Raw genomic sequence first — 72,089 nt, 5'->3', positions numbered from 1 at the left:
GGTGGCCCAAGCACTCTGCGAACCAGGGATACATGCTCGGCCCACGTAGCGGAATACACCAGGATGTCATCTATGTAGACCACCACACCGCGACCAAGCATGTCCTGAAACACCTCGTTCACAAAGGACTGGAAAATTTATGGAGCATTCATCAACCCGTACGGCATCACCAGGTATTCATAATGCCCCCTGGTGGTGCTAAATGCCGTCTTCCATTCGTCCCCTTCCCGGACACACACCAGGTTGTACGCACTCCTGAGATCTAATTTCATGAAGAAGCGCGCCCCATGCATTGATTCGATCACAGAGGAAATGAGGGATAGAGGATAACTATAGCGAATTGTAATTTTATTAAGCGCACGGTAGTCAATGCAAGGGCGCAGGCCCCCGTCTTTCTTCTTCACGAAAAATAAACTTGAGGAGGCTGGTAAAGTGGAGGGATGTATGAACCCCTGATGCAGGGACTCGGAGACATATGTTTCCATAGCCTCTGTTTCAGCCTGCGACAGGGGATATACATGACTCCTGGGCGGCACAGCGTCTAACCAGAGGTTTATCGCGCAATCCCCCGAGCGATGGGGTGGTAATTTGGTCGCCTGGGTTTTGGAAAAGGTGTGCGCCAAATCGAGGTATTCGGGGAGAATGGAGGCATTGTCTGGACTTTCCACCGTGGTCGCACCAACAGAAACAGCTAGACACCTACCCTGACACTCTCGCGACCACCCCGTGAGAGCACTCTGCGGCCATGAAAAGGTGGGGTCGTGTAGTGCCAGCCAGGGAAGGCCCAACACAACAGGGACTCAATCATATGAAACGTGATTTGCTCATTATGGGTCTCCTGCATAATCATAGTGGCTGGTGCTGTAACCTCCCTAAGTGCTTTGACAGGCAATAGAATAGACAGGGGAACCAATGTAATATACAGACTAATAGCTAAAGATCTGTCCATAAAGTTCCCAGCTGTGCCTGAATCTACCAGTGCCTTACACTGGGGAACTACCGTGAAATCAGGGAAGTTGACGTGGATGGTTAAATGCGCAGCAGAGGGCTCTGAACGAGTGTGGGTTTGTGCTACCTGGGATGACACGAGAGTGCCCTGCCTGCCGCCTCCAGAACCAGAAGAACTCTGACGACATTGTGCAGCAGAATGTCCTCTTCTGCTACAAGAGTGACACTGGATCTGTCGTTCTCCGTTCTCCCGGAACGCTGCACCACCCAGCTCCATCGGAACGTGAGCCGGGATGAGGTGGGGTGAAATGGGCAGGCCCCTTCCAGGACGTCCTCTCGAAGCCAGCAGGTTGTCCAGCCGGATGGCCATGTCCACCAGTTGGTCGAAGGTCATAGTGGTATCCCGGCAGGCTAGCTCCCTTTCAGACGTCCTCACACAGGCTGCATCGGAAATGGTTGATGAGGGACCGCTCGTTCCACCCGGACCCAGCCGCTAGGGTTCTAAACTCCAGGGCAAAGTCTTGCGCGGTCCTCGTCCCCTGCCTCAGATGGAACAGATGCTCGCCCGCCTCTCTTCCTTCGGGGCGATGATCAAAAAGTGCACAGAAGAGGCGAGCAAACTCTCCGTAGCTGTCCAATGCGTCTCCTCCTTCAATCCAGACTGCGTTGGCCCACTCCAGGGCTTTCCCTGAGAGGCAGGAGACGAGGGCGGACACCTTCTCCCAATCCGATGGAGCAGCTGCAGGAGGAGACCCTGGCAGCGGGCAGCTGTCCCGTCATATTTGTTATGTATGGTACGACGTGCTGTACGTCGTACTGTACGTTGTTATGGTTTACGACAGTGTGCTGCGTTACGGATGAATGGGTTGTCAGAATGTGTGGCACATGTCATTAAACGACAGAGTGATGTACAATGTGAAACTGTGCAGATGTCCGTTCTTCTACAACTAGGCTAGATATAACATTGGCGACGAGGATGGCTGAATTCAGTTTACCACCGCCAGCACCATTCCTCGCCGTGCCTGGCGAACCTCCAGTCCCGTGGAATAACTGGCTTGATAGTTTTAACACTTATCTAGAAGCTATGGACTTTTCTACAATCTCCGACAAGTGGAGGACAGCACTACTCCGTCACTGCCTTGGTACAGAGGGACAGAGGATTTTCAGAGCGCTTGGATCGGCTCCTACATTCACTGCTGCAGTCAGCCTTTTACGGAACCACTTCGCCGGGAAAGAGCGAGTGCTCCTCCGACGCTACCGGCTACGGAAGAGACACCAACGGCCGGGTGAGTCCATTCAAAGCTACGTGGCTAATCTGAGGGATTTGGCTAGCTCTTGTAACTACGGGACACTTCAGGACGAGATCATCAGGGATCAGTTGATAGAGGGGACGTTATGTGAAAAGACAAGGGAGAAACTGCTTTTGGAATCGGATAATTTACAACTAGATGGAGCTATTAAAATAGCACTCCAGGTTGAAGCGGCGTTGGAATGCTCTTCTATGCTAACAGACAGCTCTGCAGCATACACTCGGCCCCCAGCCATTCTCACACAGCAGCTTCAGCCCGAGCAGGCGCACTACAACGATCACGCGCTGCGCACGCCCTCCCGCGTCGATAGCTGCATGGACACAGACACCGACATGCCTGTGCAGCAGGCACACAGACAAACAAACTACTAGCTCCACCCAGAACAGGCCCTTAGTTTCATCTCACTCTCAACATGAACACACGGAAATCCGAACCGTCTCCACCAACCATGTGTCATTCAGGACATGCACTGTGCAGCTGGGTGAGGTGGGTTTGCCTTTGCTGCTGGATACTGGCGCTGCGGTGTCGTTGCTCAACCTTGCCACTTACTACAAGTTTTTCAGTCACCTACCACTCCAACAGCCCTCCACTGCCCTGTGTGGGTACGGTAGATCCAAGATAGACATTGTAGGCACCCTCCAGGTCCCAGTACACTACGGCACCAAACATCTGCCATCATTCACATTTCATGTTGCAAAGCGGGGTGCCAACCTCCTGGGCCTCGACCTCTTCACAGGCTTGGGATTCACACTGAGAGATGACAGTGGGTCAGCTATCTACCAGGTTACCTGCACATGGCAACAGAACTGGCCGACTCTGTTTGATGGACTAGGCTGCCTCACAGCCTTTACTCACAGGCCCCTAGTGAATCCGGAAGTGACCCCAGTCATGCAGCCCCTGCGACGCATTCCCTTTGCACTGCGTGATGACGTCACAAAATATCTCCAGTCACAGTTGAATGCAGGCATCATTGAGCCAGTCAACGCTGCCCCCTGGATTTCAAACTTGGTCATTGCAACCAAAAAGTCAGGTGGAATCCGGACCTGTGTGGATCTCCGTGCTGTGAACAAGGCCGTTGTCCCGGATAAGTACCCCTTGCCTACAGCTGAGGAGCTGACCGCACAATTCCATGGCTCCACGATCTTCACGAAGCTTGACCTTCGTCAGGGTTATCTTCAGGTACCCCTCCATGCAGCTAGCAGAGACCTCACGGCCTTTGTCACACATGCTGGCGTGTTCAGATATACACGCATGCCTTTTGGACTTAGCTCCGCCCCCAGCTGCTTCCAGAAGGTGATGAGCACCATCCTCGCTGGAATACCTGGGGTGGCGGTCTATCTGGATGACATCGTGGTCCACGGCCCTGACCTCCACATCCATGATTATCGACTCCACAGAGTATTCAGTGCTCTACTGCGGAACAACCTGACCCTTAACGGTGGAAAGTGCACCTTTGCAGCTCCAGCCGTCGAGTTTGTGGGCTTCCGCCTGTCGGCCAAAGGCATTGCCCCACTCATGTCGAACATTGAAGCCGTCCACCGGATCCCAGAACCGACCTCAGCCTCTCAGGTGGCCTCATTCTTGGGCATGACAGCTTACTACCTCCGGTTTCTGCCCCACTACTCTCAGACCACAGCGCCCCTTCGCCAGCTCCTCAAGAAGGATGAGCCATGGGCCTGGACGGCAGCCTGCTCAGACGCGGTCCGCTCACTGAAGAGCCAGCTCACCACAGCCCCAGTCTTGGCTCACTTTGACCCCGTCTGCCACACCATTGTCACATGTGACGCCTCAGCTGGAGCACTAGGAGCTGTCCTCTCACAGCTGCAGAATGGCATTGAGAGGCCCGTCGCCTTCGCCTCAAGGGCCCTGAGCCCCACAGAACAACGGTACTCTGTGGGCGAACGAGAAGCACTGGCCTGTGTCTGGGCGTGCGAAAGGTGGCACCTCTACCTATATGGCCGTCTGTTCACACTCCGAACCGACCACCAGTCCCTCACAACGCTACTGTCAGCATCAGGAACTGGCCACAAGCCACTTCGGCTGCACAGATGGGCCGACCGCCTCAGACAGTATGACTATCAGCTGAAGTTCACTCCGGGGAGGGATAACGTGGTGGCAGACCTCCTCTCACGCTCCTTTGACGCTCCTACTCCGACCGTCTTGCCAGACGACAACGAAACAGAGCTTGTACAAATGCTCTACGCTCCTCTTCAGTCAGTCGTCTCACTGGAGGAGCTGAAGCAAGCATCGGAACAGGATCCCACACTGTCTACCCTGCGCACCTACATACGCACTGGATGGCCAGCACGTGTGCCGGAAGAGCTGGCGACTTTCGCCAGAGTGAAGCACAAACTTTCTTGCTGGGAAGAAGTCTGTGTCTCTCGAGGGTTTTGCACTGTGGTCCCGAGTGGCCTGCGTGCGCGTGTTCTATCCATGGCGCACGAGGGTCACTTGGGCATAGTGAAGGTCAAACAGCGATGTCGAGACCTTGTGTGGTGGCCAGGCATCGACCACGACATTGAAGCCCTGGTCAGGGATTGTGCTGCATGCCTCCTCAGTGGGAAAACAGGACAGTCCGCCCCACCCCCCTGCAGCCTCTCGCATGGCCGTCCCACCCCTGGGAGCACATCCAACTGGACATCTGTGGCGAGATCCATGGACACGCAGTCCCTCACCATCAGCGCTTCCTGGTGGTGGTGTATGACCTCCACTCTAAGTGGCCAGAAGTGGTTCCTGTCGGAACTGTCACAGCACAGGCCATCGTGGACATCCTAGACAGCCTGTTCACAAGGTGGGGCCTACCCTCACCCTTACCACGGACAATTGGCCCCAGCTAACCTCTGCCGAGTTCTCCTCATATCTCAGCAACAAGGGAATCAAACACATCCGCACGGCCTACTACAACCCACAAGCTAACGGAGGGGTGGAACGCTTCAACCAAACGCTGAAGAACGGCATCAGAGCGCACCTGGTCCAGGGTTGCACGTTCCAAACTGCTTTGAATCAAACGCTAATGCACTACAGAGCAAGCAAACACACAACAACACAGGTCTCCCCGGCATCCCTCATGCTAGGTCGTGAGATGGAACTGCCACTGGACAGACTCAGAACACAGAGAGTAGCAGAACCGGCGACTAGGCGCACCCAAGAACAGCAGGCAGTGACCAGGCACCAAAGAGCAATGAAACAGCGTTTTGACAAGGCACACAGGGTGAAGAAGTCGATCATCCTAAGTGTCAGACTGGGTCCGAGCCCGACGGCCTCAGCGGTGCAACAAAATGGCCTCATTCTGGTCGGACCCCTTGCAGGTCAGTCGACAACTGGGGCCCGCCACATTCATGATGAGCAATGGATCACGCTGGCACGCCAGCCGCCTCAGAAAAGTCCCTGCCCCTCAAGGAACACGAAGGCACACAAAACAGACATGCAGGCCAGAGACGCCACCGGATGGACCTCCTCCACCACTACCACCTGAGCCCCAGCCTCTGTGGGTTCCCCAAGGGCCAGAGCCACAAGCGGTGGCGGTTGAAGAAAGGCCTATGCGGGCACGAACTCGCCCTGCTTATCTGGGGGACTACTTAACCTCTTTTCATTCTTAGGCTCCGTTAGGTGTCTTAGTCAACCTCCAGGTTAATGGACTGAACTGGCTAGTTTGGAGAGTCCATCCGTTTAAGGGTTAATGTTTATTTCTTACAGGTATCACTCTAGGTTCTTGCCCTATGGACATTTTATATATGGTACCAGTCCCTGGTTCTGGAAAGGGGGGGGGGAAATGTTATGTATGGTACGACGTGCTGTACGTCGTACTGTACGTTGTTATGGTTTACGACAGTGTGCTGCGTTACGGATGAATGGGTTGTCAGAATGTGTGGCACATGTCATTAAACGACAGAGTGATGTACAATGTGAAACTGTGCAGATGTCCGTTCTTCTACAACTAGGCTAGATATAACAATATTCCCTTGGTAGAGACAGGTGAATACCCCTGGTTGCTGGTGTGTGGGTGGCTGGATCCGGTTGCTCAGCTGGTTCCGCAGGTTCGGATCTTCTCCTCTCCAGGTGCTGGATGGCCTGGAAAACCCGATCCATCGCTTCGCCCAAGCTGACTAACATGGTGGAATGCTCATGGACCCGCTCAATGACTCCAGGCATATTCCCCGCTCCTGCTGACTCCATGCTGTTTGGGTGTGTTTTTCTGTAACAAGGTGAGTAGGACGGAGCCAGGCACAGGAGGTGTTTATTTGGCCAATACAGCAGTCCGCAGCAATGCGTAAACCAAATACAGTGCGACTTAAATGCGTACTGGGAAAACAAAACACACAGGTGAATATCCCAGCGATAAAAGTAACATAATGGTCAACACAAGCTAGCGACACCTCCACATGGAACAATAATAAACAAAGACATGGGGAGCAGAGGAAACAATTATACAGAGACTGATGAGGGGATATGTACCAGGTGTGTGTGAAAAACAAGACAAAACAAATGGAATGATGAAAAGAGGAGCGGCATTGGCTAGAAGGCTGCCTGTACAAGGAGATGAGGCAGCTTAGGAGGGAGTCGTGACAGTAAAGCTGAACTTCCGCGATGCGGATTGAATAGAGTTCTAGTACTGTATAGAGATCTGTAGGGAGGAGATAGAATATATGGAATATAAAGGTCCAGGAAGTGGAGTTAATGGGAGGAATATGCATCTAGGGAATTTCAGATCGCTGCAGACACACTTAAGTGCTTGACACTGAGGCTGGAGGGACACCACTATGGCCACAGCTCATTTCAAAGCGGAGTCACAGAGTACTTTGCTATGCAACTTCAAAAATCTAGCAGGAAGAGTTAATGATAAGCTTAATATGATACCCATGGGGGATCCCTAAACCTCTAGTATTATTTACAGGGCAATATAGCATACATTTTCTGCCATTGCCCTATAGAAATAAGCATTCTCCCTTTTGGTGATAGAGAATGCTGGCTAAAGCACGCACGCGTACACAAAAGTGATCATTTTCAAATTAGTGCTCAGTTTGTTGGTAGGAGTGGACACACAAGGGATGGATAGCTGTAGATGATAACCAACCACCAGAGAGAGAAAACTCCAGGACCAGACAGACCGAACAAACAACAGTAACACCTCTCTTGGCGTCCAGGGAAGTGGACCGGCATCTGGGAGATAACCCACAGATTAGGCAAATGTTAATTAAGGATTATGGAGTAAAATCCATAACATATGGTTGATTAGTGGGCCTTCAATTTAAATCAGTCGGTTCCACTGTTGCCTAGTAGTTATTACTTTTGCAACCTTCCCCCATGTTTCACAGTTTCAGCTACCCCTGGCAAATCCTGCCGAACCTACTGTACATGTTTCACATTCAGTTGTTTTTAAGCTAATAAATTCACTGAATGCCTTGAGCTAGCTATTTTGTGACTATACACAACTTACCTTTAGCGGTTTGAAATAGCAAACATTGATTTATATTGAATGATTCTAATGTCAATGATTCCTGACTGTCACGTATACTCCCGCTCCCTCTCTACGGCGCTCGATGTCACCGGTCTACTAACCACCGGTTGTATCGTGCTACGTTCATTATTATTAAACTAACTGAACCTGTTCCTGACTCCCTGAATCGACGTTACACTGACAGTAAAGTTGTAATGCAGGATTGTTTTGTACCAAACATTATCTGTCTTCATTAATCAATAGCCCTGCCTTCACTTCTTAATAAACTTTAAGACTGTTGTAAACAAAAACATCCTCCCTCTCTTCTTTAATTTCCTGTCTGTCTTCTCTATCCATCTGAAGTGGTCCTGACATATCCTGTCTTCTCTATCCATCTGAAGTGGTCCTGATATATCCTGTCTTCTCTATCCATCTAAAGTGGTCCTGATATATTCTGTCTTCTCTATCCATCTGAAGTGGTCCTGATATATCCTGTCTTCTCTATCCATCTGAAGTGGTTCTGATATATCCTGTCTTCTCTATCCATCTAAAGTGGTCCTGATATATCCTGTCTTCTCTATCCATCTGAAGTGGTCCTGATATATCCTGTCTTCTCTATCCATCTAAAGTGGTCCTGATATATCCTGTCTTCTCTATCCATCTGAAGTGGTCCTGATATATTCTGTCTTCTCTATCCATCTAAAGTGGTCCTGGTATATCCTGTCTTCTCTATCCATCTAAAGTGGTCCTGATATATCCTGTCTTCTCTATCCATCTAAAGTGGTCCTGATATATTCTGTCTTCTCTATCCATCTAAAGTGGTCCTGATATATTCTGTCTTCTCTATCCATCTAAAGTGGTCCTGATATATTCTGTCTTCTCTATCCATCTGAAGTGGTCCTGATATATCCTGTCTTCTCTATCCATCTGAAGTGGTCCTGATATATCCTGCTCTTGTTTTTTCAGGGGCCTCAATCAGCTTTGTGTGTTTTTTGTTTATTTTCTCCTCAGCCCAGAATGTGGATTTGTTTTGACTGGGTCTTTGGTGATCGGTGATGGGTTCCCCCCCAACACATGGTGTTGTGTTACAGTTAATTGGGAGGCAGTGTTGATGAGTCTGTCTGCTTGCTGAGGCCTTATCTCGCCACCAGGACCTTCCGGTGGCGGTTGGAGCTGGGCAGGAGCAGAAGCTGGCTGACTGAGTGGCTGGCTGGCTGAGTGGCAGGCTGGTTGGCTGTGGCAGGGTGATTGACTGAAGTGACTTAGGAGCTCAGTGTAACCATAATGCCTCCCCGTCCTGCTTAAGAGGCCCATCGGCTGCAGCAAAGCCAGATCCATACATACAGTAGATGGATGTAGAGATGGATGTAATTGGATCAACGGTGTGGGGCAAGTCTTTGTGACTTCTTTCTTTTGCATAAATGTTTATTTACTTTACTTTGAATGTACTATAACTTCGTACTACTATCATAAAGCACCATTTGGGAAAGCAAGAATCAGTAGATAAATCAGTAGCTCTGTAAATAAGCTGGGGACTTCCTTCTCATAGTTCAGCTTTGTCTAGATTTCAGCATCACACAGCAGTGGCCAGCTCCCAGAAGTTGGTGTATTTTTTTACTGAAATTGAAGTGATAAGAGCATACCATAACAACCTTGAACAAACCATCTCTGCCAAAAGCTTTATTACATACAGATCTAAGGACGCTAAGAAGGAATCAAAATAATTATTTGCCACGAAATCAGTGCCATTTTGCAATACGTTTCACCCAACATGACCCTGGAAGAGCTGCTAATCTGCTTTGAGTGATAACACTCTTTTTCTGACTGGTAAAAATGTATTTTTCTCCACTGAATCCTGGTAGGCTATCAGAAAAAATACCCAATCACTAATGAGGAATAGAATAATTGCTGTTGATGGTGGGATACCATGAACATGTTAGATATACTTTATACTGCCTTTCATGTCCATCATCATATGAAAACCCATCACTAACAACTCCATATGACTACAGTTTATACCAGTACTTCTGTGAAAGTAAGTAAGTCACATACTGTCAAGTCATTGCTCTTGATAATATCATCCTTTTATTGCTGAAAATACATTTAAAGTGTGTTTTACAGAACAGAGTGCAAGCTGCATAGTAATAAACATGATTCGTATTTGCGCAGTGTGGCCCTTAGCTACAAGAGGCCCATCATTTCAACACACACACACACACACGCACACAATCACACACACAATGACACTCAATGCGAATAATACCACACCCCAGCCCATATAGACAACCCCCCTGCTCTGCTCCCTCTCATTATGGAGAGAGAGAGAGAGAGGCAGAGAGAGAGACACAGAGAGAGAGAGAGAGAGAGAGAGAGAGAGAGAGAGAGAGCGACAGAGAGAGAGAGAGAGAGAGACAGAGAGAGAGACAGAGAAAGAGAGAGAGAGAGAGACAGAGAAAGAGAGAGAGACAGAGAGAGAGTACAACTTTTGTGAGTGTAATGTATATTGCTCATTTTTTATTGTTCATTTTCCTTTTGTTTCTTGTCTATTTCACTTGCTTTGGCAATGTAAACATATGTTTCCCATGCCAGTAAAGCCCTTTGAATTTAATTTAATTTAATTGAGAGAGAGAGAGAGAAAGAGCAAACACCAAATTGAGACTGCATGCAGAATTCTGCAAAAATATCCTCTGTGTACAACGTAAAACACCAAGTAATGCATGCAGAGCAGAATTAGGTCGATACCCGCTAATTATAAAAATCCAGAAAAGGGCCATTAAATTCTACAACCACCTAAAAGGAAGCGATTTCCAAACCTTCCATAACAAAGCCATCACCTACAGAGAGATGAACCTGGAGAAGAGTCCCCTAAGCAAGCTGGTCCTGGGTATCGCGACTCAGGATAAGACCCAGATGCAGACAGTTCGAAATAGCAAACGTTTATTTATAAAAACAGGGGGCAGGCAAACGACAGGTCAAGGGCAGGCAGAGGTCAGTAATCCAGAGCAGAGTCCAAAAGGTACAGAACGGCAGGCAGGTTCAGGGTCAGGACAGGCAGAATGGTCAACACCGGGAAAAACTGGAAAACAGGGGCTAGAGCAAAACAGGAGTACGAGAAAAATGCTGGTAGGCTTGACAAGAAAAGACGAACTGGCAACAGACAAACAGAGAACAGGAGACAAAGGGCTGTGAGACAGGTTTAATTCTAGACACATGAAAAGTGGGATGTACAGTGGGGAAAAAAGTATTTAGTCAGCCACCAATTGTGCAAGTTCTCCCACTTAAAAAGATGAGAGAGGCCTGTAATTTTCATCATAGGTACACGTCAACTATGACAGACAAAATGAGGGAAAAAAATCCAGAAAATCACATTGTAGGATTTTTAATGAATTTATTTGCAAATTATGGTGGAAAATAAGTATTTGGTCAATAACAAAAGTTTCTCAATACTTTGTTATATACCCTTTGTTGGCAATGACACAGGTCAAACGTTTTCTGTAAGTCTTCACAAGGTTTTCACACACTGTTGCTGGTATTTTGGCCCATTCCTCCATGCAGATCTCCTCTAGAGCAGTGATGTTTTGGGGCTGTCGCTGGGCAACACGGACTTTCAACTCCCTCCAAAGATTTTCTATGGGGTTGAGATCTGGAGACTGGCTAGGCCACTCCAGGACCTTGAAATGCTTCTTACGAAGCCACTCCTTCGTTGCCCGGGCGGTGTGTTTGGGATCATTGTCATGCTGAAAGACCCAACCACGTTTCATCTTCAATGCCCTTGCTGATGTGAGGTGACCAAATACTTATTTTCCACCATAATTTGCAAATAAATTCATTAAAAATCCTACAATGTGATTCTTTTTTCTCAATTTATCTGTCATAGTTGACGTGTACCTATGATGAAAATTACAGGCCTCTCTCATCTTTTTAAGTGGGAGAACTTGCACAATTGGTGGCTGACTAAATACTTTTCCCCCCCACTGTATACAGAGGGTACGGGGCAACAGAAGACGAACAGCAGATGGGCTAAGAATCTTGGGGATGGGGAAAGTTTGACTCTACCAGCAGGGGCAGATCCCGAGTGGACAGCCATACCCTCTGCCCGAGATGATAACGGTGTCCGCCTGTCGTCGATACCTGGAGGTGGTCTTGAGAAGAGCCGATCGGGCTCTCTTCCAGGTACGGCAACAGCGGTGGATGAACATCTGGGCCGAGGGAATGCTGACCTCTTCCTCTTGCTCCGGGAAGAGCGGGGGCTGATATCCTACGGAGCACTGGCTGATCAAGGGAGGGTGTTGCTGGGGGTACTCTACCCACACAAGCTGCTGGCTCCAGGTGGTGGGATTGGCGGAGACAAGGCAGCAAAGAGTCATCTCCAGATCCAAATTGGCTCGCTCCGACTGGCCGTTAGACTGGGGGTGGAACCCCGAGGACAGTCTGGCAAACGACCCAATGAGCGTGCCGAATGCCTTCCAGAACTGGGACGAGAACTGAGGACACCGGTCGGAGACAATGTACACCGGAAGTCCATGGATCCGGAAGACGTGCTGCACCATGAGCTGGGCCATCTCCTTGGCTGAGGGTAGCTTGGGGAAAGGAATGAAATGGGCGGCTTTGGAAAACCGATCCACCACTGTACAGATACAGTGGGGGAAAAAAGTATTTAGTCAGCCACCAATTGTGCAAGTTCTCCCACTTAAAAAGATGAGAGAGGCCTGTAATTTACATCATAGGTACACGTCAACTATGACAGACAAATTGAGAAAAAAAATCCAGAAAATCACATTGTAGGATTTTTTATGAATTTATTTGCCAATTATGGTGGAAAATAAGTATTTGGTCACCTACAAACAAGCAAGATTTCTGGCTCTCACAGACCTGTAACTTCTTCTTTAAGAGGCTCCTCTGTCCTCCACTCGTTACCTGTATTAATGGCACCTGTTTGAACTTGTTATCAGTATAAAAGACACCTGTCCACAACCTCAAACAGTCACACTCCAAACTCCACTATGGCCAAGACCAAAGAGCTGTCAAAGGACACCAGAAACAAAATTGTAGACCTGCACCAGGCTGGGAAGACTGAATCTGCAATAGGTAAGCAGCTTGGTTTGAAGAAATCAACTGTGGGAGAAATTCTTAGGAAATGGAAGACATACAGTGGGGAAAAAAAGTATTTAGTCAGCCACCAATTGTGCAAGTTCTCCCACTTAAAATATGAGAGAGGCCTGTAATTTTCATCATAGGTACACGTCAACTATGACAGACAAAATGAGAGAAAAAAAATCCAGAAAATCACATTGTAGGATTTTTAATGAATTTATTTGCAAATTATGGTGGAAAATAAGTATTTGGTCAATAACAAAAGTTTCTCAGCACTTTGTTATATACCCTTTGTTGGCAATGACACAGGTCAAACGTTTTCTGTAAGTCTTCACAAGGTTTTCACACACTGTTGCTGGTATTTTGGCCCATTCCTCCATGCAGATCTCCTCTAGAGCAGTGATGTTTTGGGGCTGTCGCTGGGCAACACGGACTTTCAACTCCCTCCAAAGATTTTCTATGGGGGTTGAGATCTGGAGACTCCAGGACCTTGAAATGCTTCTTACGAAGCCACTCCTTCGTTGCCTGGGCGGTGTGTTTGGGATCATTGTCATGCTGAAAGACCCAGCCACGTTTCATCTTCAATGCCCTTGCTGATGGAAGGAGGTTTTCACTCAAAATCTCACGATACATGGCCCCATTCATTCTTTCCTTTACACGGATCAGTCGTCCTGGTCCCTTTGCAGAAAAACAGCCCCAAAGCATGATGTTTTCACTCCCATGCTTCACAGTAGGTATGGTGTTCTTTGGATGCAACTCAGCATTCTTTGTCCTCCAAACACGACGAGTTGAGTTTTTACCAAAAAGTTCTATTTTGGTTTCATCTGACCATATGACATTCTCCCAATCCTCTTCTGGATGCACTCTAGCAAACTTCAGACGGGCCTGGATATGTACTGGCTTAAGCAGGGGGACACGTCTAGCACTGCAGGATTTGAGTCCCTGGCGGCGTAGTGTGTTACTGATGGTAGGCTTTGTTACTTTGGTCCCAGCTCTCTGCAGGTCATTCACTAGGTCCCCCCGTGTGGTTCTGGGATTTTTGCTCACCGTTCTTGTTATCATTTTGACCCACGGGGTGAGATCTTGCGTGGAGCCCCAGATCGAGGGAGATTATCAGTGGTCTTGTATGTCTTCCATTTCCTAATAATTGCTCCCACAGTTGATTTCTTCAAACCAAGCTGCTTACCTATTGCAGATTCAGTCTTCCCAGCCTGGTGCAGGTCTACAATTTTGTTTCTGGTGTCCTTTGACAGCTCTTTGGTCTTGGCCATAGTGGAGTTTGGAGTGTGACTGTTTGAGGTTGTGGACAGGTGTCTTTTATACTGATAACAAGTTCAAACAGGTGCCATTAATACAGGTAACGAGTGGAGGACAGAGGAGCCTCTTAAAGAAGAAGTTACAGGTCTGTGAGAGCCAGAAATCTTGCTTGTTTGTAGGTGACCAAATACTTATTTTCCACCATAATTTGCAAATAAATTCATAAAAAATCCTACAATGTGATTTTCTGGATTTTCTTTTCTCAATTTGTCTGTCATAGTTGACGTGTACCTATGATGAAAATTACAGGCCTCTCTCATCTTTTTAAGTGGGAGAACTTGCACAATTGGTGGCTGACTAAATACTTTTTTTCCCCACTGTACAAGACCACTCCGTGGGGTCAAAATGATCACAAGAACGGTGAGCAAAAATCCCAGAACCACACGGGGGGACCTAGTGAATGACCTGCAGAGAGCTGGGACCAAAGTAACAAAGCCTACCATCAGTAACACACTACGCCGCCAGGGACTCAAATCCTGCAGTGCCAGACGTGTCCCCCTGCTTAAGCCAGTACATGTCCAGGCCCGTCTGAAGTTTGCTAGAGTGCATTTGGATGATCCAGAAGAGGATTGGGAGAATGTCATATGGTCAGATGAAACCAAAATATAACTTTTTGGTAAAATCTCAACTCGTCGTGTTTGGAGGACAAAGAATGCTGAGTTGCATCCAAAGAACACCATACCTACTGTGAAGCATGGGGGTGGAAACATCATGCTTTGGGGCTGTTTTTCTGCAAAGGGACCAGGACGACTGATCCGTGTAAAGGAAAGAATGAATGGGGCCATGTATCGTGAGATTTTGAGTGAAAACCTCCTTCCATCAGCAAGGGCATTGAAGATGAAACGTGGCTGGGTCTTTCAGCATGACAATGATCCCAAACACACCGCCCGGGCAATGAAGGAGTGGCTTCGTAAGAAGCATTTCAAGGTCCTGGAGTGGCCTAGCCAGTCTCCAGATCTCAACCCCATAGAAAATCTTTGGAGGGAGTTGAAAGTCCGTGTTGCCCAGCGACAGCCCCAAAACATCACTGCTCTAGAGGAGATCTGCATGGAGGAATGGGCCAAAATACCAGCAACAGTGTGTGAAAACCTTGTGAAGACTTACAGAAAACGTTTGACCTGTGTCATTGCCAACAAATGGTATATAACAAAGTATTGAGAAACTTTTGTTATTGACCAAATACTTATTTTCCACCATAATTTGCAAATAAATTCATTAAAAATCCTACAATGTGATTTTCTGGATTTTTTTTCTCATTTTGTCTGTCATAGTTGACGTGTACCTATGATGAAAATTACAGGCCTCTCTCATCTTTTTAAGTGGGAGAACTTGCACAATTGGTGGCTGACTAAATACTTTTTTCCCCCACTGTAAACATGTTGCCATCGGATAGGCGGAGACCAGTGACGAAGTCCAGGGACATATGTGACCTGTGATGGTGAGGGACAGGAAGTGGTTGAAGGAGGCCAGCTGGAGCTTGCCGAGGAGTCTTATTCTGGGCACACACGGTGCAGGCGGAGATGAACGTGGAGACGTCAGGAACCAAGGTGGGCCACCAAAAATGTTGTTGTACAAAGGCCAGGGTCTGACGGGAGCCAGGATGGCAGGCCAGTCAAGAGGAATGAGCCCATTCCAGAACCGAGGAACGGGCAGAGTCCGGGACAAACATACGGTTAGCCCCCCGAATGAGTGCAGCCACGAGACAAGAGGTAGGGAGGATGGTCTCGGGGTCCGATGGTGTAGCAGTGGGGCTATGGAGACGTGACAGCGCATCCGGCTTCACATTCTTGGAACCCGGGCGGTAGGTGATAGGAACATTTGTATGTTTATGGTAATGACTAAAATTGTTCCACCCCGATACTGTATGACTGTGTAAACTGTGTTAGAGTTATAAGGTAGTAATAAACCCACTAACAGAGGAGTGAGTTAGAAACTGCTGAGACAAACATTCCAGGAGGAAGGAGACCTAGAAACTGGTTAATCATTCTATACTGTGGAAATTTACAGGCCGCCTAAAGGTGGGCAGAGCAAAGTTCCTTTGTGTGAAGGCATATAAAAAGACTGTGTGTGTGTTTTTGGCGGGAGAGCGCTCTCATTGAATAAAAATGGCAGATCCCTTGCAGACTGGAGATTTGTTTAATTCATTATTAACTAGAGTCTTACACCCTCTGGGGATTATTCAAAGTTTGAGTATTAGAGATAGAATTCTCGTGACAGTAGGAGATGGTGAAGTTGAATTGGGTGAATAGCAGGGCCCATCGAGCTTGCCTGGAGTTGAGGCGCTTGGCGGTGCAGAGATATTCCAGGTTCTTGTGATCTGTCCATACTATGAATGGGTGTTCCGCCCCCTCTAACCTGTGCCTCCACTCCTCCAACGCCATCTTCACCGCAAGTAGTTCCCGGTTACCCACGTCGTAATTCCTTTCCGTGGGGTTGAGACGATGGGAGAGGAAAGCGCAGGGATGCAGCTTTTGGTCTTGGGCCGAACACTGTGACAGGACAGCCTCGACTCCGACGTCCGAGGCGTCGACCTCCACCATGAACTGCTGGGACGGATCCGGATGGATTAGGATGGGGGCGGCAGTGAATTGGTGCTTGAGGTCCAAGAACACCTGGTCTGCAGCTGGAGACCACGTAAACGGGACCTTGGGAGAGGTGAGCGCAGACAGCGGGGAAGCCCTGGTGCTGTAGCCCCGGATGAACCGGCGGTAGAAATTGGCGAACCCCAGGAAGCGTTGCAGCTACACTCTGGAGGTGGGTTGCGGCCAATCCACCACCGCGCACACCTTTTCAGGATCCATCTGTATGTTGCCTGCAGCTAAGGAAGGAGATGGTGGAGCGATGGAATAAAAAATGTTCCGCTTTGACGAACAGCTGTTTCTCCAGAAGACACTAGAGGACTTGTCTGACATGGAGGACATGTTCTTGAGCTGAGTGGGAAAACAAGAGGAAGTCATCAAGGTAGACGAATACGAACCGGTTCAACATGTCCCAGAGAACGTTTTTTACCAGGGCCTGGAACACAGCAGGAGCGTTGGTCAGTTCGAACGGCATCATCAGGTATTCGTTGTGCCCACTAGCCGTGTTAAAGGCGGTCTTCCACTCATCCCCTTCCCGTATCCATACCAGATGGTAGGCATTCCAAAGGTCCAACTTGGAGAAGATGGTAGCCCCCTGGAGAGGCTCGAAAGCCGAGGCGATGAGTGGAAGCGGGTAACGGTTTTTAACCGTTACCCGCTTCCACTCGGCGGGGGAGGTAGAAGGACGGATACCCCCTGCAGCCAGGGAGTCCTCAATATACGTCTCCATTGCCTTGGTCTCCGGACCTGACAGGGAATAAAGCCGCTCCCGAGGCGGTGTAGTGCCCGGGAGAAGGTTGATGGTGCAGTAATAGGGCCCATGCAGAGGGAGCAAGGTGGCACGGGCCTTGCTGAAAACCTTCTGGAGGTCCTGGTACTCTGCTTGAACGGCATAGTGGTCCGGGGCTTTTCCCAAACCCGCAGGAAGACGTCCCGGGGCAGGCAGCGCAGACTTCGGGCAATGCACAGGGCAAAACGGGCTCCAACCCAGGATAGAACCAGTAGCCCAGTCGATCAGAGGATTGTGCCTCTGGAGCCAGGAAAACCCCAAAACCACGGGTGCATGAGGGGATTCAATGGGCAGGAACTGCATAGACTCACTGTGATTACCCGACACTCTCAGGTTAATAGAACACGTAGTGTGGGTGACTCTGCCAATAGAGCGTCCATCCAACGCTCTGACGTCCATGGGAATGGAGAGGGGTCCAGGGTAAGACAGGCTATGTGCACACCAGAGCATATGAGCGGAGTGGAGCGGTGAGAATCTCAGCTCCTCGCTCACGGAGCTGTTCACCCCTCCGCTCCCCCCGCTCAAAGCCACATCAGGCCAGTCCGCTCATTATCGCTCAGCGCTCAACGCAGTTTGCATCGCGCTCCACTCAAATCGCCCCCTGCTCACTCCAAAAAAGGAACAAAATCTGCATGTATTTCACTTTTAGCTTAAACCACAGCCTTACTTTATCTCCCCGAATTTGTTGCATACAGACTCATCTCGGATTATCCATTCTGTCTTGAAACGGGGATCTAACACTGACGCTAAAATGAGATGTTAATCAGTATAGTATATTCCATAGCGAATTGACACGTTGTTTGCCAATGTTTCTGCAAAAGCAGCGATGCCCATTGGAAGTGCAGCGTGAGTGTAATCGGTGAGCAGGGATTTGATTTCTGTGACAGCAGGGAGGATCATCCCCAGGTTCCCCAGCTCCTTTTGCATTTTGTCTGTGAGGTCTGCTAGTGGTGTCAGCACACTGACAAGGTGCGTCAGCTGCCGTACTTGATTCAGGGTGATGTTAGCAACATTAGACTTGAGTTTGTTTTACCATAACGGGTCTTTTTGGAACAACCGGATGAACGACTGAATCATCCGCAGCTGGCTGCTCCATCGAATGGCGCAGGCATTTGTGGGGCGGACACCTAATTGGTCGGTTTCCTCTGTGCTCTTGCGTACACTTTTCACCAGGTGCCCGACTTTCACTAACAGCCTATTAATGTTGTCGTGCTTGTTAACGGCGTTTTTGATCGCCAGCTGAAGCATGTGAATGGGGCATCTCAGATGTAAATTTGACAAAGTAAAGTACTGATTTATCATAGTTTCTTGGGGGAGTGTAGCCCGGTTGAGCTGGGCTGGCAAAGTGTTGCATCCCTTCGCGTTCTCCTTTACTCAGCGGTTCATAGTCCATGAAAATCATTTCAAAAAATGCTACATCCAGCTCTCTTTTTCTCTCCCTTGTTATGGTTGGGCCTTTGCGTGCAGTGAATAAACTTTTGAATTCCTCAACCCTTTTCTCTTGTTGCTGCTGCTGCTCCTCTCGCTCTATAAAATACAAATTAATGGACGACACAAATTAAATTAAACAGATGGATTCTGGGTCAGGCTTGAGCATGCTTCAGACTCGTGGTGTGAGCGAGCGAAATTGGAGCGGGACATAGGGCGACGCTCCGTCCTTTTAAAAATGCCGCTCTGCGCTCTGTTCAAAATCCGTCCGCTCACGCTCCACGCTCGCTCCCGCTCCACTCCGCTCATATGCTCTGGTGCACACTGCCCACAAAATGAGGTGGAAACTGAGCTGCACTTCCTAACTTCCTGCCAAATGTATGACCATATTAGAGACACATACTTCCCTCAGATTACACAGACCCACAAAGAATTCGAAAACAAATCCAATTTGGATAAACTTCCATATATATTGGGTGAAATACCAGTGTGCATTCACAGCAGCAAGATTTGTGACCTGTTGCCACAAGAAAAGGGCAACCAGTGAAGAGCAAACACCATTGTAAATACAACCTATATTTATGTTTATATATTTTCCTTTTTGTACTTTAACTATTTGCACATCATTATAACACTGTATATAGTAATGTCTTTATTCTTTTTTTACATTTTAGTCATTTAGCAGACGCTCTTATCCAGAGCGACTTACAGTTAGTGAGTGCATACATTTTCATACTGGCCCCCCGTGGGAAATGAACCCACAACCCTGGCGTTGCAAGCGCCATGCTCTACCAACTGAACTACACGGGGCCTCACGGAGCCTGTGAGTGTAATGTTTACTGTTAATTTTGTATTGTTTATTTAACTTTTGTTTATTATCTATTTCACTTGCTTTGGCAATGTAAACATATGTTTCCCATGCCAATAAAGCCCTTAAATTGAAATTGAATTTGAATTGATAGCAATGTAAACATATGTTTCACATGCCAATAAAGCCCTTAAATTGAAATTGAATTTGAATTGATAGAGAGAAAGAGGCAGAGAAAGAGGCAGAGAGAGAGAGAGACAGAGAGAGAAACAGAGAGAGAGACAGCGAGAGAGAGAAACAGAGAGAGCGCGAGAGAGAGAGAGAGATAGAGAGACAGACAGACAGAGAGACAGAGAGAGAGAGAGAGAGAGACAGAGAGAGAGAGAGAGAGAGAGAGAGAGAGAGAGAGAGAGAGAGAGAGAGAGAGAGAGAGAGAGAGAGAGAGAGAGAGAGGAAATTGAGATCAGACTGAGGAATGGGGTCACAGTCCTCCTTGACTAAGTGGACACTGTGGAGGAAAGTCATACTGGGCATCACTGCTGACACACACACACACACATACACACACACGTGCACGGACGCACACACATACACACATCATCTCACAAGTGTTTTCAGTGGCTGAGTCCTGCCACCCAGGCTGACTGCTGCGGTCCTCTCACCCAGACCTCACACCTCCAACAGCCCCTCAAGCCAGTCCATGTCACATCAGCTCCAGTCTCAGTCACACACACACTGCCCATGGATACCCACACACAGTAGAGGAAAATACACATGTATTCACAAGAGCTCACTTACACAGAATGTACTGTATGAACTCTCTCTCTCACACACACACACACACGCATGCACACACGCACATCCGCAATCACGTACGCACACACACTTAACGGGTGCATTATCTGTGTGAGTCATTCATGCAGAGGAAGCAATCACTTCCAGTGAAATTAAAAGGTCACGATGATGAGGGGACTCCACCTGGCTGATGGACAGCAGCTAGACACAGAACACACAACAGCTCTTATTACTCCACATACTGTTCATATGTCCCATCCAGACACGGTTTATTAAAGGTTGGCACACACACTGATGATTCATATTTGATTCATTGGCATATGTAATTTACAAGACTTTCTTCAAAAAGCTATCAAACAGTACAGTTAAAATATGTGTGCCTAGCCAATATGTGGTTACTGCAGGGATGCAAGGAAATACTGTTAAGAGATTGAGGGAACAATAGCAGTTATTTCCTGGACGATCTGCCGCAAGCAGAGATTTGTGGCCCAAAGACTGTTTAGAGTGTCAGTGCGATGCCATTTGGAATCGTTCTAAATTGGACGTTTTTGTCTGCCAAAAGTTGTTCAACAAATTGGGTATTTATCCATCACATTAAAAAACAATCAGCTTGAGCATTGAGGGAGGATTCTTTGTTGTGTGTGTTGGATTTACTTCTGCATGTCACTGGCACTACCAGATATGAGTGGGTTGTTAGTACATGTATTATAAGAACTTGTCTATGGACTACTAGTTGATGTACAGATACACTACCGTTCAAAAGTTTGGGGTCACTTAGAAATGTCCTTGTTTTCCATGAAAACATACATGAAATTAATAGGAAATGTAGTCATTGACAAGGTTAGAAATAATGATTTTTAATTGAAATAATAATTGTGTCCTTCAAACTTTGCATTCATCAAATTATGCTCCATTTGCAGCAATTACAGCCTTGCAGACCTTTGGCATTCTAGTTGTCAATTTGTTGAGGTAATCTGAAGAGATTTCACCCCATGCTTCCTGAAGCACCTCCCACAAGTTGGATTGGCTTGATGGGCACTTCTTACGTACCATACAGTCAAGCTGCTCCCACAACAGCTCAATAGGGTTGAGATCCGGTGACTGTGCTGGCCACTCCATTATAGACAGAATACCAGCTGACTGCTTCTTCCCTAAATAGTTATTGCATAGTTTGGACCTGTGCTTTGGGTCATTGTCCTGTTGTAGGAGGAAATTGGCTCAAATCAAGTGCCGTCCACAGGGTATGGCATGGCGTTGCAAAATGGAGTGATAGCCTTCCTTCTTCAAGATCCCTTTTACCCTCTACAAATCTCCCACTTTACCACCACCAAAGCACCCCCAGACCATCACATTGCCTCCACCATGCTTGACAGATGGCATCAAGCACTCCTCCAGCATCCTTTCATTTGGTCTGCGTCTCACAAATGTTCTTCTTTGTGATCCGAACACCTCAAACTTCGATTTGTCTGTCCATAACACTTTTCCCCAATCTTCCTCTGTCCAGTGTCTGTGTTCTTTTGGCCATCTTAATCTTTTCTTTTTATTGGCCAGTCTGAGATATGGCTTTTTCTTTGCAACTCTGCCTAGAAGGTCAGCATCCTGGAGTCACGTCTTCACTGTTGATGTTGAGACTGGTGTTTTGCGGGTACTATTTAATGAAGCTGCCAGTTGAGGACCTGTGAGGCGTCTGTTTCTCAAACTAGACACTCTAATGTATTTGTCCTCTTGCTCAGTTGTGCAGCCTCCCACTCCTCTTTCTATTCTGGTTAGAGCCAGTTTGCGCTGTTCTGTGAAGGGAGTAGTACACAGCGTTGTACGAGATCTTCAGTTTCTTGGCAATTTCTCGCATGGAATGGCCTTCATTTCTCAGAACAAGAATAGACTGAAGAGTTTCAGAAGAAAGTTATTTGTTTCTGGCCATTTTTAGCCTGTAATCGAACCCACAATTGCTGATGCTCCAGATACTCAACTAGTCTCAAGAAGGCCAGTTTTATTGCTTCTTTTCAGCTGTGCTAACATAATTGCAAAAGGGTTTTCTAATGATCAATTAGCCTTTTAAAATGATAAACTTGGATTAGCAAACACAACATGCCATTGGAACACAGGATTGATGGTTAATGATAATGGCCCTCTGTACGCCTATGTAGATATTCCATTAAAAATTAGCAGTTTCCAGCTACAATAGCCATTTACAACATTAACAATGTCTACACTGTATTTCTGATCAATTTTATGTTATTTTAATCGACAAAAAATGTGCTTTTTTTCGAAAAAATGAAATTTCTAAGTGACCCCAAACTTTTGAACGGTAGTGTACAGTGGGGAGAACAAGTATTTGATACACTGCCGATTTTGCAGGTTTTCCTACTTACAAAGCATGTAGAGGTCTGTAATTTTTATCATAGGTACACTTTAACTGTGAGAGACAGAATCTAAAACAAAAATCCAGAAAAACACATTGTATGATTTTTAAGTAATTAATTTGCATTTTATTGCATGACATAAGTATTTGATACATCAGAAAAGCAGAACTTAATATTTGGTACAGAAACCTTTGTTTGCAATTACAGAGATCATACGTTTCCTGTAGGTCTTGACCAGGTTTGCACACACTGCAGCAGGGATTTTGGCCCACTCCTTCATACAGACCTTCTCCAGATCCTTCAGGTTTCGGGGCTGTCGCTGGGCAATACGGACTTTCAGCTTTTCTATTGGGTTCAGGTCTGGAGACTGGCTAGGCCACTCCAGGACCTTGAGATGCTTCTTACGGAGCCACTCCTTAGTTGCCCTGGCTGTGTGTTTCGGGTCGTTGTCATGCTGGAAGACCTAGCCACGACCCATCTTCAATGCTCTTACTGAGGTAAGGAGGTTGTTGGCCAAGATCTCGCGATACATGGCCCCATCCATCCTCCCCTCAATACGGTGCAGTCGTCCTGTCCCCTTTGCAGAAAAGCATCCCCAAAGAATGATGTTTCCACCTCCATGCTTCACAGTTGGGATGGTGTTCTTGGGGTTGTACTCATCCTTCTTCTTCCTCCAAACACGGCGAGTGGAGTTTAGACCAAAAAGCTATATTTTTTTCTCATCAGACCACATGACCTTCTCCCATTCCTCCTCTGGATCATCCAGATGGTCATTGGCAAACTTCAGACGGGCCTGGACATGCGCTGGCTTGAGCAGGGGGACCTTGCATGCGCTGCAGGATTTTAATAAATGACGGCGTAGTGTGTTACTAATGGTTTTCTTTGAGACTGTGGTCCCAGCTCTCTTCAGGTCATTGACCAGGTCCTGCCGTGTAGTTCTGGGCTGATCCCTCACCTTCCTCATGATCATTGATCTTGCATGGAGCCCCAGACCGAGGGTGATTGACCGTCATCTTGAACTTCTTCCATTTTCTAATAATTGCGCCAACAGTTGTTGCCTTCTCACCAAGCTGCTTGCCGATTGTCCTGTAGCCCATCCCAGCCTTGTGCAGGTCTACAATTTTATCCCTGATGTCCTTACACAGCTCTCTGGTCTTGGCCATTGTGGAGAGGTTGGAGTCTGTTTGATTGAGTGTGTGGACAGGTGTCTTTTATACAGGTAACGAGTTCAAACAGGTGCAGTTAATACAGGTAATGAGTGGAGAACAGGAGGGCTTCTTAAAGAAAAACTAACAGGTCTGTGAGAGCCGGAATTCATACTGGTTGGTAGGTGATCAAATACTTATGTCATGCAATAAAATGCAAATGAATTACTTAAAAATAATACAATGTGATTTTCTGGATTTTTGTTTTAGATTCCGTCTCTCACAGTTTAAGTGTACCTATGATAAAAAATTACAGACCTCTACATGCTTTGTACGTAGGAAAACCTGCAAAATCGGCAGTGTATCAAATACTTGTTCTCCCCACTGTATATCATCCCATATTGTAGGCCAGCTTAGTTCACACTAATGCATGGAAGAAAAGCCAACCAAAAATAAGGTAACATCCCTGTGTCTCTTCATTTTATCCTGTTATACATGTTACAGATTTTTGGGAGCTCGTCCAGGATAACTAATCTGGCTAAATGTTGCCTAAAGAGGAGATTTTCATCAAAACGATCACTAACCAAGAAGACAAGTAACCCCATAATATCTTTATCTTAGTGGATAAAGGTGAAGCAGGTTGCTGTTAACTCCTGCTAACAAATGACTTGCTTGATTAGAATCTGCTGTCAACGAGGAAAAAAGGCTAATTATCAACTACAGTGTTCAGGTAATTAGCCACATCTAACTACGACCTGATGTTTCATGAATACTTAATGTAATGAACAGAACTTTGCGCTGTCGAAGGCACGGAGAACAATTTAGCAAATTTGTGGCTTGTCAATCACAATAGTAAGATTTCAGTGGCTGTTATATTAGTATGTTTTCTCTGGAGAACCGTTCAGGTTTACAGTGGTGTCTTCATCACAGGCAATTATAAGGGAGTGAAAGCGATTATGGTCTTTTTTATGTTGGCCTTTGCGGTTTTTTTCTCCCTCCTGTTTAATCTGTTCTAATTGAAACTGTGAGAGAGACGGTAAGGCGATAAGGGGACAAAATGGAAGGCAGAGGTTTATATGATTTGCAGATAGAGTTTTAATAACACTAGAACAATGGGCCTCTGTAGCTCAGCTGGTAGAGCACGGCGCTTATAACGCCAAGGTAGTGGGTTCGATCCCCGGGACCACCCATACACAAAAAAAAAAATGTATGCACGCATGACTGTAAGTCGCTTTGGATAAAAGCGTCTGCTAAATGGCATATTATATTATATTATAACAATTACAGTCCAGAGTTAAAGGAAGGAAAGTCGATCCCTGGGCCCTGAACAATGACATTATCCAATAGTAGTTAGCCTATCGTTTTACAAACATCCCAACACAGGAATTCTAATTGAACATTCTTCAACCTAATGGATTCTTCGAGTCTTAGTGCACTCAGCAGCCTCATGCACTGGCTACTAACGAATACAGATGGATTTTGACAGGCACTGAAGGACATAAAATGTAAACAATGCGTTTTAATGTTCCCAAGGTATACCTTTTGGCATAATATAAACAGCAAACAAGGCTTAATTTGTGTAACCAAGGCTAGTGCATAATGGTTGCCACAGGTAGGAATATGCTAATGGCAGCCTAGTGTGACTGGCTCGACGGGAGCGTGTAATTTGTAACACGGAGTGGGCGCTACACTGGGCTGGGGCCCCCCGGCTGCTGGACCAAGGAGAGATTAGTTCCACCCAGAAAGGAGGCTTCAGGGGATCCATAATGGCTCAACAGATTCCGCTGGGCTGACCTTTCAACCATTCTGTTTAATTTGGAGATTAGCAGCCAAGAGCTGTGGATTAACAAAATGAAAGAGAGCCACACAGGGAGAGGAAGAAGCGAGAGAGAGAGAGAGAGAGAGAGAGAGAGAGAGAGAGAGAGAGAGAGAGAGAGAGAGAGAGAGAGAGAGAGAGAGAGAGAGAGAGAGAGAGAGAGAGAGAGAGAGAGAGAGAGAGAGAGAGAGAGAGAGAGAGAGAGAGAGAGAGAGAGAGAGAGAGAGAGAGAAAGCGCGTTAAAAATAGGTAGAGGATAGAAACAAAGCAAGAAAAAAAAACATTCAAAGAAAAGGGAGAAAATAGATTGAATTGTGGCTCACAAAACAAATAGTATAAATAAAATAGTAGATTTATGTTTTCTCTATATTGTTACCTATTTATTACATATTAACTAAAACCCCAACACAAAAACATTTGCTTGTGTAATTGTAAGAGGGGTAGACATAATGTAATTTAGAGATCGTCTCATTTCCTCCACGGCGCGACTGATGTCATCTGTATGGTTGCAGGGCACTGGAAGACAAATAATGTTGTTGCTCTTTAGCTGCCAGAGATAATTGTCAAACTCACCCTGCTCACAGCTCCATTACAAAGATGTACCACCGGAGCAATTCAAACCAAAATGAATCTCCAGAATCCTTACAATACAGCTCTCCCTCGGGTGGACATATTTGTCTTTGGAATGGCTGCCAAAGCCTTTAAATATATCAGTTACTCCAGCACAGCAGCTAGTGGGCATGAGATAACACCTGGAAGTGGTGGAACAATGTTGGAGTAATTATTGGTTTTCCTGGGCCTTCCACGAGTAGGCTAGCTTTTATTTTCTGGAGTCTTTGTGTTGTTCACCTTTTACCTGCAGTAAAGTGCATTGCATTTTCAAGGAAACGCAAATCCTGGATGACCCTTTACATGAGACTTTAGATCCTACTTGAAGTACATGTGGTGTCCCACAGGGATCCAATCTTGGCCCCTTGCTTTTCTCTTTGTACTGCAGAAATACCTACAGTATAGCTTCAATCTCTGTCGCAACCGAAACCCTTCCAATGATGACAAGATGGATGCTAACTTTAAACATCCCTCTCAAGTCAAGGAGAACACAGTGACAAAAACACACCGAGAGAGTAGGGAGAGTACAGCCTCCTGTCTCTTCTCGTTAGCCTTACCTCTCGCCTTGTCCTCTCTTCCAGTCCACTCCACTTCCATAAGCTAATTGCAGTAATTAATTAGCATAGCCTGCAGACAATGGGAGCTCCAGCAGCTAGGCCCTGGCCAGGTTATCACTCAAGTGTGAAATCAATTTACAACTGTAGGATGGAGAGAGGGAAAGAGCAGGAAGGGAATCTCAAAGTAGGATGGATCAAGATTGTCGACCCTTTTAAACAGTGGACTCCATGACTGAATCAACACTTGTGGTATAAACCAACACTTGTAGAATAAGTTTTGGTTTGTTGGCACAACAGATTGTTGGCAAGTGAAAGTGGCTGTTAATTACAGTCATAACGGCATCAGAAAATGTAACTTTGCATAAAAAGCTGTTAGTTCTGATGAAAACCTAATTCCACTAAACATAGCCAAACACTGAAGAAGGAAAGAAAAGAAAGACAGAATTCCACTTTACTGCTTCTTCACTGCCAAACCAAGCCAGTTACGTTTAGGTCTGTCACCACAACACAATATAAACACACAAGAGTGACGTTGACTGCTTCCCTGTTCCCCCTCCTGGCAAAGCTCCACTTTAAAGGTCAGGGTTCTCTAGACACTGAGAGACTGATGGGAGGTGAAGCTTCAGGAGCTATACTGCAGGTGCTTGTCACATCCACACAGCAACTCCAACCGGATGCCCCTGTACTCAAGTCTACTTTTGTGTCGCATTGTACTTCTTTATATTACAACAACACTGCATGGCCATGCATGTGTTATTTCAGAAGCTGAACATTGGGTATCGATTAACCACTTACAATGAGTGAATGGGGAATGACTTGCAAAAAGAAGTGATGCTGTAGATTTTGTGAGAACAAACTAATCAGGAACATGATCGCAGCTCTATTAGATCCACTACAGAGATACGCTTTGTGCGGCTTTTGCAGAACAATCCAGTCAAGTCGACCCATTGCACCTGGTTCTACACAGTCTCTCTCCAGTGATACACTTCCTTGTTCACCTCCCAGAACCTCTATCTGTCCAATCAGATGAGACATTTCCTAGTGTACAAAAGCCTTTGTGAGACTGAGATCAACCATCCACCATCTTCCATCACAATGAAATCAGAGTCCCATCTCCTCTCACTACCCCATCTTTCACAAAAGGAGGCTCTGGCTAACTCACAGTCGACTCCACACTCCAGCGGTGTTGTTCGGCTTGGTTCAGGTCATGTATCTCCCCATACAGCGTGAGAGGAGAGTGACAGGAACCAAGAATAGAAAGGCCACCCGGAGAAGCTGTTTGAAAAAAGGACAGAAAATAGGAGATGACAGGCAGAGCATGCTGAAATAGATCGCCTTGCCTTAGTCCCCTTCTCCCCAATGGCTCTTAATGGTATTATTACCTCTCTGATGCTCTGTGGCAAAACGGCCCGTTCAGGGTGGAAATGCCACGCCATGTTACAGACTATAGGGCTTAGCATTCTCTAGTATTCTTCACCAGGATTGGTTTGACAGGCGTTTTGTGAAAATACTGGACTGACTCATTTTCTCTTTTCTGTCTTTCTCACTTTTCTCCCCCTATTTATCGGTCATTCGTTGACTCAACCTTCTGTTAAAATAGGAGAAGGTGGGTTAAAAATATTAAGACACACAGATCCACTGAAAGAGCATTGGACAAACTTAGCTTAACACCTGACCTAAACTACACCGAACCACACAAGTTAGACACCATACGCGCCATGCGGCAAAATGTGACTGTACAGTCGAGTTTTTGAACTCCCAAGCCTTTTTTCACAAAATATTTAAAATGGTATCTTTAAAGCAAAAGCCTCAGATCCAAACACACACATTACCCATGTTTCTGTCCATCTTTAAAATACTGTTTTTTTGGGGGAGAGAGCTCACTCGATACACTTCGATAGTTGGTGGAGGGGTGGAGGGGAGGAGGCCAGGTGCCACGGTGTGGCAGCCCTGGGTTTGATGGTCTCAAACAGGTCTTCAGGACCCATTGAGAGAGGAAGTGGGGTTATATAGGGGAGGAAACACACAGCGGTTGGTGTGGACAGATATCTAACCTGCTGGGGAGAAAAGGAGGGTTTAAGCTAAATTCTCTGAGGGGGGAATAATTCAGCAGATATCAAAGATGGTTGTGATGACTGGGAGCAAAAAGCTGCCTACTGAAATCTCCACTACACCATTGTTAATTGGAAATAAAACTTTTGAATGTAAAGAAGTGCTTTTTTTATTTAGTAGTTAGGACAAATGTAACTCAAAGAGCAAGAATTGACACCATTTATTCATTTGGGAGGTAACGGTAGCTAACAAACTTTTGTACATCGCACTGTTACACCGTACAATTGACCTTATTTTAGCGCCCATAAAAACATAATACTTCCAGGTCAACTGTAATATGAATACCATTGTAAAGCACAATTTCTACCCTTTCCAGCAAAATCAATGACAAGACCTTCATGCTGCCAGTCTCTGCATGATTGAAGAAGGCAATGAGCTCCGTCAGGTCTTTTTAAAAATGGCGGGTGGGGAAGCAAAACCTACTGCGTGATAGTGACAGGGGGAGATATTCCGTGTGGGGAAACTGCTTTTTTCACCCGATCTGTCCAACATATCACCTCTAAAATGTAAATAAAACACTATAAAGAGTTTATATAATGTATCATTACATACCTATTTGAAGGTTTGTGTCGAATTTGAATCAGGTTTTTAGGGCAGTGCTAAAGTTATCTTCAGAAGTAAACAGTGGCTGTCGCGGCTTTTGAGAGTCATGATGACTTGCAGTGATGACGCAATAAATGAATGCATTCAGTTGTACAATTGACTAGGTATCCCACTTACTCTGTCCCTGTCCCTTTCTTGTTTTTAATCTGCGAGAGAAGCTCTACACCTGGTGGAAAGAGGCTGTACGACACATAATGAGTTGCATAATGCATGCCGTACATTACAGCATGATACGTCACAATTTAACGTACAGCGTCAGAGGACCCATTTTTTCAACTTTTCTCCAATACTATCGGGCCAGTACCATGTCAATCAACACTTGAATAGAAACATAGTTCACACCCCGGATTTTGATGCCAACACAGACGCTACAGTCCCATTAGTTTTCATTGCAGCCTCGTTTGAATGCTGCGGTTGCACAAATTTGTACGGAATGGGGTTATCACCGTTACTTGTTCTAATTGAGTTGAAACATGATTACCTGAATAGATTTTGTCAATCTAACATAATAATTTTTTATTATTATTCCTCAGTTCAACAGTGTTTCAATAACACAATTAAATTAAGTAGATCTGTATTAATAATTTCATGTAAAAATAACCTGTTTCTATTAGGTGTAACTACTGTCTAAAATATCATTTCTGAGTGGAGTTCCCCTTTAACAGCAACCCAGGCTAACCCTCCTGAATCTAGATAGAACTTAATGGTGTAACTATGTATAAGGGAAATGCTACATTATCAATGTATCTGAGTGAGCATGTGTAGCCCTACATTTGGCGTAGTCGGCAGGATTCAATATTTATATTTATTAGTCCCCCACATTACACATGCAAACATTAAAGATCTATTCAACTCATATAGGTTTAAACAGTAAAAAGATGAGTCTGCCATATTTATGTTCTCATATATGAAGAGAGATTATTTTCTAAAGGTGGATATAGCATGTTGAAGTGAATAGGCCTCATCTTGTATTCAGGGAGAGAGGATATGTGACACTCAAATAAATCCATTGTGACAATCCATAAAAATGTGATTTAGAGGCCGAGTCAAATCCCAAATTATTAGATCATTCTGTCAAAAGGGTTACAGAGTCGGCATATAAATAATGTTAGATAATTTATTTAATTTTTTGCTGGACAGAGGATTTGAACGAATACCACAGCATTATCCAATAAGAACGGAATAAACGGATATCTTCAATACCATAGTCCATTGGTGTTAGAGAACAGCTTTATGTTAGGCTGTAGTAAAGAAGAGTTATATAGCTTGTACTGGAGAGGGAGAGAGAGAGAGAGAGAGAGAGAGAGAGAGAGAGAGAGAGAGAGAGAGAGAGAGAGAGAGAGAGAGAGAGAGAGAGAGAGAGAGAGAGAGAGAGAGAGAGAGAGAGAGAGAGAGAGAGAGAGAGAGAGAGAGAGAGAGAGCTGAAAGCTAAGGAAATTGATATGGTATATCTATGAGGCTCTGCTATGGTCCAGTCCACCTGGTTTCTCTCATCATGCATGACGGATTTCTCCGCAAGCTGCCACTTCCTGTTAAAGGTCTGTGATCGAGTGGGCAGGTCAGACTGCTGTTGTGTCTGCTTGAGTTGAGTCTCTCTCTCTCTCTCTATTTCTTTCTCCCCTCTCTCTAAAAGACAGTCTTATCCAGTCATCTCTCTGAACCTTCCACCGATCAATACCTTTCCCTAAACAAACTCTCTCTACCAACTTTCAGATTCAGGTTGTCTGGGGATCTGAAAATCATGTTAGTCCTCTGAGCTAAAGCCCAGGCATTCGCTCTGGGACACCATCAAGACTGATAGAGACAGATGAGGATTACAGACCCACCCACTCTGTAATTATAATTTCTATAATAACCTCTAGCTACAATGCTCGTCAAAGGCTCCACTGCCTGGGCTGTAGCTCCAACTGTTTATGTGCTTTCCCTCTGTGTTTTGTATTTTTCTCCTTAATTTTCTCGCTCCCTCCGTTTTCTTTGGGGGCCTCCCACGGCTTGTTAAATCACAACATGTCACACGGCTTGATTGCAACAGTCAAACTTTAATGTATGCCACCTGTGGGTGTGCTTTAAAGCCTGTAAATTATATTAGCCCAATAAAACAAGATAAGCTGAAATAATAATGGTGTGGGTTTCATTTTTCCCATAAAGCTCCAATAAGCTATGTTTGAAGACAGGGAGATAGAGGGAGGGGGGTGGAAACAAAGCATGTAAAAGCAGGTTGTTTGAGTGCAGCTGGGTTGTATTCTCTTGTGGAGACATGATGGGGTTTCTTTTTGGGAGAGGAGGGGGATAAAGAAACTGATGTGGCGTTGATGAACATGGAACTTAATTGCATGCCACTCGAATCGAGGTATATCTGGGTAACAGATTTCTTACGTCTCAGTATTTATCAAGGAGTACAGTATACTGTAAGCTAGCGCCAAACAGAAATATTGGCATCAAGTATGTAAGTGAACAGTGGAGTTGACAAATAATGGATGTTCTGCTTCATCATTGTACAGTTATGTGTAGTATTACCTTGCACCTCATCTCCATGTGCTTGTGGAACAGACGTTTCTCCTGCTCAGGCAGGTGTTGGTTTTGGTAGCGGATGCTGGCCATGTGAAGGGACTTCCAGTGCCACTCACAATGCAAGATCTCAGAGAAACTTGGGAGGACCTGACCTAAAGTCACGCATAAAACCATTTCTTGATGTACCTCAATGCATTCTAAACATGGAATGTTGAGAAATTAACAAAAATAAGTAATGAACCAAATCCAATTAAGAATACACAGATTGATTCTTACCCCTTACCAGGTTTCCATACAAAGTTTTTATCAGAGTAAAATACATGTTGATATAAAAAATGTCACGACAGGCCAGACGGAAACAGTCTGTAAACTTTCCAAATGTAACCCCCCCCCAAAAAACAGTTATGATGAACTTCACAGGGTGGTGAAAGTGCACAGCGATGAGCTTGATGCTCCTTTCTAATAAATATCGAGGGTCTTATTCTGGTGACATGATGATTGATTCTTGGCTGCCGTTTTGAAAAATAAAAATAATCTTGCTCTTTTGTCCAATCATGTAGGCTATACCCGCACTGTATCTGTGAGCTGTTGGCTACAGTGCACGTGCCAAGACCAGAGTGGGAACATTCGCTACATAGCACCATTTTTTGTTGTGACAAAACCATCAGCAGAGTTGAAACCCCATTTAACTTGAACAGCAAAAGTAATTTTTATGTGCACTATGTCATCACACAGCCTTTAATCCGCAACAAGTACATTTGATGGAAACACATCTCTGGTGGGAAAATGCGCATATTGTTTTTATGCTGATTTTGTAATATTCGCATGAAAATCTGTCGCCAAATTGGGTGGAAATCTAGCTATTGATGATGATATTTGATGGTTTTACAGGAAGATACTGATGTTCCTGTGCTATCCATGGTACAGAGTGGTGAAATCGCTGGGTATTGAAGCTCATTGTCAAAATATATATAATTTTGGATAGCAGAAGCATAAACATCTAGGGTATTTCTCAAAATGCATACTACCGTGCTCCGAGCACGCAAATTGGAGCACAGGAGCGTCGGAGTATGAGTCCAAATCAAATATTTCTTGAAATCAATGGCAGACATTATTTGAGCTGAAGCGAGAGAAAATACACTCCGACTTCGGAATGAAATGTTGCCTATTCAACATATAGCTAGCTGATAGTTATGAAGTAAAACGTTTGCTTTGTGTTCAGTGCATTCGGAAAGTATTCAGACCCCTTGATTTTTCCAAATTTTTATACTTTACAGCCTTATTCTAAAATTGATTAAATAGTTTTTTTTCCCTCATCACATTACACAGTACTCCATAATGACATAGCAAAAACAAGTTTTTGAAATTTTTGCAAATGTATTAAATAGAAAAACCGGAAATATCACATTTACATAAGTATTCAGACCCTTTACTCAGTACATTGTTGAAGCACCTTTGGCAGCGATTACAGCCTCAAGTATTCTTGGGTATGACGCTACAAGCTTGGCACACCTGTATTTGGGGAGTTTCTCCCATTCTTCTCTGCAGATCCTCTCAAGCTCTGTCACGTTGGATGGGGAGCGTCGCTGCACAGCTATTTTCAGGTCTCTCCAGAGATGTTCGATCGGATTCAAGTCCGGTCTCTGGCTGGGCCACTCAAGGACATTGAGACTTGTCCTGAAGCCACTCCTGCATTGTCTTGGCTGTGTGCTTAGGGTTGTTGTCCTGTTGGAAGGTGAACCTTCGCCCCGGTCCTGAGCACTCTGGAGCAGGTTTTCATCAAGGATCTCTCTGTACTTTGCTCCGTTCATCTTTCCCTCCATCCTGACTAGTCTCCCAGTCCCTGCCACTGAAAAACATCCCCACAGCATGATGCTGCCATCACCATGCTTCACCGTAGGGATGGTGCCAGGTTTCTTCCAGATGTGACGCTTGGCATTCAGGCCAAAGAGTTCAATCTTGGTTTCATCAGACCAAAGAATCTTGTTTCTCATGATCTGAGAGTCCTTTAGGTGCCTTTTGGCAAACTGTCATGTGCCTTTTACTGAGGAGTGGCTTCCGTCTGGCCACTCTACCATAAAGGCCTGATTGGTGGAGTGCTGCAGAGATGGTTGTCCTTCTGGAAGGTTCTCCCATCTCCACATAGGAACTCTGGAGCTCTGTTAGAGTGACCATCGGGTTCTTGGTCACCTCCAAGACCAAGGCCCTTCTCCCCCGATTGCTCAGTTTGGCCGGGTGGCCAGCTCTAGGAAGAGTCTTGGGGGTTCCAAACTTCTTCCATTTAAGAATGATGGAGGTCACTGTGTTCTTGGGGACCTTCAATGCTGCAGAAATGTTTTGGTACCATTCCCCAGATCTGTGCCTTGACACAATAATGTCTCGGATCTCTACGGATAATTCCTTCGACCTCATTGCTTGTTTTTTGCTTTGACATGCACTGTCAACTGTGGGACCTTATATAGACAGGCATGTGCCTTTCCAAATCATGTCCAATCAATTGAATTGACCACAGGTGGACTCCAATCAAGTTATAGAAACATCTCAAGGATGATCAATGGAAACAGGATGCACCTGAGCTCAATTTCGAGTCTCATAGCAAAGGGTCTGAATATTTATTTAAATAAAGTATTTCTGTTTTTTATTTTTAATAAATTTGCTAACCTTACTTAAATCCTGTTTTTGCTTTGTCATTTTGGGGTATTGTGTGTAGATTGATGAGGGGGAAAATAAATGTAATCCATTTTAGAATAAGGCTATAACATAACAAAATGTGGAAAAGGGGAAGGGGTATGAATACTTTCCGAATGCACTCTATATCTTGTTTCGTCTCTATTGTTGCCATTGTCCTGGCTGGAAGAAAGTTTAGTGAATGGGGAGGTGCAGCGTGAGGTAATACAGTACGGGAGTGCGAGTGCTTCTCAAGTGTAATGTTTTATGTGTTCTCCACTCTCTCGTCCTCACAAGAACGTACTCAAGAGAACGTCCTCAGAGAATGCACTTGGAGCATGAGAGTGTAGAGCACGGTAGCATGCATATTGAGAAACACCCCTAGTCTTGGGGTTGCTGCCACCAAAATGGAGTTCCAAATCAACCTTGGTGCCATATCAACCAAACATTCTAACATTCTAAATTCTACTCAAGTTGCTCTTTTCAATTGTGATATCATCATATTCCAATGTAATCAGCATGGCAATTTTTTTCACTTGATTTCAAATCAACACTGTTGCTTTTGTCAACCAAAAATTCAAAATTCAAACATTCTCCCAACTTTGCTTTGGTTGATTTTATATTTTTATGATCCAGAATTCTCATGATAATGAAAAAGAGTGAAATTAATTAATGTACTCTGTGCATAATGTTAAATCAGTTTTACATTGAACCCACACTGGCAAATTAAATTAACTTTAACACAGAAATGCACCAACCACCCAGATGTTGTGATCTCTATGCTTCATTTTAGAAGTATGACAAACTATACCAGTAAACAGTATACACACACACACACACCTTCACTATAAGGCAGCTTCTAAAGAGCCAGGTCACCTGACCATCTCCAGACCACATCCTGTTTGATCGTTGCTCCACAGAACACTTCAGGGTGCCATGGAAACAGTGGTAGGCAGCATTTAATGAACAATGGCCCCGTCGTGGGCCTCAGTGACGGTGGGTAAGGGCAGGAGAAGGGAGCTCTACAAGGAGAGTACCACTGTAACTACCAGGCCTGAGTTTGTTTGTCGCCCCGGGCGTGTGTATCCTTCAGCATCCTTCAGCACAGGCAAAATCCTAGAGGAAATCTTGGTTCAGTTTGCTTTCCAACAGACACTAGGAGACGAATTCAGCTTTCAGCAGGACTATTGCCTTAAACACAAGGCCAAATAAACACTGGAGTTGCTTACCAAGACGACATTGAATGTTCCTGAGTGGCCTAGTTACAGTTTTGACTTAAAACGGCTTGAAAATCTATGGCAACACTTGAAAGTGGCTGTCTAACAATGATCAACAACCAACTTGACAGAGCTTGAAGAATGTTTGAAAGAATATGCAAAGCTCTTAGAGACTCACAGCTGTAATCGCTACCAAAGGTGATTCTAACATGTATTGACTCAGGGGCTTGAATACTTATCTAATCAAGATATATTAGTGTTTAATTTTCCAATAATTAAAAACAAAATGTTAGACATTTTCTTTCCTTTTTGACAATATAGAGTATTTTGTGTAGATCGTTGACCAAAAATGAAAAAGTCAAGGGGTGTGAATACTTTCTGAAGCCACTGTAGTATCAAAAGGGGACCATGGCTCTCTCCCCGATGCTTGGCTGGTGCGTAAAACCAACAAAAGGGGACCATGGCTCTCTCCCCGATGCTTGGCTGGTGCGTAAAACCAACAAAAGGGGACCATGGCTCTCTCCCCGATGCTTGGCTGGTGCGTAAAACCTGTGAATTCAGACAAACAAAAGGTGTGATGAGTCCGCACTAAAAAAAAATGTTGTTTAAAGCTTACCTTGTTTTTAATTTTATTATTTTCACTATCAGAAAGAACAGATTCGATGAGCTCTATTTCAAAATATCAATTTTTCCAATAATAACTGCTGTTCCATTTGCTCAACACATGAGCCTGCAGCGTCATATAGCCCAGGCTACTAAGCAGGTCATTCCTACAGTGCGGTGCCTTTTCTGTCCACAGGAAATATCGCTTATTTTAGTTTAAAATGCGGATTGCAAAAGGCTTTAAATCTAAGGCCAGGTGTCCTTTACCTTAAAAACACAAACATATTGATCTTTAAAGGGAATTATATGCATTTTGAACACTTTCTTTTCAGTGGATGTAGCCGTTTTTGCCATGTCCTCGAGTGTTATTCATCAACTTCCACGAGAAATATAAGCAAGACAATATTTAAAATATTTCTTATTTATTTTATAGTCCAAGTTAAATTCTCTCTCATCAATAACGTTTTTTTCATGATTATTGTATTTAAGATTTTCTGATGTCCCTGATATCACTTTCCACCATGTTCGTTTTTGGTAATTCTCCATTTAATTTATTTGGTGGGAAAGCAATAGTTCAAATGTAAATGAATATAAAGTTTAATCAATTTTTCCATGTTTCATGTCGTTAGTCTGTATGTCCCACTCATAAATGTCCACCCTGTTAGGCAAAATTATAGAGAACGTTAACATTTTTTAATTTTTTTTATGGTAAAATATGTTTGATAGAGAAGTTAAAATCCAGTTTAAGTGTTCACCATTATGCTAGCACAATCTTGCTCACTTACAGAGCTATGGCAAACTTAGGCTCCAAATTTCTACACTGTTAAATTCCACCCTGTTAGGTTTATGCACCTAACAGGTTTGAAAATGCACCCCCAAAGAATTAAGTGCCTGAGCCAATATGTTTTTCTGAATGTCCTTTTTCTGATAGAATACAGTGGGGAAAAAAAGTATTTAGTCAGCCACCAATTGTGCAAGTTCTCCCACTTAAAAAGATGAGAGAGGCCTGTAATTTTCATCATAGGTACACGTCAACTATGACAGACAAAATGAGATTTTCTTTCTCCAGAAAATCACATTGTAGGATATTTAATACATTTATTTGCAAATTATGGTGGAAAATAAGTATTTGGTCAATAACAAAAGTTTCTCAATACTTTGTTATATACCCTTTGTTGGCAATGACACAGGTCAAACGTTTTCTGTAAGTCTTCACAAGGTTTTCACACACTGTTGCTGGTATTTTGGCCCATTCCTCCATGCAGATCTCCTCTAGAGCAGTGATGTTTTGGGGCTGTCGCTGGGCAACACGGACTTTCAACTCCCTCCAAAGATGTTCTATGGGCTTGAGATCTGGAGACTGGCTAGGCCACTCCAGGACCTTGAAATGCTTCTTACAAAGCCACTCCTTCGTTGCCCGGGCGGTGTGTTTGGGATCATTGTCATGCTGAAAGACCCAGCCACGTTTCATCTTCAATGCCCTTGCTGACGGAAGGAGGTTTTCACTCAAAATCTCACGATACATGGCCCCATTCATTCTTTCCTTTACACGGATCAGTCGTCCTGCTCCTTTTGCAGAAAAACAGCCCCAAAGCATGATGTTTCTACCCCCATGCTTCACAGTAGGTATGGTGTTCTTTGGATGCAACTCAGCATTCTTTGTCCTCCAAACACGACGAGTTGAATTTTTACCAAAAAGTTATATTTTGGTTTCATCTGACCATATGACATTCTCCCAATCCTCTTCTGGATCATCCAAATGCACTCTAGCAAACTTCAGACGGGCCTGGACATGTACTGGCTTAAGCAGAGGGACACGTCTGGCACTGCAGGATTTGAGTCCCTGGCGGCGTAGTGTGTTACTGATGGTAGGCTTTGTTACTTTGGTCCCAGCTCTCTGCAGGTCATTCACTAGGTCCCCCCGTCTGGTTCTGGGATTTTTGCTCACCGTTCTTGTGATCATTTTGACCCCACAGGGTGAGATCTTGCGTGGAGCCCTAGATTGAGGGAGATTATCAGTGGTCTTGTATGTCTTCCATTTCCTAATAATTGCTCCCACAGTTGATTTCTTCAAACCAAGCTGCTTACCTATTGCAGATTCAGTCTTCCCAGCCTGGTGCAGGTCTACAATTTTGTTTCTGGTGTCCTTTGACAGCTCTTTGGTCTTGGCCATAGTGGAGTTTGGAGTGTGACTGTTTGAGGTTGTGGACAGGTGTCTTTTATACTGATAACAAGTTCAAACAGGTGCCATTAATACAGGTAACGAGTGGAGGACAGAGGAGCCTCTTAAAGAAGAAGTTACAGGTCTGTGAGAGCCAGAAATCTTGCTTGTTTGTAGGTGACCAAATACTTATTTTCCACCATAATTTGCAAATAAATTCATTACAAATCCTACAATGTGATTTTCTGGAGAAAAAAAAATCAATTTGTCTGTCATAGTTGACGTGTACCTATGATGAAAATTACAGGCCTCTCTCATCTTTTTAAGTGGGAGAACTTGTACAATTGGTGGCTGACTAAATACTTTTTTTCCCCACTGTATATATATTTTCAAATATATATTCTTTCAAATATATATTTTTTCCCCCATAGGTTATGAGGTCCAAAGGGCACCACATAGTAGGAATGAAGGCCGGTGCGGCTCCAAAAAACTGACTCGTGTAGGACTACTGAGAAGTCTTCTAAGTTATGCATTTCCTAATTTATGACTATAATGATTTGCAAGCACTTGTTAAAGCTAAATTATAAATAACTATTTAACATCCCTATCACCTCATATAGCCTACTGTAGTTATTAGTTATGAGTAGAAAATCACCTATACGGTGTTACCCATGGTAGAGTCCTGCACGGGTCAGCCTATTGGAGCCGCACCAGCCTTGCGTTGGCCACATCAATACCGATTTCTCATCGCAACCCGATCCACCTGCATAGAATTGTTCTGAGATCCGATCCTGTCAAATAACATCAATTTATTTAATTGTTTTTATGACTCCAGAGTATAGGCTATTAACCCCCTTCCCTGCATGAATTAATTTGTCTGCATGTCTATTCAACATTTGGATAAAAGGAAACCATGTCATGAATTAAGAACAATGTATCTTTATTTTCACAATGTGATGCGGCACATTGACAACTCAAATTGCTTTGAAAAAAAGAGCCTTCTTACCTAATGAAAGCCTATAAAGTGACATAACAAAACAAGACCTTTACATTTAATATTGTTTAAATAATCAAATAGTTTAAATAAACATATACATTCTCAGAATAGAAAATATGCTGCAAAAATACATGTATTTAGTAGGCCGAGGCTTTTACCAGCCAGTTTAAACGTTATATGGCCTGCGTATGTTCTAAATGAAAGAAAGCCTGAATTAACACTAGAAAACCCTGGCTTTTAAAATGTATTTAAATTGTACTATGTTACTAATCTTTCCTTAGTAGTATATGCTTCCACATGCTCACGTGTGGAGTGCATGGAACAGTGGTTATTCTTGTGTTTTGGAAATGCCTACTTTTGCAGGAAAACTGGCGCACGCATGTTTTGAGGTATATTTTGTACGTACGCAACGTTTATAAATGAGTCCCATGGACTAATAATTCATGGCTATCTGTCTGAACTCATTGCCTGACATTATCTTTGTTCACTGAGACACAGTGAGCACGGAGACCAGGCAGGCGAAGCTTGTCAGAGGAGAGAAAGGAGAATGAACATGAATTATGCAAAAGGAAGGCTTATGGCTCATAAGCAACCCATCATTGGCTGTTATCCCATTTTGATGATGTATGGCATAGAAATTACTATTGAGCCCATGGTGAGATGGAGCACACCGGCCGACTGTACTAGAAAAAGAGAGGAGGGTTAGTCTATTGTAATGTTATACATGGATATGTAGGCTATGCATTCCAATACACACACACACACACACACACACACACACACACACACACACACACACACACACACACACACACACACACACACACACACACACACACACACACACACACACACACACACACACACACACACACACACACACACACACACACACACACACACACACACACACACACACACAGAAACTGTGGACCAATTTCTTTTCTAGAATGATAATAGTTGTCCTCAACAATCAGTGCAGATGGAAAGTATACAGCGACATGGCTTCAGAAATCCAATTTGTGTTGCAGATGTAATTTGACCATGTTTGCCGAATACCCAAGTAAATCACTTGTCCTGTGTCTTACAGAGAATATTTTGTAATTAAGCGATGCCGTTGGTTGACGATAATTAAAATTTTGCTATGCATCGACGCTCCTGTCAAACATCAGCTTTCTCCGTCAAGCCTCACACACACCCTACCTGCTCTCCCACAGTCGCACTCAGAGCTATCTTTTCACTCAGTGAACCACAGCTCCCCTCTCCAAACACAAAACACACACACTGCCACAGTACAGGGGCTGGTGTGTTCGTGTATAGCTGTTGCATCTGTTATGGTTGATCTAACTTGAGCTAATCTCACATGTTCTGCATTGACTCAGCAGGTCACTGTACCTCCTCATCTCATCTCATCTCCCAGTCCTTATGAGTGTATCATGAATGACGTACAACCCTAATGTTGAACAACTGAAGAGTCCACTGATGAAAAACCTAATGAGCCAGCGGCACAACTGAATGTGATTGCTGAGATTATCATCAAAGTACTTTATGCAATGAGTTGACATTCCACTTTTCATAAAAAGTGGAACAATTATCTCTCTGGAAATATTCTGTTTGGGCAATTTTGTGAGATGGGAGGCATCACTGACTGCACTAGCTTGGTCCCAGAGCTGCATGTGTTTTAGCCAACTCCTCTGACTACTGTTGTTCTACCATCCAATCTGGCCTCAATGTAGTCCATATTCTCATCTGCAAGGCTTTTCCTGTACAGGATTCATACGGTAAACTGAAACACTATGCTTAAAGTGGAACTGACAGCGGTTTAACTACTTTGCAGATATGAAACAAACATACAATCATAATATCAGTAAAATAATATAAAATTCCCAGTTTATGCTACAAAACCAACTTTATAAGAGATTTTAAAAATAGGTTCTATTTGCCTCAACATTCCATGACGTACACTACCCGTTCAAAGTTTGGGGTCACTTAGAAATGTCATTTTTTTTCATGAAAACATACATGAAATGAGTTTGAATAGGAAATATAGCAAATGAATAGGAAATGTAGTCATTGACAAGGTTAGAAATAATGATTTTTAATTGAAAAAATTATTGTGTCCTTCAAACTTTGCTTTCGTCAAATAATCCTCAATTTGCAGCAATTACAGCCTTGCAGACCTTTGTCATTCTAGTTGTCAATTTGTTGAGGTAATCTGAAGAGATTTCACACCATGCTTACTGAAGCACCTCCCACAAGTTGGATTGGCTTGATGTACCATACGGTCAAGCTGCTCCCACAACAGCTCAATAGTGTTGAGATCCGGTGACTGTGCTGGCCACTCCATTATAGACAGAATACCAGCTGACTGCTTCTTCCCTAAATAGTTCTTGCATAGTTTGGAGCTGTGCTTGGGTCATTGTCCTGTTGTAGGAGGAAATTGGCTCCACTCAAGTGCCGTCCACAGGGTATGGCATGGCGTTGCAAAATGGACTGAAAGCCTTCCTTCTTCAAGATCCCTTTTACCCTGTACAAATCTCCCATTTTACCACCACCAAAGCACCCCCAGACCATCACATTGCCTCCACCATGCTTGACAGATGGCATCAAGCACTCCTCCAAATCAAATCAAATCAAATTTTATTTGCCACATGCGCCGAATACAACAGGTGTAGACATTACCGTGAAATGCTTACTTACAGCCCTTAACCAACAATGCATTTATTTCTTAATAAAAAAAGTAAAATAAAACAACATCAAAAAAGTGTTGAGAAGAAAAGAGCAGAAGTAAAATAAAATAACAGTAGGGAGGCTATATACAGGGGGGTACCAGTGCAGAGTCAATGTGAGGGGGCACCGGCTAGTTGAGGTAGTTGAGGTAATATGTACATGTGGGTAGAGTTAAAGTGACTATGCATAAATACTTAACAGAGTAGCAGCAGCGTAAAAAGATGGGGTGGGGGTGCAAATAGTCTGGGTAGCCATGATTAGCTGTTCAGGAGTCTTATGGCTTGGGGGTAGAAGCTGTTGAGAAGCCTTTTGGACCTAGACTTGGCGCTCCGGTACTGTGCGGTAGCAGAGAGAACAGTCTATGACTAGGGTGGCTGGAGTCTTTGACAATTTTGAGGGCCTTCCTCCAGCATCTTTTCATTTGGTCTGCGTCTCACAAATGTTCTTCTTTGTGATCCGAACACCTCAAACTTCGATTCCTCTGTCCATAACACTTTTTCCCAATCTTCCTCTGTCCAGTGTCTGTGTTCTTTTGCGCATCTTAATCTTTTCTTTTTATTAGCCAGTCTGAGTTATGGCTTTTTCTTTGTAACTCTGCCTAGAAGGTCAGCATCCCGGAGTCGCCTCTTCACTGTTGACGTTGAGACTGGTGTTTTGCGGGTACTATTTAATGAAGCTGCCAGTTGAGGACCTGTGAGGCATCTGTTTCTCAAACTAAACACTCTACTGTATTTGTCCTCTTGGTCAGTTGTGCACTGGGGCATCCCACTCCTCTTTCTATTCTGGTTAGAGCCAGTTTGCGCTGTTCTTTGAAGGGAGTAGTACACAGCGTTGTAAAGGATCTTCAGTTTCTTGGCAATGTCTCGCATGGAATTGCCTTCATTTCTCAGAACAAGAATAGACTGACGAGTTTCAGAAGAAAGTTCTTTGTTTCTGGCCATTTTGAGCCTGTAATCGAACCCACAATTAACTGATGCTCCAGATACTCAACTAGTCTCAAGAAGGCCAGTTTTATTGCTTCTTTAATCAGCACAACAGTTTTCAGCTGTGCTAACATAATTGCAAAAGGGTTTTTTAATGATCAATTAGCCTTTTAAAATGATAAACTTGGATTAGCAAACACAACGTGCCATTGGAACACAGGACTGATGGTGGCTGATAATGGGCCTCTGTACGCCTATGTAGATATTCCATTAAAAATCAGCCGTTTCCAGCTACAATAGCCATTTACAACATTAACAATGTCTACACTGTATTTCTGATCAATTTTATGTTATTTTAATGGACAACATTTTTTTTCTTTTCTTTTGAAAACAAGGACATTTCTAAGTGACCCCAAACATTTGAACGGTAGTGTACACTAAGGCATTGTTGACAGAATAGATGGATGCAGTTCAATGCATGATTAATATAATTCACCAATACATTTCTTGGTACTCCAAAAAATATTGCTATCAGGTTGTATATCACAGCTGGCCTGGTACATTGTTTGCTGCCTCCATTCGGGATGCACTTTTCCAGTTTCAATGGCTCATTATTTTGGACAAAAACGGACAAGTCTGGGAATGTCAATACAATCAAACTAGCAAGGGCAATGATCACAAGTCAGTCATAACGTGGCTAATAGGCTAGCGTATCTATTTATGTAGCAAGCTAAAAAAACAGAGCCTAACATTATCTAGATAGCTAGCTAGCTAGCTAGCTGCTAGGAGGATGTCATGTCATGTCATTGGAGGAGTGGGTGAGTGACTGACCTTTTCATCTCATATCATTTTTCAGTGACTATACTGTACACAGCTAGAGATGCAGGTGTCATTTGGTTAGCTAGCGAGAACTTGAACGACTGTTATCCAGTTAGCATATCGCTTGCGTTCGCAAATTCACTCTGGCTATCTACTCCGATTTCAGAGTACTCTCGTTTGAGTGTGCCAGAGCGCAGAATAACTGATGAATTTACGACTGCGCAACACCCACTGAATATGACCAACCGTTGTCAGTAAACGTAGGCAAAGAAGGTAATAGTTTTCACGAACGCTCTAGAAAACATGTAAGCAGCCTAACCAGCTCTGCTACGGCGAGTGAAATGGTCAGAGTAAGTTGTTCTCTCATTTGTCTCTGGAAGTAGTTAGCTAGCAAGCTAGCCAACTTTAGGGTGCTTGGTTGGGACAAGCATGCATTGTTGGCAGGCAAGCTGCAGAAGGACGCCTAAGCTACAATTCCCCATTGTTTATCAGTCCAAGTTTGCCAACTAACTGAAAAAGTTTGAGAGGGTTTATCTAATGTTCCTTCGTTAGATTTTAGCTCATCTTTCTCTAGCTAGCAATAGTTGTTTATCTTTTTGTTGTTGATGTGCATAACTGAGGGAGAGATAGCCTACCTTTTCATGGTTGTTTGATCAATATGACTGTAAAGTTCCCAAATGTAAGAGGACTCCCAAGTGGTATTGACATATTTGCAGAAATCCATTCAGGTGTATTTTGTGGCTTTTGGCGTACGCATTCTAATTTTCTAAAGTTGCGCTGGTGCAACTGCCTGTAAACACACAGTCCAGGTCAAAGTGAATGATGGCAGGCCTGTGTGGCAAATAAAGGCCTACTGTAGCTCTGATTGGCTATGGCCCACCGTTCTGTGTAGACTCTGGTCCTGGACGAGACAGGTGCACTGATACTTGGTCTTGCCAGCTCCCCCACTAAACCAGAGGCAAATTACATCCCTCACACACAAGGGAGCCCTGAAGGAGCTCTCGCAGAGGTCAAGACAGGTCAGCTCAAACCAATAATTATTAACTGATACAGGTCACTATCTGTGTGATCAGCATGTGAATAGCAGTCCCTACTGTGTTTAGCTATTCCTATACCACAATATTAGTAATAGAAAACCATCTCCTAACTACTCACCTCTGACCTCTCCGGTAGAATTGCTGCTCATGGGAAGAAGTTGGTTGTGTATTTTTATTGCACTTTTCCTTAAAACAACCAACTCAAGGGGATTTTGTTATTCAGCTAATACATCTAATACAGTATATGCAATGTGTTTCACTGGTTCATATCCGTCTCGAAGGACCATCGATTTTTCACAATGAAATTCTATGAAACTATGAAATTCTCAAAGTTAAATATGTTGAATAAGCTGTGTATTTCTGAACTGGTATATGGAGAGATATTTAAGGAAAATGTAGTGGTGAGAAAGTAGCAAATATCTAATGTTCAGTTCAAGAGTTATTGATGCAATCTCCAAATATAGGCGTACCTAGCTAACATATTAGAAGGCTAACTTTTAATGTGGAATGATCTTCTGCTCTGTGTGAATTGTATTCCACAAGTCATATTATTGATAATTCATGATGACATTTGCCTTTAATTATCTTAGATATCCTGTAGGGTAAACATGGAGAGGTAGGCCACATGTTGTAATATCAAAGAGATTAAACTCCCTTCCTTATATAACCTTAAAACCTGAAAATCTATTCCTTAACTACTTTTTTTGAAAATGGCAAATATCAATTTCAATCATTTATTGGCATGTCCTCTTTTCCTCCCAACATTTTTAATTTCCAAATACTTAAAGTAAGATGTCTCACTGGTTCTGAATAAGTAAAACATTGGCATGCTCCCAGTCCTCCCTTATCTTGCTTTAAAGAAGTGTAACTAAACTCTTATAAACTGGGTGGTTCGAGACCTGAATGCTGATTGGCTGACAGCCGTGGTATATCAGACCGTATACCATGAGTATGACAAAACATTTATTTTTACTGTTCTAATTACGTTGCTAACCACTTTATAATAGCAATAAGGCACCTCGGGGGTTTATTGTAATTGGCCAATATACCACGGCTAAGGGCTGTATCTAGAAACTCTGCGTTGCGTCAAGTATAAGAACAGCCCTTAGCCGTGGTATATTGGCCATATACCACACCCCTTCGGGCCTTATTGCTTAACTAGATTACAAGAACTGTGAACAACACTTAAAATGGCTTCCCTGCTGCTAGGAACAACAGTTAAAACGGTGGAAACCACAAACCACTGTATGTTGGAAATAAAGCAGAAAACACCCGTTGTAACCAGCATGTTCTCTCGACAGATTCTGAACAATAGAGCATTTGTTAGGTTTTTTTTTTTTTACAGTAAGTACACTTGGGGAGTTCAGAAGAGAAGGCAAGATAATTGGGGTAGATTTTGTATTGCCTCTGATTGTTGCAAATCCGCTGTCTGTTCCACCGTGTCTATACTGTGGTCAACATGATGGCCTGAAAAGTATGACAATCAATTTGTCTCCAAAACTCTTTTTTCCTTTGTGGAAAAATCACCTGTTTTGGGGTCTTACCAATAGATGGTTAAATAAATTCCCATGAACAGGTTAACCACCAGTGCAGTATGAAGAGGCGGTTATCTGATATTTGCTGGTGCCGTATTTAAAAAGGGCAGTGTCTGAGGGAGTCCCAGTGGGGAGTAGCAGGCTGGAGGGTTTGACACTAATCCACGGTGATGTATCTGTTTAGTTAGATTCTCAGATGAGGTAGAGCGAACACACTGCATTCACTATCACTTTGCAGCACCTGCCATTTTATAAGCTGAAAATTTGCATTTATGAGGTACTCCAACAGCTCATTTAAGAAGTGTGTGTGTGTGTGTGTTTGTGTGTGTGTTTCCTATCCTTCTATTCTTGAGGAATACAATTCACTCTAACGACTCTTTTCATTTATTTCCATTCTTTATTTTCCCAAGAAACCACCATTGAGGTGAATATGGGCGGCAGTGGCACATCAAAGACATACACGCGTGGTGATCTAGTCAGCATCTAATCTCGGGAAACTAAGGATTTAAGATGTTGTGACCAAGGAAGCATTTACAAACACTGAGACATGTCGCCATATTGCTGCAGTAGTAGGTATCAAGTAGCAACCTTTATGTGGACCTCTGTAGCTCAATTGGTAGAGCATGGCCCTTGTAACGCCAGGGTAGTGGGTTCCATCCCCGGGACCACCCGTACGTAAAAATGTATGCACACATGACTGTAAGTCGCTTTGGATAAAAGTGTCTGCTAATTGACATATTATTATGCCAGAAGCTAGACTTGCACAATAGCAGTCCTATTTTACCACGTAAGGCTTCAAATTGCCTACTGCAACCTTTATCCTGTCCATGCAAGAGCCCATTTACATTGCTCAAAAACAAACACTGTGGGTCAAAAGCAATGAATGTACATTAGAACACATGTCTACGGTAAGATATACTGTACAGTTTAGCCATGAGATTGAGCTAATTTCCGACGAAGACCACAGTACAGCCCTCCTTCCCCTCATCCCTCCATTCCATTTCCATGACAGATGTGTATATTTGTGCGTCTCTGCAAGGCAAGGTGAAACATGGAGAAATTGTTCATTTAGCCGGCAGGTGGCTCAATTATCCTTTTCCCAGCAATTAGGCACAGCACATCGTCATCTTCAAGGGCACCATGGACAAATCTGTTATCCTGCTTGTTTTCCAGCAGCGCTGAGCCTGTCAGACCATGGCTTCTACCATTGTTGGATCCACTGTATGCATATAGTGTGATTTTGGGGGGAGGGGGACAAAATGCTAGTTCTGTTGTTTACAAGTAGGCCTGCTGTACTGATTAAAAGACCTTTCGGTCCCACTTTACAACAAAGTGTTGGAATTACTGGGGTATTCATTTGGTAGTTACATAGAGGTACAGTGTAATTACAATCTAAAACTGTGCCTGCCTTTGTAACTAACGTGTATCTACATTGTAACAACTTTTCTCCAATAGATATTCAACTAATTTGCTCATTCACCACCACAGTTAAGAAAGTAACACCTTCCCTTGCACCGCACACTTTTGTCCTGCACTGTATCCGTGGCAGATAACATTTGGAGAGGGCATGAAGACAAGAGAGCCGTGTTTCTCAGTCTGCACAGTTAATGATGTGTTGTTTTCAGATTAGACTCATCTAGTCAGAGAGGTGCTAGGGAAACAAGGTTGTCCTGTCTTTACATGCCTTTTCACAAACCGATTAATTCAAATATGCAGCAATGGCCAGGGAGAGCAGACAGATTTAGGAAGGGTCACTGTAGCACCCAATGAACAAACTCCAAAATAAAACTGTTGCTTGGACAACTTCTCAATGTGTTTTTGAGTGCCAGTTCAAGCCAAGTAGACCTACACAATAGCACTGAGTATGAAAAGCAAGAAAACACTTGCTACGAAGTTGTTGTTTCGCAGTGTACCGAAAATCTCAGGTGATTGAGTTTTATCATACTCTATGTCTGCCAAAGGGGCAAGGAAATAGCCTCGTCCTGGCATGGAAGCTAGTGAAATGAGACCGACCTAATTGTATTGCCATTGATTGTTTCAACAGTCACTGTTAATTTGACTGACAGTGACCTCATGGGTAATGATCATTTGACCAAGGTAATGAAGAGATAGGATGCCTCGAAATGACACCATATTACCGGTATAGTGCACTCCTTGGTCAAAATAAGTGCACTATACAGTATAGGCCAGGGAATAGGGAGACTGGTGAAAAGTTATTCACTATATGCTGTCATTTGAGACGCAGATTCAGGGATTTGTCTTTACCATCTGTAATCACCTGCTGCGTTTGAATGATGACAACTGTATAATCCTCCTGTCGTTGTCATGTCATGCATGGCACATCCAGATCTGATCTGGCATCAATCTCGTAATGACCCGTCTTCCTCACTGTAAACCCAGAGGCTACAAGCAAAGCCTCAGAGAGAGTCAGGTGTGGCCGACTGCTGTTCTGAAGCATCGGGCGGAAACACTTAGTGTCCCCACAGACCTCTTCAATGGTTGGTAGAATCCTTGATATAACTTTGGTATAACTCATTAGATTAACTTTAATGTCTGCTGTAATGGTTGTTTTAGAAGGAAACCAAATTAAACATCATGATCATAATTATCCATTGTCTCAATTCACATCAGAATTAAAAAATGTGTGTCCTGTGGCTGTGGATGGAATAGTCCCTTGGTAAAGAACGATGGTGTCCTGTGGCTGTGGAGGGAATAGTGCCTTGGTAAAGCACGACAGTGTCCTCTGGTGGTTGTCATTTAAAAATCATACACCGTTCTGGTCTAAGTGTTTACAGATGCAAAATTGCACATTCTACACTTCTCTCTCTCTCCCTCTCTCTCTCACACACACACACACCCTCTCTCTCCACTGATTATCTCCCTCTTTAACACACACACACACACACTCCTCTCTCTATCTCTCTCACACACACATCAATAGATTGTTTTTGTTTTTGAAGGCCTAAACTGTCAATCACCCCTCCCCAGTATCACAGCTTAGGCACTTTTAAAATACTTAGCGACTCACTGTGTCTATGTACTGAATACTTGTGTTATTTTTTCATTCCAGCTCTTTCATGTGAATATCAAAGACTTCATCAAAATGGAGTCCCATAAAGAAGTTATTGAGGTCTGCGCTGAAAATTACACACATGCATATTTGTGTGTCATCAACAATGAGACATGGGACACAGCACTGTGTGTGTTTGTCTCCACACACACACACACACACACACACACACACACTAGTGCATTCACCTCACGTGGTGGTTTGAATTTGAGTATAATGGTCTCTCCTAATTGACTCTCTAATGTTTGCCTACCCCTCTCAAGCATGTCAGCTGTCTTATCTTCTCCAGGATAATCAAATTGCCCTTGAATTTGTGAAGAACAGTGTTGGAAAATAAATGTTGGTGGCAGAGTGGGGCAAAATGACTTATTTTCTTGGTTTGACAATGACATCATGACTTGTTTGTTTGATTTGTCTGGGTGAATGGCTCTGTGAAGCAGGAGAGTGGGGTAAGTTTATCCATTTTTTTACATCCTGCATCACTCCGTCAAGGGAAATATCGTATTCTTTCTAACAAAGATATCTACATATATTTCATGATGTTGTGTATCCCTGGAAATAATCAGAATTCATGTAAACATTCATTTTGAAAACATAGCTTGTCCAAAAAAAGTGATCTCTTGGCACAACCCCAGGTATGGGGTAAGTTAAGCCGCCTACAAACTTCTTTACTGAATTAAATATTACCACTACCTTTTAAAACCATGTCTATATTTGTCTATCTTTATTTCCCAAACACAATTCAACAATCACTTTTTTATCTTTTAATAAATGAGGGCACACAGTGTGCTGTGAAAACTGTTATGAATGTATTGTAATGTTTTTTAAAATGTATAACTGGCTTAATTTTGCTGGACCCCAGGAAGAGTAGCTGCTGCCTTGGGGATCCATAATAAATACAAACACAGGCTTAAGACCTAACAAACACTTTGTACTTTTAACATAGGCCAGGCCCTGTTGTTACCTCATATCCCTGACTATGCCAGGCATTACACCTGGGAAGAAAACACTTCAATTTGCTCAACCATTGGCTCAACTTACCCCAAGACAAACATGTTGACTATATTAGCCCACACAGCTCATATTGAAGCTTATACAGACCCCAACTGATGTATAGAACAATCTTAAAATGATCTACTTTGGTTTAGTTAGATACAAGCATCATGAAACCTCTAACACAATAAATGAAATTGACTGGACCTAACTTGCTTACCCCTTTTACATTTGGTTTCTTACTTCACAGACTCCATGAAATGATTACCTCTTCCTAAATATTTGGTCAACTGATACATTTTGTGTATTGTTTCCCAAAAACAAGTGTGGCTCAACTTACCCCTTTGGCTCAACTTACCCCACTCTCCCCTACAAACATTGAAAATAAACTATTTATCTCAGGGTTGAAGTCACAGGAGTTACCAACTAACAACAACTATGCCTTGAATCACATTGTAAAGCCACATACTGCCGTGTTTCCCAACTCCTCGGGTACCCCCAACAGCACACATTTTTCTTGTAGTCCGGACAAACGCCTCATTCAACTCATTGATGGCTTGATGATTAGTTGACAAGTTGAATGAGGTGTGCTTGTCCAGGGCTACAACAGAAATGTGTGCTGTTGGGGGTACTGGAGGACTGGGGTTTGGAAACACTGGTCTACTGTACTGTATGACATGACATCCAAAAACATATTTTCAGGCCCTTTCCCTCACCCATCCCATTTCCACCAATCAGAATCATTATGCCCCGTCCCACCTTTTAATTTTGTTCCCTTGCTTTTTCTTAAAATGACAATAACACGTTTATCACTCACCTAAAAACCCTCTACTCCACTTTAATTAAAAAGGCCAATGTCCTCTAGCTGCATTACTCAGGAGCTAATGAGTTAGGGATAATTAAGAAGCCAAGCTCAATAATGGGGAGAGGAGTAGTAATGCCAGGGTAATTGAGGCAGGTGTGTGTGTGTGTGTGTGTGTATGTGTGTGTATGTGTGTGTGTGTGTGTGTGTGTGTGTGTGTGTGTGTGTTGTCACCATTGCTGTGAGGGCAGCTCATGAGAAAGATAAGAGTGGCGTTACCACAGTCAGTTCAGGGTGAAATGCCACATTCATTATTCATTATGCTGATAAAGATTGCAGAACGTTGTGTGGGGTTTGGTATATGTGCAACAGAATTAATATTTGAAAATGTTGAGGAATTGAATGAATGCAGACACAGATAGTCCAAGTATATAAATATGTATTTATTTGCAAAGTAAAGGTGTAAGGGAAAGGGTGAGAGAGGGTGTGTGAGGGTGATAGAGAAGGAGGGCTGTTGAGGGGTTACGAGACACATGTTATCGTGCAAGGTACCCATTGTGGAAGGTATTCATATGTACACACTATTTAAAGTCAAAAAGAGGTGTAAAAGAAATGGTGAACTTACGCCATGTTGATCCAACCCCTCTTCAATCGTGACACGATTCGCCACATCCCCGGCATATTTCACGAGCGTCTCGTATACAGAGAAAAAGTCCTTCCTGTCCTGTGTCAGGGGAAACAAGAGAGACCGTATTAACAAAAACAGCAATAGCGTATGTTGTTACTACTCTTCAAGGTTATTGAGCCTAAGTCCACTACAGGTCAGAGGTTATACCTTGTTCCCAGCAACAGTCCAGTCCAGTCCAGTCCAGTCCAGCCCAGCCACGCTGATAAGGTTTATGACATTTAGGACGGTCTATGGGACATAGAAGGAAACGTGAGGTCATGAAGAACTGTTCTTCTGATACACAGCAGTGTCTGAGTAAAGTGTTCTATAGGTATGCAAGAAGTTACAATTTAAGTACTCACATTGAAGGCCTCTCTCATGAAGGCCTCTCACCAAAATTCACCAGAACAAGGGACTGCCCACTTTACGAATATCTCTTGGAACAGAGGGAGGACATACAATATGATGGATGGGTAAGTCTCTACTAACATGGATATATCTAGACTAAAAGGTGCCATAGTTCTCTTCTGGTGTGAAGTCTTACCTCAGGGATGTTCATGCAACACATTTCTGAAACCACCACTGAGCTTATAAATCAATCCTTATACTGATTTGAGGTTGAACAGACAAAATAGTTGCGTGTCATAATCTCTATTTCCTGACTGACTGGACCTGATGTCTCTGCTCTAAGCCCCGTTTTATCCAATGAAATGCCAGTAGGTGAGTGACATTTAAGCAGTGTTATTTGAGACTGTGTGTCAGGGAAAAGGGCAGGCCAGGTGGATTGATTGTCCGGGGCAGGAGGTGGTAAAGGTTTTGGAGTGAGTGGGTTTCATTAAGGTCTGGTATATCACTGAGAAAATAAATTACATTATATCCCTACGCCATTCACAAGGACTATCTCCTATACTAGGGGTACTACTATTTGAGAAGGTCCGGTCACAAACATTTCCTAGGAGGTCCGGATGGATATTGTCATTTATCGGCGAAGAAACAAACTACCACCTTGCAACCCATGTGACCCCAAACAGTTTCAACTGTTCACACCCCTCTTGTTGGCGGAGAGAACATTTTGCAGTTTTATAGCAAATTTCCTGCAATTCTACAAATTCTGAAATGGGGAGGACAGAAAATGTTGCCGTTTCAAAGCTAATTTCTTGAAATTCTGCCATGTCTTATTCATATGATACCTGAATTACTCAACAAAATCAATGGGGGCCCCCTGGGGGTCGAGGCCCCTGGCCACGTAATCTGGCCATGATAACTACAAGATTTAGATATATGGTTAGCCTAACTTATCTACCTAGCTAACATGGGCTAGTTGATCAACTGGACATTTCTGACAGGCTATAAATAGCTCTCCAAGGTCTGTCAGTGAATGACATAAGAGGAAAACTGTCCATGCACTACCAAAAAAAAGAACAAAAAATTAAACATTAAAAAGTCTGGACCCGCAGCCTGTATTGACCCTGTTCTGGGTCCGGATCGCAGTCTGCCAGTTGCGTATGGCTGCCCTTTACCATTCTGTACCTGTATAACATTCATACAGACACCATACCATTCTGTACGTATACCATTCATACGGACTGTACCATTATTTACGTATCTACCATTCATTCGGACACTCTCCGGTTCAATTCTATACATGTATAGTATACCATTCATAAAGACTATACCTTTCTGTACCTATATATTGTTTAATGACACGTCTCCTGTAACATTCTGTACCTGTACCATTGACAGTGACACTATGAATCTCTGTTTGTTTCCTATCAACAACCTTAGGAATTCAGTGCAGATACCCATGACAGCTCGTTAATAGGTAGGACAGGAATAAGCAGATATGATTGAATGTGCCTCAGAAAGGTAAAAGACATCCATCTTCCAATACGCAGCTGTTTTAAGACGATCAATAAAATTCTGCCTAATATTTAAATGGCCTCATTTGCAGGCCTTCTGTACGGGAGAAAACAATTGATATACAGGGAACTCTGAGTAATGGTTATGTTGCGGCCTCTATTTTATTTATGGACGGATGGAGGCAGGAATATATGATGAGTGGTTCTGTATGCGTCCCACAGTTTGAGATAAACTTTGCAACAACTTTTCAGTTCAGTATTTTTAAGTGACGCTAAATAAAACCCATGTATTTAAATGGCAGTTACATAGACATGAACAGTGTTATGGGACATGTTGTTACACAGCCCTACGTAGCTTCGGATCGCAACTAGGATGTTGTATACAGACAGCATCCTAGTTGCACAATGCTCCTGTTCCTGTACCTGCCATTCCGAAATTGATTACAGCCTTAATGTGTATGGACATTAAGTCGAAGAAGCAAGTATTTTCCAGTTGGAAAATGACAATAGTAGGCTAATCGTTGGAACGAAAGACCCTGGATAAAATCTGTTTTTGATAGCAGTCCTAGAGATTATAGATATGCCTTTGTTGACCGGAATCTTATATTTTTTTTGTTAAACTGTACACTTTATTAACCTTGTACAACCATCTGGAAGTCTTGCGAACTTACATTTGGTTTCGCTACACGGATTCAGCTAACCATTTACAGTGCATTCAGACCCCTTGACTTTTTCCACATTTTGTTACGTTACAGCCATATTCTAAAATTGATTAAATTGTTTTTTCCCCTCATCAATCTACACACAATACCCCATAATGACAAAGCAAAAACAGGTATTTCGAGATATTTGGAAAAGTTTTTTTTATTTAATGGAAATATCACATTTACATAAGTATTCAGACCCTTTACTCAGTACTTTGTTGAAGCACCTTTGGCAGAGATTACAGCCTCAAATCTTATTTGGGTATGACGCTACAAGCTTGGCACACCTGTATTTAGGGAGTTTCTCCCATTCTTCTCTGCAGATCTTCTCAAGCTCTTGTCAGGTTGGATAGGGAGCATCGCTGCACAGCTATTTTCAGGTCTCTCCAGAGATGTTCGATTGGGTTCAAGTCCAGGCTCTGGCTGGGCCACTCAAGGACATTCAGAGACTTGTCCCAAAGCCACTCGTGCGTTTTCTTGGCTGTGTGCTTAGGGTCGTTGTTCTGTTGGAAGTTTAACCTTCGCCCCAGCCTGAGGTCCTGAGTGCTCTGGAGCATGTTTATATCAAGGAGGAGTGGCCACTCTACCATAAAGGCCTGATTGGTGGAGTGCTGCAGAGATGGTTGTCCTTCTGGAAGGTTCTCCCATCTTCACAGAGGAATTCTGGAGCTCTGTCAGAGTGCCCATCGGGTTCTTGGTCACTTCCCTGACCAAGGCCCTTCTCCCCTGATTGCTCAGATTGGCCGGGCGGCCAGCTCTAGGAAGAGTCTTGGTGGCTCCAAACTTCTTCCATTTAAGAATGATGGAGGCCACTGTATTCTTGGGTACCTTCAATGCTGCAGACATTTTTTGGTACCCTTCCCCAATCCTGTCTTGGCGCTATACGGACAATTCCTGACATGCACTGTCAACTATGGGACCTTATATAGACAGGTGTGTGCCTTTCCAAATCATGTCCAATCAATTTAATTTACCTCAGGTGGACTCTAATCAAGTTGTAGAACCATCTCAAGGATGATCAAGGGAAGCAGGATGCACCTGAGCTCAATTTCAAGTCTCATAGCAAAGGGTCTGAATACTTATGTAAATGAGGTATTTCTGTTTATTTTTAATACATTTGCAAAAATGTATAAAAACATGTTTTCGCTTTGTCATTTTGGGCTATTGTGTGTAGATTGATGAGGAAAAAATATATTTAATCAATTTTAGAATAAGGCTGTAAGGTAAAATTTTTTGGAAAAAGTCAAGGGGTCTGAATACTTTACGAATGCACTGTATGTAAGCTGAATGCTAAAACTGTATGGTCCGAAGCTAAGTCCTATGATGTAACGTCCGTGTAACATCAGGGTTTTGCGCACCACTTTATATACGTTTTTCTATATGACCTTAACCTTCATGTATTTCATCTGATGAAGAGGTACAAGAGGGAGGAACGAATCTGTCAGGAGTAGAAAGCAAGGCACAACTTTTCAACTAGGGAATAGCCTTACTGAATACCTGAGCTGACAAGGTGAAAAACTTGTCGATGTGCCGTTGAGCAAGGCACTTAACCCTAATTTGCTCCAGGGGCACCATACTACTATGGCTGACCCTGTATAACAACACATTTCACTGCACCTATCCAGTGTGTGACAATAAAAAAACATTTAAATAAACAAACAACTTTACAAATCTCTGATTCAGATGGTAGACTTTGCCGCCATCAAGTGGATGGTAGAAAAAAGTCAAAGATGACAAAATAATCAAATCAAATGAACACCTTTTGATTACCTTTTACATTTTCAATGCACACATGTAACCCATAATTTAATGTTAATCAGATGTTTAGATTAGTCCGTCCGTTGACTGTCATACGGAAAGTATAAAGTTCACAATCTGCACCAGTCTGGAAAAGCATTGCTTGACAAAAGCTATGATGGCTACAGCAATGTGGGCACAAACTCTTGGTACAGTTCTAATAGTCCAACTTGCTCAAACTCCCTTTTCAGCTCCTCGAGGGACAAAAACTCTTTGACTTCAAAAGATGAGATCCTGTGAATGAGAGAAAGAAACACATTGAGGGATGAGAGAGTGGCGCAGTAGGAGAAATCAAGGACTGATTACAGTGAGTTCTTGGAATGCATGTGGCTGATGGCTATTGTCTGTAAAACCTTAAAACATTGCCAGAGACCTTTCCAATGCTCAAAATGTACAATTGCACAATGCCCACGTTATGACACAAATTCATATAGAAAAGCTGAGGAAACCCTTAACCTTTTGGGGTCTGAGACTTGAGTTTCGCAAAGAACTCTCATCATCTTCTCTTTGCATCTCTTTCCTGATGAATCCACGTCTACTTTCACAGTTCTCTGGAGATGGATGTATTCCTAGACGGAAAACAAACGGCAAACAGGGTGAAATATAAAATAGACTGTCTGTTTGAGGTCTTGATTTGTCTTGTGATTATAATTACCCGTCAAACCAGTAATCAAATAATACTGTTCAAGTACACATTTAGCATGGGTAGTAATTATTCCTGGTTGGCAAATTATGAAGAAGGCAGGGTAATAATGATCAATAAATGTATTGTATGATGTTGCAATAATTAAGTTATCAAGTCAACATGTCCCAACACTGTTTGTCTGAATTATATTTTCCAATTTCCATATTCAGTACAACTTGTTTTACATGCAGTTAATTACTGAACAAAGGAAAAGTGGAAAACAACACAGACATTTTGTGGACTGACATACTGGGCTTTTTCAGTCATTCATTTAGGTTCAGATGAAATATTAACAATATCTTTAAAAGAGTGGATTAGGCCTAAAACATATTATAAAACTGGGTGGTTCGAGCCCTGAATGCTGATTGGCTGACAGCTGTGACCATGTACCAAGGGTATGACAAACATTTCTTGTTACTGCGCTAATTACATTGGTAACCAGTTTATAATAGCAATAAGGCACCTCGGGGGTTTGTGGTATATGGCCAATATACCATGGCTAAGGGCTGTGTCCAGGCACTCCGCATTGCATCGTGCTTAAGAACAGCCCTTAGCCGTGGTATATTGGCCATATACCACACCCCCTCGGGCCTTATTGCTTAAACATACAGTGGGGAAAAAAGTATTTAGTCAGCCACCAATTGTGCAAGTTCTCCCACTTAAAAAGATGAGAGAGGCCTGTAATTTTCATCATAGGTACACGTCAACTATGACAGACAGAATGAATGTTTTTTTCCAGAAAATCACATTGTAGGATTTTTAATGAATTTATTTGCAAATTATGGTGGAAAATAAGTATTTGGTCAATAACAAAAGTTTCTCAATACTTTGTTATATACCCTTTGTTGGCAATGACACAGGTCAAACGTTTTCTGTAAGTCTTCACAAGCTTTTCACACACTGTTGCTGGTATTTTGGCCCATTCCTCCATGCAGATCTCCTCTAGAGCAGTGATGTTTTGGGGCTGTCGCTGGGCAACACAGACTTTCAACTCCCTCCAAAGATTTTCTATGGGGTTGAGATCTGGAGACTGGCTAGGCCACTCCAGGACCTTGAAATGCTTCTTACGAAGCCACTCCTTCGTTGCCCGGGCGGTGTGTTTGGGATCATTGTCATGCTGAAAGACCCAGCCACGTTTCATCTTCAATGCCCTTGCTGATGGAAGGAGGTTTTCACTCCAAATCTCACGATACATGGCCCCATTCATTCTTTCCTTTACACGGATCAGTCGTCCTGGTCCCTTTGCAGAAAAACAGCCCCAAAGCATGATGTTTCCACCCCCATGCTTCACAGTAGGTATGGTGTTCTTTGGATGCAACTCAGCATTCTTTGTCCTCCAAACACGACGAGTTGAGATTTTACCAAAAAGTTCTATTTTGGTTTCATCTGACCATATGACATTCTCCCAATCCTCTTCTGGATCATCCAAATGCACTCTAGCAAACTTCAGACGGGCCTGGACATGTACTGGCTTAAGCAGGGGGACACGTCTGGCACTGCAGGATTTGAGTCCCTGGCGGCGTAGTGTGTTACTGATGGTAGGCTTTGTTACTTTGGTCCCAGCTCTCTGCTGGTCATTCACTAGGTCCCCCCGTGTGGTTCTGGGATTTTTGCTCACCGTTCTTGTGATCATTTTGACCCCACGGGGTGAGATCTTGCATGGAGCCCCAGATCGAGGGAGATTATCAGTGGTCTTGTATGTCTTCCATTTCCTAATAATTGCTCCCACAGTTGATTTCTTCAAACCAAGCTGCTTACCTATTGCAGATTCAGTCTTCCCAGCCTGGTGCAGGTCTACAATTTTGTTTCTGGTGTCCTTTGACAGCTCTTTGGTCTTGGCCATAGTGGAGTTTGGAGTGTGACTGTTTGAGGTTGTGGACAGGTGTCTTTTATACTGATAACAAGTTCAAACAGGTGCCATTAATACAGGTAACGAGTGGAGGACAGAGGAGCCTCTTAAAGAAGAAGTTACAGGTCTGTGAGAGCCAGAAATCTTGCTTGTTTGTAGGTGACCAAATACTTATTTTCCACCATAATTTGCAAATAAATTCATTAAAAATCCTACAATGTGATTTTCTGGAGAAAAAAAAATCTCAATTTGTCTGTCATAGTTGACGTGTACCTATGATGAAAATTACAGGCCTCTCTCATCTTTTTAAGTGGGAGAACTTGCACAATTGATGGCTGACTAAATACTTTTTTTGCCCACTGTACACTCCACTCCATATGTATTTGGACAGTGAAGCTACCATTTTTTATTTGGCTCTATACTCCAGCATTTTAGATTTGAGATAGGATGTTTTATATTAAGCGTCAGTACAGAATGTCACCTTTTATTTTAGGGTATTTTCATACATACACTCCCCGTAATTATTTATTTGGACAGTGAAGCTAAAACTTTTAATTTAAGATCAAATGTTTTATATGAGGTGACAGTATACAATGTTACCTTCTATTTTAGGGTATTATCATATATACAGTGGGGAGAACAAGTATTTGATACACTGCTGATTTTGCAGGTTTTCCTACTTACAAAGCATGTAGAGGTCTGTAATTTTTTATCAGAGGTACTCTTCAACTGTGAGAAACGGAATCTAAAACAAAAATCCAGAAAATCACATTGTATGATTTTTAAGTAATTCATTTGCATTTTATTGCATGACATAAGTATTTGATCACCTACCAACCAGTAAGAATTCCGGCTCCCACAGACCTGTTAGTTTTTCTTTAAGAAGCCCTCCTGTTCTCCACTCATTACCTGTATTAACTGCACCTGTTTGAACTCGTTACCTGTATAAAAGACACCTGTCCACACACTCAATCAAACAGACTCCAACCTCTCCACAATGGCCAAGACCATTGTGGAGCTGTGTAAGGACATCAGGGATAGAATTGTAGACCTGCACAAGGCTGGGATGGGCTACAGGACAATAGGCAAGCAGCTTGGTGAGAAGGCAATAACTGTTGGCGCAATTATTAGAAAATGGAAGAAGTTCAAGATGACGGTCAATCACCCTCGGTCTGGGGCTCCATGCAAGATCTCACCTCGTGGGGCATCAATGATCATGAGGAAGGTGAGGGATCAGCCCAGAACTACACGGCAGGACCTGGTCAATGACCTGAAGAGAGCTGGGACCACAGTCTCAAAGAAAACCATTAGTAACACACTACGCCGTCATGTATTAAAATCCTGCAGCGCACGCAAGGTCCCCTTGCTCAAGCCAGCGCATGTCCAGGCCCATCTGAAGTTTGCCAATGACCATCTGGATGATCCAGAGGAGGAATGGGAGAAGGTCATGTGGTCTGATGAGACAAAAATAGAGCTTTTTGGTCTAAACTCCACTCGCCGTGTTTGGAGGAAGAAGAAGGATGAGTACAACCCCAAGAACACCATCCCAACCGTGAAGCATGGAGGTGGAAACATCATTCTTTGGGGATGCTTTTCTGTAAAGGGGACAGGACGACTGCACCGTATTGAGGGGAGGATGGATGGGGCCATGTATCGCGAGATCTTGGCCAACAACCTCCTTCCCTCAGTAAGAGCATTGAAGATGGGTCGTGGCTGGGTCTTCCAGCATGACAACGACCCGAAACACACAGCCAGGGCAACTAAGGAGTGGCTCAGTAAGAAGCATCTCAAGGTCCTGGAGTGGCCTAGCCAGTCTCCAGACCTGAACCCAATAGAAAACCTTTGGAGGGAGCTGAAAGTCCGTATTGCCCAGCGACAGCCCCGAAACCTGAAGGATCTGGAGAAGGTCTGTATGGAGGAGTGGGCCAAAATCCCTGCTGCAGTGTGTGCAAACCTGGTCAAGACCTACAGGAAACGTATGATCTCTGTAATTGCAAACAAAGGTTTCTGTACCAAATATTAAGTTCTGCTTTTCTGATATATCAAATACTTACGTCATGCAATAAAATGCAAATTAATTACTTAAAAATCATCCAATGTGATTTTCTGGATTTTTGTTTTAGATTCCGTCTCTCACAGTTGAAGTGTACCTATGATAAAAATGACAGACCTCCACATGCTTTGTAAGTAGGAAAACCTGCAAAATCTGCAGTGTATCAAATACTTCTCCCCACTGTATGTTTTACCGTTTAGAAATGAATGCACTTTATGTATCTAGTCCCCCCATTTGAAGGTGTCATAAGTATTCAATTTAGTCAAAAGTTTAGTATTTGGTCCCATATTCCTAGCACGCAATGACTACATCAAGCTTGTGACTCTACAAACTTGTTGGATGCATTTGCATACAAACTTGTTGGATGCATTTGCAGTTTGTTTTGGTTGTGTTTCGGATTATGTTGTGCCCAATAGAAATTAATGGTAAATAATGTATTGTGTTATTTTGGAGTCACTTTTATTGTAAATAAGAATAGAATATTTCTGAACACTTCTACATGAATGTGGATGCTACCATGATTACAGATAATCCTGAATGAATCGTGAATAATGGGTTAGGGTTAGTGATGAAAAGATCATGCCCCTAAAACACGATAACCTCTCACCATTATCAATAACAGGGGAGGTTAGCATTTTGGGGTGGAATAAGAAATGTATGCCTCTAACTTTCTCACTCATCATTATTCACGATTAATTCAGGATTATCCGTAATCATGGTAGCAGCCACATGAATGTTGAAATGTTCAGAAACATATTCCATTCTTATTTACAATAAAAGTGACTCCAAAATGACACAATACATTATTTACCATTCACTTCTATTGGCACAACATAATCCGAAAGTCACAAGATTGATGTAGTCATTGCATGCTAGGAATATGGGACCAAACACTAAACTTATGACTACTTTGATATACTATAAGTGAATTTGTTAAAATACTTATGACTTCAGATGGGGGAACTAGACACAAAGTGCTTTCATTTCTAAATGGTAAGAAAATACCCTTAAATAAAGGTGACATTCTGTACTGTCGCCTCATATGAAACATTTAATCTCAAATCCAAAATGCTGAAGTATAGAACAAAATTTAACATTTTAGCTTCACTGTCCAAATAAGTTTGGAAGGAAGTGTACATGACATCATTATATCCACCATATTGTGACGTGTACATCATATTCATTATTTATCATGAGTGTTGTAGCTGATCTGAAGAGACGTCATTGCATCAGCTAGTGTCTAAAATCTATCCAAACTCTATACTACCTTGATACTCCTCCTTGCGCCTTGCAGAAGGACCAGTATCAACTTCCCCAAGAACAGTCTTCCGGTGAGCCCCAATTCCGAGCTCCACTTTTCAATTGTCTTTATATATTTAGTTTTGGACCTCATATGGTCTATTAGAAAAAGAGCTATCCACGTCTCCTCCTCACCACCCTCTTGCACCTCCTTCACCTGGGACTGTTCATTTGAGGTGAGTTCAGTGAAGTTCTGTTGGAGCCACAGCAGTAGTTCATGAACCATGGGCTCTGGCTCCAGTGCTGAGGCCTTTTCCAGTAAACTCTGCTTGATGTGTTGGCACTGTTTCCTGGAGAGCTGTTCAGAGCTGACACATATTTCTGGGACACAGTGGGGGTACTCAGTTGGCAGCTGGAAGAGGAGACTCAGAAGAGTTCTCTCACTGGTGGCTTCTTCCACCTCCATCTGGATGCGGAATACAAGTCCCTTTTCAGCTGTGAAAACAATAACGTATTACACACGTGTTCAAGTAACTCATAAATGTCACACCACATGTAAAATACTACTAACTATACATAGCTAGCATCTAGGCTAGCCAGCTAGCTAACATAAAGTAAAAACTCTAGCTACAGTGTACATACTGTATGGAGTTGCCAACGCCAAGTACCTTAACTACACGATGATATCATCCATGGAGTTGAGCGCAGACTAGTTTTGTAAAATAACCACCGACACCTTCGAGACGCTATGCAGTTGAAACTTCAAAATGTAAATTATTAAACCCTTACAGTGTACCTATGTTTGTCCTTTGTTGTTGCATGCCTTTCTTTGTTTTATAGAAAACATATGGATTTCCGCAATCAAAAACAACCACCGACTGTTTCCTTGTTGAGTTGCCATCGGTGGATGTATTTGATTAACGTTTTATTTAAAAGTATGGATTTCAGCAAACAAAGAAAGGCATGCAACAGTGGACAAACATAGGTACATGGTAATGGTTTAAGAATTTACATTTATGAAGGGTTCCCCAACTGGGGTCATTTTATTTGGCTCCCCAAGTTTTCTGAGAAAAAAAATTATACTTTTTAAAAAATTGTTCGACATAAATGACTAAAAACACCAGCAACTCAGCTCCAAGTTATTTTAATTTTGGAAATCTGTTCCAAAGTATTCCCACGCATAAGAGAGATAAACACTCAGTGGCCTGTTTATTAGGTACATCACCCAGTTCACGAAAAATGGTTCGCTTCTACAGACATTTACATTTTAGTCATTTAGCAGATGCTCTTATCCAGAGCAACTTACAGTTAGTGAGTGCATACATTATTTTATTTTTCATACTGGCCCGCCGTGGGAAGCGAACCCACAACGCTGGCGTTGCAAATGCCATGCTCTACCAACTGAGCTACATCCCTGCCGGCCATTCCCTCCCCTACCCTGGACGACGCTGGGCCAATTGTGCGCCGCCCCATGAGCCTGGATTCGAACCAGGATCTCTAGTGGCACAGCTAGCACTGCGATGCAGTGCCTTAGACCACTGTGCCACTCGGGAGGCTACAGACAGTGAGTCATGTGGCCGTGGCTTGCTGTATAAAGCAGGCAGACAGGCATCCAGTTACTGTTCGATTGAGCATTAGAATGGGCAAAATGAGCGACTTTAAGCGTAGTATAACCGTCGGTGCCAGGTGCACCGGTTCCAGTATCTCAGAAACGGCCAGCCTCCTGGCCTTTTCAGGCATGACAGTGTCTAGGGTTTACCAAGAATGGTAACGACAAACAAAAAACATCCAGTCAGCGGCAGTCCTGTTGGCGAAAACAGCTCGTTGATGAGAGGCCGAAGGAGAATGGCACACCGGGTTCCACTCCTATCAGCTAAAAACAAGAAGAATTGGATCCAGTGGGCACGCAACCACTAATACTGGACAATTGAGGAGTGGAAAAACATTGCCTGGTCTGACGAATCCCAGTCCCTGTTGCGTCATGCTGATGGCAGTCAGGATTTGGCGTAAGCAGCATGAGTCCATGGCCCCATCCTGCCTGGTGTCAATGGTACAGGATGGTGGCGGTGGTGTAATGGTGTGGGGAATGTTTTCCGGGCACACGTTAGATCCCTTGATACCAATTGAGCAACGTTTCCATGCCACATAGAATTCAGGCTGTTCTGGAGGCAAAGCAGGGTCCAACCCAGTACTAGATGGGTGTACCTAATAAACTGGCCAATGAGTATGAGATCATATACAAATGTAAGCAAGTTTTGAAATGTTTATGTTTTAAATCAAATCAAATTGTATTCGTCACATACTTCGTAAACAACAGGTGTAGACTTAACAGTGAAATGTTTACTTACCCCCCTTTCCAACAATGCTGAGAGAAACAAAATTGAGAAATAATAGAAAAGTAATACACAATTAGTAACAATAACTTGGCTATATACAAGTGGTACCAGTCAAATATTATATCTGTTTGGGTTTCTTGCGGTCAATTTGCAGTCCACAAATTATTTGTAATTATGTTCCGGCCCCCTGACCATCCGCTCAAGAAGAAATCGGCCCGCGGCTGAATCTAGTTGTTGAGCCCTGGCATAGCGATTCGAAGGAGTCGGAGTTTCATTTTGAAAAGTATAATCTGCGCCCATCTCCGTGGATGACATCCTCGTGGAGTTGAGGTACTTGGCAAATCCTGGTGTAGAGAAACTCAGCTAGCTAGCTAGCTCAAAATCTTGCCTGATTCCTCAAGTAGCTCAAATTCGTCCTTTTCACAGTATATTGCTGATAAAACGGACATTTCATCCAATGCCAGCTCAGACATTTCAAACTACAACTGTCATTCAAATTATCTAAAAGAAATCACTGCTTCTCCCACTCATTTCATAAAATGTTTAACATGTTGGAAATGTGTACTTTGTGTTTATATGTCCGATGTGCTTCAAGTCCCTATTTTTAGTTCCGCCCACATCCAGACCAAAAAATCAGTCAAAAAAGCTTATTTACTTGCAGTGTTGGGGAGTAGTGAACTACATGTAGGCCATTCTACTGCCAATGTTTGTCTATGGAGATTGCATGGCTGTGCGCTCGATTTTATACATCTGTCAGCAACGGGTGTGGCTGAAATAGTTTAATCCACTCATTTGAAGGGGTGTCCACATACTTTTGTATATATGGTGTACATTTTGCAGTAGCTTGTAGTGATGGGAAACCGAGGCTTTCTGAAGGCGCTTTCACAAAATTGTGACAATAGTCCTCTTTGCTAGCTAGCAACATCATTGTTAACAGTACTGCGGGAAAACAGTGCCCGACAGGCAGGGGCAAAAGACACTCTACCGTTGTTGCGCCCCGCCTCTTCTTCTTCTGTGGTGTTTACCGGCGGTTGGCATCGACGTTACAGTGCATTACCGCCATCTACTGTACTAGAGCGCCCCTGCCTCCCACCTATGTCCTGGAGTCATAGCTTAAAAATTGACCAATACAAGTATAAAGAGGGGTTCCTGCAGATGCAGGAATGGCCACATACAGGAACGCCCCGAATTGCGGGCTGCAGTTGCACCCTTCTCAATTGTGCCGAAAAACTGTTCATTACTCAGAGCGTCAATATCTGTTCACAATGCACATTAGTGACATCTGCTGGTCAGCAATAAATAGCGTGATCGTTTACATTTACATTTTAGTCATTTAGCAGACGCTCTTATCCAGAGCGACTTACAGTTAGTGAGTGCATACATTTTTCATACTGGCCCCCCGTGGGAATCGAACCCACAACCCTGGTGTTGCAAACGCCATGCTCTACCAACTGAGCTACACGGGGCCCAGATATACGTTTTATTCTCTCCTGTTTTCATCTGAACTCCGTGGCGCAGCGGTAAAGCCTGGTTCACATTTTCAGTCGTTGGCTTTAGTAGCCTATAATCAGTTGGAATATCATGCTTGCCTTTTGGCCAAGTTTACTATTTTTCAAAAGTGGAATCTATGGTATTATTTAGGATGCTTAAGACAGAAGCTTATACTATACTAAATAAAACAAAGTATTTCCTCTGGATTTAACTAAATGATGACAGTGAAGAAAGAAAACATTCAACTGTGTGTTGCATTGAAAGTCAAGTCAAAGGGTACCCATGAACCTGTTTTATCTGGGACAAATGGATTATCAATTTGTCTTCATTGAGTCCATTCCAAATGGTTGCTTCCATTGACCTGGGAGTTGTTGCGTTTAGTCATTGAGACACTTTAAATACATGTTAGAAGCCCACAAGTACAGAATCCCTCCCTTTAACTTAAAACAATACCATAATACTGGATACAAATAACACACAGTTCCATCTTATCAATTTAGGATAATTGATTCACTAAAGAAAAGCCACCAATTAGTATGTCCTCCCAAACAAACAATTATTACAGTAAGTCAATATACATGGTGATTGCGTGTGTGGACTCAAAGTCAATCAAAACAGTTCACTTCAAGCAATGAAGCCAATCTGTCAATTAAAAGTTTAGTTATTAGCAGAGTGCCAGAGTCTGGTCAATAAATACATTAGTACTCCCTCAAATCAATGAAGGAGAACATAGCGACTGTATTCAACCCTGTGAATCTAAAGTGGTAGTGGATAGCCTGGTCCCAGATCTGTATGTGATTTAGCCAACTCCTCTGACTATCATTGAATGGCATGACAACATACAGATCTGGGATCAGGCTATTAGTGTGGGGAGTGTTGGGGTTTAAGAGGAGGTCCAGCGCCACCAGGCCACTCTCATACGGTCCCACACGGCGCTGAGGGAGTCGAAGGCAGGACGCACGTCCAGGATGGTGAAATTCTGCTTATCGATCTCACCGCCGTCGTAGTAGTCAATCACATAGCGCACCTCCTTTCCACAGCGGTCTACGATCCAGTCGTGCCTGTCAAACGGTAAGCCATACCTGCAAAGAGTAGAAGACAAAATGAGGTCATATGATCTAATGTATTATACATTGAAACAACCAGACAAAGAGTGCTAGTTGTACTTGCTTGTGCTAGGTCTGTGTCAAGGAAATGTACAGTGGGGAAAAAAGTATTTAGTCAGCCACCAATTGTGCATGTTCTCCCACTTAAAAAGATGAGAGAGGCCTGTAATTTTCATCATAGATACACGTCAACTATGATAGACAAAATGAGAAAAAAAAATCCAGAAAATCACATTGTAGGATTTTTAATGAATTTATTTGCAAATTATGGTGGAAAATAAGTATTTGGTCAATAACAAAAGTTTCTCAATACTTTGTTATATACCCTTTGTTGGCAATGACACAGGTCAAACGTTTTCTGTAAGTCTTCACAAGGTTTTCACACACTGTTGCTGGTATTTTGGCCCATTCCTCCATGCAGATCTCCTCTAGAGCAGTGATGTTTTGTGGCTGTTGCTGGGCAACACGGACTTTCAACTCCCTCCAAAGATTTTCTATGGGGTTGAGATCTGGAGACTGGCTAGGCCACTCCAGGACCTTGAAATGCTTCTTACGAAGCCACTCCTTCGTTGCCCGGGCGGTGTGTTTGGGATCATTGTCATGCTGAAAGACCCAGCCACGTTTCATCTTCAATGCCCTTGCTGATGGAAGGAGGTTTTCACTCAAAATCTCACGATACATGGCCCCATTCATTCTTTCCTTTACACGGATCAGTCGTCCTGGTCCCTTTGCAGAAAAACAGCCCCAAAGCATGATGTTTCCACCCCCATGCTTCACAGTAGGTATGGTGTTCTTTGGATGCAACTCAGCATTCTTTGTCCTCCAAACACGACGAGTTGAGTTTTTACCAAAAAGTTATATTTTGGTTTCATCTGACCATATGACATTCTCCCAATCCTCTTCTGGATCATCCAAATGCACTCTAGCAAACTTCAGACGGGCCTGGACATGTACTGGCTTAAGCAGGGGGACACGTCTGTCACTGCAGGATTTGAGTCCCTGGCGGCGTAGTGTGTTACTGATGGTAGGCTTTGTTACTTTGGTCCCAGCTCTCTGCAGGTCATTCACTAGGTCCCCCTGTGTGGTTCTGGGATTTTTGCTCACCGCTCTTGTGATCATTTTGACCCCAAGGGGTGAGATCTTGCGTGGAGCCCCAGATCGAGGGAGATTATCAGTGGTCTTGTATGTCTTCCATTTCCTAATAATTGCTCCCACAGTTGATTTCTTCAAACCAAGCTGCTTACCTATTGCAGATTCAGTCTTCCCAGCCTGGTGCAGGTCTACAATTTTGTTTCTGGTGTCCTTTGACAGCTCTTTGGTCTTGGCCATAGTGGAGTTTGGAGTGTGACTGTTTGAGGTTGTGGACAGGTGTCTTTTATACTGATAACAAGTTCAAACAGGTGCCATTAATACAGGTAACGAGTGGAGGACAGAGGAGCCTCTTAAAGAAGAAGTTACAGGTCTGTAAGAGCCAGAAATCTTGCTTGTTTGTAGGTGACCAAATACTTATTTTCCACCATAATTTGCAAATAAATTCATTAAAAATCCTACAATGTGATTTTCTGGAATTTTTTTCCTCAATTTGTCTGTCATAGTTGACGTGTACCTATGATGAAAATTACAGGCCTCTCTCATCTTTTTAAGTGGGAGAACTTGCACAATTGGTGGCTGACTAAATACTTTTTTTCCCCACTGTATATATTTTTGCATGTATGTAACTTCCACTCACAACTGTTTACACCAAAAACTCACCCCATCCAGTGGCGAAACCTGGCTCTAGGAGTGAATTCTTTTGCTTTGCCTCCAAACCGTAACAGGGAGGGTCCGCAGGGACATTCCCTAGAAAGAAAGAAATCAAATACAATTCACATATCTGGTATGGCATACATATCGTGACATGCACTTGTCATTCAGGGGTAATTTGAAACGTCAGTAAAAAGCGCTCAACCTTACATGGTTTTGTACCAGAGTCTGAGATGTTGATTGTTCACTGAGTTTACTCACTTCTTATGGAATTGTTCCCATTTGAGGATCTCCTGCCATGCCTGTTCATTGTTCTGGTTGTGAATCTTGATGATGTTCGTCATGTCTTTTTGCCCAAGATCTTCATCTTTCCAGTGCCATCTGTGAAACAATTTTAATGAGTCAGTACACAGCAGTAGAAACCCTAAACCCCATAGAGATAAAACTATAGGTTCTATCAATTCTATACATTCTATCTCTATGCCCAAGCCATCTTTCTTCAGTGTTCTGATTGGTCGACTGACCCTTTCCTCAGCATGGCATTCCAGAACATCTGTTCCGAGGGGTAGACCCAGTTCTGTTCCGTACCACCCCGGGGGATCTGGGACTCCTCTCTGTTCACTGACAGATCAAAGGGCTGACCTGGGGCGGGCTGCTGGTTGGGTGGCGGCATCTGGATAAAGAGAAATAACAGAACAAAACTGGATGCCTTCAGAGTTTTAAGTCTCATCGATATATGCTCTATTGGCATCTATCTCCTAATTGACTGGTTTTCATTTGATTTTAGCCTATTAGTCAACCAGTTCCTGGGTTATGAAAAAAGATAGGTACACTAAATAACATTCAGTACATCAGTTTATTAAAAAACTCTAACACTTTAGTGTTCTTATCACTGTGTAATTACACAGTAGTAAGAATAATACACAAGTATTTTAGCTGCTTTTCGTACCATGTTTGCAATATCAATGTCAGACACAAATTTCTCTCTGTTGGCTGCTTTCATGGGGCACTCCACAAACTCGTATGCCCGATCCTGATGTGTTGACCCTGCCTGGTCTGAAGCTGGGGCTACTGGGGGGGAAGTGGTCTCAACCTGGGCTGGGACGGACGCCTTGTGCATGGGACACTCTGATTGTGGTACAGGTGCACCTGAGAGGACAGGTCAAAATACATTAGTACAATGAAAAACAATATCTGCTTTGCTATTGTTATTCAAGGTGTGCCAGCTGATGGGGTTAGGGGTATACACTGCAGACAACAGAGAACCAATAGACAAACGCAAACACCAACCGTATCAACCTGACACAGCTGAAGAGACTTACTTAGTTTGGTCTCCTTTTGCATGGGGCATCCCTGGGGTGGAGAGCCAGCATATGGGTGAGGGACCACAAAACCCTCTGCTTTAACTGTTGAACCGGACATGGGATCCATTCTGCCTGACAAGTTAGTCACTGGATAGGACTACACCCCAGACCTGTCAGCGATGTAACAGATATTAGCGTTAAGAAATAATAAATGTGTAAAGGTTCATGAATTCTTGCTATGCCTCATAGCTCATCCCACATCTAGCCTATTAAATAACCAGTCATATAGCTAACGGTCAAAGAGTGAAACAACAGCACCCCTAGCTTGTTATTTCCATGTCTGTAACTCATGACAGTTGTCCTAAATGGGATATTACAGTAACTGTTGAAATTAGCATTGCTACAGCAGCGATTATGTAATTCTTACGACCTTGCATGCACTCTGGACCACATCAGCTGCCGGATACTGTAGCGGTAGGACTCCCATCCCATGAGCACATATGCTGGTTTGACATTAGTTTAGAAATGACAGACTCATATTATGACTGAACTCGTCGCCTATTTCTTGAAACATATAAAGTAAAACAAACGATTTTACTATGGATTAACCTAGTAAATATAAACTAGTTACCTTGATGAAAGCAGTGCGTCTATGCTGCAATGACGTGAAAGTTGGCAAACACTACACCCACAATGCATTGCTGGAATGTTCTGGTTACATGATTGGTTACTTTGGGAGAATCTCAATTGCATACACTTCGCGTCCTCTCCACTGAGGTATAACAGAGAATGATAGAGACCGGGATTCCTATGGGTTGTAGCCTCAATGGCGCTTCCCATTCCCATGCTGTCACATACGCTACATATAAAGATTAGTCCTGTATCTATCTCTATGGGTATAAAGCACAAAGAACGGTTCTTGACTCTCTCCTCAAAACCCACTGGAAGAGGTCAGAGAGGAGGGACCCAGTCAGTCTGTCACAATTTACCCATGATACATCACGGTTTTGATGCTCGTGTTCGAGAGCATCAAAACCAAATAGTTTTTAAACCAACTTCCGGGCCAGTGTTGCCAACTTAGCGGCTTTGTCACTATATTTAGCGAGTTTTCAGACCCCTCTAGCGACACATGTTGAAAAAAGCGACTAGTGACAAATCTAGCGACTTTTTCTGGTGTTATTGGAGACTTTTGGAGACTGACGTCAAAGAACATATCCTTCTTACTCTCAGTGAGCAGCGGGGGGGTGCTGCCGCCCACCCCGTCCCAAAGCACTCACCCCCACCCCCGTCCCAAAGCACTCACCCCCACCCCGTCCCAAAGCACTCACCCTCACCCCCACCCCCGTCCCAAAGCACTCACCCCCACACCCGTCCCAAAGCACTCACCCCCCCACCCCGTCCCAAAGCACTCACCCCCACCCCCGTCCCAAAGCACTCACCCCCCACCCCCGTCCAAAGCACTCACCCCCACCCCCGTCCC

The 72,089-nt window shown here is 43.5% G+C and overlaps 2 protein-coding genes across 6 annotated transcripts; both read right to left on the bottom strand.

Moving 5' to 3' along the window:
• Positions 1 to 56,587: 56,587 nt before the first annotated feature.
• On the bottom strand, positions 56,588 to 65,609 carry rwdd3 (RWD domain containing 3). 3 transcript variants are annotated; one of them, XM_041895883.2, is made up of 4 exons: positions 65,354 to 65,609; positions 62,658 to 63,124; positions 57,260 to 57,372; positions 56,588 to 57,037 (listed from the first exon to the last, which is right to left on the bottom strand). In XM_041895883.2, exons 1-4 carry the CDS (start codon positions 65,436 to 65,438, stop codon positions 56,926 to 56,928), a joined length of 777 nt encoding a protein of 258 aa, XP_041751817.1. In that variant the 5' UTR covers positions 65,439 to 65,609; the 3' UTR covers positions 56,588 to 56,925. The 3 variants fall into 3 exon arrangements, with proteins under 3 accessions (XP_041751817.1, XP_041751815.1, XP_041751816.1); XM_041895881.2 differs by lacking the exon at positions 65,354 to 65,609 and adding an exon at positions 64,978 to 65,080; XM_041895882.2 differs by lacking the exon at positions 65,354 to 65,609 and adding an exon at positions 63,298 to 63,953.
• Positions 65,610 to 66,733: 1,124 nt separating this feature from the next.
• LOC121581483 (holocytochrome c-type synthase) lies at positions 66,734 to 71,562 on the bottom strand. Of its 3 annotated transcripts, none has more exons than XM_041896978.1 (7): positions 71,241 to 71,562; positions 70,628 to 70,779; positions 70,255 to 70,454; positions 69,830 to 69,978; positions 69,567 to 69,686; positions 69,315 to 69,401; positions 66,734 to 67,538 (listed from the first exon to the last, which is right to left on the bottom strand). In XM_041896978.1, exons 2-7 carry the CDS (start codon positions 70,734 to 70,736, stop codon positions 67,340 to 67,342), a joined length of 864 nt encoding a protein of 287 aa, XP_041752912.1. In that variant the 5' UTR covers positions 70,737 to 70,779; positions 71,241 to 71,562; the 3' UTR covers positions 66,734 to 67,339. The 3 variants fall into 3 exon arrangements, with proteins under 3 accessions (XP_041752912.1, XP_041752913.1, XP_041752914.1); XM_041896979.2 differs by lacking the exon at positions 71,241 to 71,562 and adding an exon at positions 71,040 to 71,227; XM_041896980.2 differs by lacking the exon at positions 71,241 to 71,562 and adding an exon at positions 71,045 to 71,227.
• Positions 71,563 to 72,089: the final 527 nt, after the last annotated feature.

Source organism: Coregonus clupeaformis, chromosome 14 (genome assembly GCF_020615455.1).
Source record: "Coregonus clupeaformis isolate EN_2021a chromosome 14, ASM2061545v1, whole genome shotgun sequence".
Lineage (NCBI taxonomy): Eukaryota > Metazoa > Chordata > Actinopteri > Salmoniformes > Salmonidae > Coregonus > Coregonus clupeaformis.
This window is presented reverse-complemented; position numbering and strand designations above follow the sequence as displayed.

What these genes read in the sequence shown, in the direction of transcription:
- rwdd3 (XM_041895883.2), bottom strand. Translation starts at nt 65,438, where the DNA reads ATGTCTGAGCTGGCATTGGATGAAATGTCCGTTTTATCAGCAATATAC. An exon ending in TGAGCTACTTGAGGAATCAG is followed by an intron (nt 63,125 to 65,353) that starts GCAAGATTTTGA and finishes TTGTTTTCACAG; the next exon opens with CTGAAAAGGGACTTGTATTC. An exon ending in GCGCAAGGAGGAGTATCAAG is followed by an intron (nt 57,373 to 62,657) that starts GTAGTATAGAGT and finishes TTTTCCGTCTAG; the next exon opens with GAATACATCCATCTCCAGAG.
- LOC121581483 (XM_041896978.1), bottom strand. Translation starts at nt 70,736, where the DNA reads ATGGATCCCATGTCCGGTTCAACAGTTAAAGCAGAGGGTTTTGTGGTC. An exon ending in TGGGAACAATTCCATAAGAA is followed by an intron (nt 69,402 to 69,566) that starts GTGAGTAAACTC and finishes CTTTCTTTCTAG; the next exon opens with GGAATGTCCCTGCGGACCCT. An exon ending in AGGTTTCGCCACTGGATGGG is followed by an intron (nt 67,539 to 69,314) that starts GTGAGTTTTTGG and finishes TACTCTTTGCAG; the next exon opens with GTATGGCTTACCGTTTGACA.